The sequence below is a fragment of the Squalius cephalus genome (genome assembly GCF_949319135.1).
Source record: "Squalius cephalus genome assembly, chromosome: 12".
In the NCBI taxonomy this organism is placed as follows: Eukaryota; Metazoa; Chordata; class Actinopteri; order Cypriniformes; family Leuciscidae; genus Squalius; species Squalius cephalus.
Window position 1 is genome coordinate 15,627,927 of NC_137133.1, and position 51,662 is coordinate 15,679,588.

General features: G+C 37.6%; 3 protein-coding genes across 3 annotated transcripts; all 3 read left to right on the top strand.

Annotated features, from left to right (window-relative positions):
* Positions 1-1,514: 1,514 nt before the first annotated feature.
* kcnk13b (potassium channel, subfamily K, member 13b) lies at positions 1,515-6,856 on the top strand. The gene is made up of 2 exons (XM_079887432.1): positions 1,515-2,019; positions 5,411-6,856. Exons 1-2 carry the CDS (start codon positions 1,680-1,682, stop codon positions 6,307-6,309), a joined length of 1,239 nt encoding a protein of 412 aa, XP_079743558.1. The 5' UTR covers positions 1,515-1,679; the 3' UTR covers positions 6,310-6,856.
* Positions 6,857-11,456: 4,600 nt separating this feature from the next.
* On the top strand, positions 11,457-18,210 carry psmc1b (proteasome 26S subunit, ATPase 1b). The gene is made up of 11 exons (XM_079888399.1): positions 11,457-11,566; positions 12,846-12,899; positions 12,980-13,076; positions 13,160-13,284; positions 13,367-13,552; positions 14,081-14,209; positions 15,485-15,581; positions 15,694-15,883; positions 16,447-16,598; positions 17,636-17,790; positions 17,935-18,210. Exons 1-11 carry the CDS (start codon positions 11,564-11,566, stop codon positions 18,067-18,069), a joined length of 1,323 nt encoding a protein of 440 aa, XP_079744525.1. The 5' UTR covers positions 11,457-11,563; the 3' UTR covers positions 18,070-18,210.
* Positions 18,211-22,515: 4,305 nt separating this feature from the next.
* On the top strand, positions 22,516-34,714 carry calm1b (calmodulin 1b). Its single transcript, XM_079888400.1, has 6 exons — positions 22,516-22,799; positions 26,218-26,248; positions 26,335-26,478; positions 32,827-32,933; positions 33,052-33,187; positions 33,766-34,714. Exons 1-6 carry the CDS (start codon positions 22,797-22,799, stop codon positions 33,792-33,794), a joined length of 450 nt encoding a protein of 149 aa, XP_079744526.1. The 5' UTR covers positions 22,516-22,796; the 3' UTR covers positions 33,795-34,714.
* Positions 34,715-51,662: the final 16,948 nt, after the last annotated feature.

Here is a 51,662-nt window from a genome sequence, read left to right on the forward strand (position 1 = left end):
TTGAGCTCTAAAAATAACGCAATGCATCAGACTTCAAAGCTCTGTGCAATGTCTAAACTAATCGATCAGACAGTTTAGGACCGAATCTATAAATACATTGTGTCTGTCTGTCTTAAATGCATAATGGATTTTCGTTTCCCTGTTCGAACAGTGACATTTACAGAAGTTGCCTCTGGACGTCCCAGAGTAAATGCTGAAAATTTCCCAACCAGATTCAAAAGGTCATACACTATTGATCACAATGAAGTATTCCCACCGCACAGTCTAATCTAATAACGTGCATAATGTTACACAGATAGTCGTGACAAGACTTTTGTGCATGCCAATGATGTGATGTTCATTCTTTTATCTGTATTAAATTATTCAAAAACACATTGAAAGTTTCAATATTACTTGAATACACACGTCTTCTTGTATGATATAACATGTTGCCGTTAGTTGTTTGTTTTGTATTCCTTTGTAGTTTTTCTTGTTGATTAGTTCCTGATTGTTCCCAGGTGTGTTTTATTTGTTTCTCATGTTCTTTGTCTGGTGTTGTCCTTCTATGGATGTTATGTGTGAATACTTGTTGTCAGTTTTGTTTGCCTTCCTTGCCGGTGTCTGGATTCATCAGTTTTGCCTGGATTTACTTTTATTATGTTTGTTTGAATAAATGTTTGCTGCATCTGGATCCTACTTTTGTTCCTCTGAAACAGCCACCATTACAAGGATCATGTGACACTGAAGACAGGAGTAATGGTGCTGAAAATACAGCTTTAAATCACATAAATTACATTTTAAAATATTCAAATAGAATATTTTACATTGTAATATTTCATAATATTACTGATTTTACTGTATTTTTGAGCAAATAAAAGCCTTGGTGAGCAGATGAGACTTCTTTCAAAATGTATCAAACTTTTGTCAGCCAAATCCATATCATGTGGTTTGGCTGACAAGCAGAAAGCAATTTTGTTATTATGTGACCAAATCAAAAATAGACCTCATGATTGTGTTTCAATGTCATTGAGTTAAAAAACAAAAATCAAACATACTTATGATACCTTTTTATGAAAATGCACATTTGAGTCAAATGGAGTAGCCCTAAAAATGTGATATTAATAACCCTAAAAAATCTACCTTGAAAAGTATGCCTGAAAATACTTTAAGTGATTAATGAAAGTAAAAAAATAATAAAATGGTTCCACCATATTTTCATAGTCATTAAATAAGCAGGCTATTTGTATAGACATGTTTTAAAAAATGAAACCAACATGAATGATATTTTCAACAACTTGGCATAGTCTATGTGTTTTAAATTAGATGTTTAAAAAGATTTCTCCTTTTTGTCATATCGCATATCGGGCACCCTCAGTGATAGTCATGAACCCGTGTGTGTGCGTGTGTGTGTGTGTGTGTGCGTGTGTGTGTGTGTGTGTGTGTGACCTCCTCTGACGCCACTGAGCGGATTCACGCGCGCTCTTGGAGAGGTTGGGGTCACACAGTCCATCACTGCGCTGGAGACAAAGCGCATCATGCTGGAAGATCGGTTCCGGCAGAAACTGGACATTTCGAGCAGAATAACGCTCGAAGATCCCAGAAACATTTGGACGCAGACCTCTGAACAGAAAAAAAATGCATGATCCATGATGAACTGGGATGTGGTGGTTCATCTGTTCCAATAATAGTGCTATAAAATAATGGCTTGCCGGGCTGGATGCTGCTGCAACAGCATCAGTACCCTAAATGAAGACAATGCGAGATTTCTAATGCTGGCTTTGTTAATCATCATCTACCTGTTATGTGGGGCAGCGGTGTTTTCAGCTCTGGAGCATCCGAAGGAGAAGCTCGCCAAGGAGAGATGGGCTCAGAGGATCGAGCAGTTCACGCACAAGTACAACCTGAGTCAAGACGACCTGAATAACTTCCTGAGGAACTATGAGGAGGCCAATGTGGCGGGAATCCGTGTGGACGCGACCAGACCGCGATGGGATTTTGCGGGAGCTTTTTATTTCGTCGGAACTGTGGTTTCAACTATCGGTGAGCTGCCAAGACAACCTTAGACTTGCATGATAGTAAGACAAAAATGTCAGACTATAATATATCAAAGTCCGTTTTAATCTATTTTTGTGATTTTAGCCAGCACAAGTACATTAAAGTAACATGTGCAACAGGTCCTTTTACCAATTGGTTCGCATACAGACAGCGACTAGATGGATTTTATCACGCAGTGGTTTATTTAACTATTTTAATCAGATTGAATGGTTTTTTAAACATCTAATTCTTGAGACATGCACTGTAAAAAAAAAAAAAAAAAAAAAAAAAAAATTCATAATTTGTTATCACAACCTTTTTTATTTTGTCAAATCAACTTAGATAGCCTAATTTATGTGGTTCTTCAGATAACATAATATTTTGAGTTTCTGTTGATGAAACCAATCTCCTTCATTGTAGTAATTTCAATGGACTTAAAATTCTAAGGCAACCAGTTTACTTACTTTTTTAAGTTAAACCAACAATTGCCATTTGTTTTTACAAAATTTGTTTTGCACTTTGGAATTAGAATCTGAGCTGCAGGTCACTGTGCAAACCAATCTATTTCAGATTTTCTTTATATATATATATATATATGACATTATTGCATTATCTAAAACAACCTGGCTTTACCTCGATACTAAAGTTCACACGCAGTATACTGCTTTCTGTCATCGCCACCTGCAGATATTTGTAAAATGAATAGGCTATTCAATTCAGACTTCTTCCCAAAGATCCTCTTTATATATGTATTTCATCTGCTTACAGTTAAACATCACACTCTGGTGAATTTTATAATCATAATTATGACAAAAAGTATAGATATAAAATACGTTTTCATAATTCTGATGATCTCATCCATGATGTTAACTAAATCGCACAAATTAAAAGACATTGTTTGCGATTTTTCGATCCTTTTTCTCATTTTCAGCAGGTCATATTACTAGCTGAAGCACCAGAAAAAGACAACTGCATTTAATACATGTGTGCAATGTGCAAAAAAGCAGTTATTTTGTCAAGACATTTGCCAACGATTTTCTGTCTGACTCTTGACAATTCAATAGATGGAGCTTGAAATCAGTTTGAATCAATCATCTTGTTCATTTATTCATTGAAGTGAATGCTAAGCTTGTCAACACTTCTAACACACACTTGACACATCTGATAGTGTAGAGCTATATTGAGAAAAAACACACATTTCTGTGAAGAAGCAAGAGATTAAACCTTTATGTGAAAATCTTTGAACATGATAAACAGATTAACCGCAAACAGAATTCCAATCCAATTTCGATTGGTACATAAACCTTTTTCAGCTTTGTAGCCTGCTTTGCCTATAGCACTTAAGAATAAGTGCAACATCAATGAAAACTTTTCAGTTCAGGAGAACTTTAAATTTAGTATCTCCATAAACCAAGTTCAATTAATTCTCAGCATGTGTCAGATTTGTCTTTGCAAAAGGGCTACTGAGAATATTAAATGCATCAGATCTTTTTTCTATGCAGTCTTACATCTGGCATTTCATGCACAAAAAAAAAAAGAAACAGGCAGAGCAGGGGAAGTTTATTTTAGCCTCATTAATATTTACTCTTATCCTCTACTGATGCTTGTATAGACAATTCATATCATGGATATGAACAGTGGACAGTTATCCAGGGCATAGTTGCATAATAGTGAGAGCATTTAGTCTTATTCATTACTAGTTTAATTCATGCACCTAATTTCAGGTTATCAATAGACACACAGTAGGAAAAGGTCTTCGTAAATGTGCCAGTGGGTGATACATCTCAGGATTTAATTGCAATGAAATCGGTAAGATGACCAATGCAAGAAAAAAAAAAAAAAAAACTAGAGGTAAGGCTGCCGTCACCAATGGCAACCTATTCCTAGTGTTTTGAGAAGAAGGGAAAGTGGGGTTGTCTGGATGCTGGAGGTGATTGGAGCCCGGGGTTCACATGGGATTTGGAGCACATGCGGCTCATTAAAGGACAATTACAGCTCAGTTTCTAATTAACCCACAGCAGTTGCATGTGCTAATCCATTGTAGTTCTGCAGTGGCTGGAGGGTTTTTATGAGTACAGTTTCTCAATATGTTTTGATGTCTTTAGATTATATCAGGTGACTTATATGGAATTACTTTGGCAAAACACAATCTACTTGTTCACACTGAATGGGGAATCTGTTTTTTTCTGATTTTTGAGACCAACTGCAAGTTACATGCGGCCAGATCTGATCGTTTCTGTTCAAACTTTCTAGCATTGTCCACATTGGTTGTGATGATAACAACGCAAACTTGTGTAGGCTCAACATGCGTGAGAATTTAACAATGGATCTTTAGACTTAATCATGCATCTAAATCACATTCGACACAGACAAAAGCATAAAAACAACAACGGATGGAATATAAAATGTTTTAATGTTGCAACACCTGATGGGTTATTCAATTCAATTCACATTTATTTGTATAGCGCTCTCCACAATACACCTCGTTTCAAAGCAGCTTTAAATTCATGTTTCTATACATTACATTACAATTGACATTATCAGAGGTGACTGTTCAAGAAAATACAAATCATACAGTTAGCTATAGCTAACATGTATAATTTTAGATAGAAACCATGATAAGCAATTATTAAGTTGTCATCAAAATATATAAAAAAATTGTGTATGTTGATTAAGAGTTGGCGTTATTATATTTACTTTAAATAAAATAAACATTAAATTAAATATAGATTTATACATTATTATATATATATAAACTTATTTTTTTATTTCCGCTGGTTGCTAAGATCACATTTATCATTTCCATAGCTTAACCTGATGCACTAAAATAAAAATGAATAAAAACTAATAAAAATGACAAAAACACACAACAAAATTACTAAAACTTTAAAATTAAAATCTAAAACTAAAAAATGAATTCAAAATATTATTAAAAACTATAATAGTATTTCAATCATAAAAAAGTACTGACCTGATGTACCAACTTGTCACACAATCAAAAAAACGATTTGAATTAAATAGGTGGATTTCCAGTGTTTTTTTTGTTGTTGGTTTTTTTACTGTTCAGACTTAAAAAGAAAGTAAACTAAACAAATGGAAGGTAGGTTGAGGAACCAGAACCAAATGTAACAAGCACACACACACACACACACACACACACACACACACACACACACACACACACATATATATATATATATATATATAACAATGTATAACTATAAAAGACATTTACAAATTATATTAAATGTGATATATTATTAAAAAAGATAGTATATTGAGTGGCACTATAAAGAACATTTTCTTGCAGCCTGTATTATACATTGCGCTTGCTGTGATAGCATTATAATGGGTATAAATCTAACATCCTCATTTTGTGTGTGTGTGTGTGGCGCAGGTTTTGGGATGACGACACCCGTCACTATTGCCGGAAAGATCTTCCTGATCTTTTATGGGCTTATTGGTTGCGCTGCCACCATTTTGTTCTTTAACCTCTTCCTGGAACGTGTCATCACCGTGATCGCCTTTGTTCTGAAGTTCTGCCACGAGTGCAGAGAACGCCGCAAAGCCGGTCCGGCCCAAAACTGCCACCGTCCCTCCGCCGGCAACAGAGAGCGGCGCACGGACAGCTTGGCCGGCTGGAAACCCTCGGTGTACTGCGTGATGCTCATCTTAGGAGTCGCCGCCATCTTGGTCTCCTGCTGCGCGTCCGCCATGTATTCTGCGGCCGAGGGTTGGGACTACCTGGACGCCCTATATTTCTGTTTCGTGGCTTTCAGCACCATTGGTTTTGGGGATATGGTGAGCAACCAGCGTGAGATGTACATGGCTCAGGCGGCCTACAGGGTGGGCAACTTCCTTTTCATTCTAACAGGAGTGTGTTGCATCTACTCGCTGTTCAACGTCATTTCCATCGTGATCAAGCAAGTTCTCAACTGGCTTCTGCGGAGGCTGGAGACTCCCTGCCGCTGCCCAGGCCGAGGGAACCGCCACACTCGGAGGAACGCGGTCGTCCCGGGCCACATGAGAACCCGACGGGAAACCTCCATCGAGACTGACGCGGTCAATGACAGCGAGGCGGATGGACGGCGGATGTCTGGAGAGATGATCTCCATGAAAGACTTTCTGGCCGCTAATAAAGTTAATCTGGCCATCATGCAGAAGCAGCTGTCAGAGATGGCTAACGGACATCCTCGCCAGTTAGGCAGCAGCTCGCGTCACAATGAGTTCTCCGGAGGGGTCGGAGCGCTGGGAATCATGAACAACCGGTTGGCAGAGACCAGTGTAGATAGATAAATCCACCATTTAGAGATGTGAAGTAACCAGAGGCACCCACAGCAAATTGTGATCACTTTTTCAACCCCCCGAAAGAAGCAGAGCAAATAATGTACCATAAAGGTGCGGTCACGTTACTGAAATGTTGTGGGCAAAAAAGGCTCAGTTGTCTACACTTAAAAACAAAGGTTCTTTATTGGCATTGATGGTTCCATAAAGAACTCCATGGAATCCACACAAGGTTCTTTCGATTATTAAAATGTTCTTCACACAAAGAAAAATGGTTCTTTTATAAACTGTTCTGGCATTGCTGCAGAAACCCCCTCTTGGAAATAGCATAGAGATGTATGAAGCACAGCTTACACAGAAGACACTTTTCAAACCATGCAGTTCTCTGTTGGTCAACATGGTGAATTCAACTGAATGCAATGCGAAATCTGTGTGGGAAAAACTATTTTGTGTGGATTCCTGTTAAAATGAGTAGATTTAGCCTCTGAAAATTCGCAGAACAACAGTAAATGTGACCACAACTTAACTCTTATCCTTTGGGTCTCATTCACTAATAATTGCGTACAAATGTTCTTTGGTACTAGGTTCTCATGCTAAATTTACGGTGGATTCGCAAAATGTGTGTATGCAGATTAAATGGGTCTTACAAAGGCCATATTATGCCCTTTTACAAAGTCCTGATTTTGTTTTTGGGGTCTACTAAAAAAGGTTTAAAAAAGGTTTTAAAAAGATCGTAGAATCATTGCCATTGCCACCATCTTATTTCACAGTGCTTTTGAGAAACACAGCCCTGTTTAGTTACGGTCTCTATGAAGCCCCTCCTCCCAAAAAGTGCAATGTGCTTTGATTGGTCGGCTGGAAAAGTATGTCGTGATTGGTCACCCTCTTTGAGCGTTTCAGAAACGAGTTTCAACACACTACTTTGTAACTTTGCAGACCTTTTCATGCTCAAACAGCAACATTACACAATAAAGAAAGTTGAAAATGAAAAAAGGATAATAGGTCCTCTTTTATGTTGATGAATATGGATAATTCGAAATTAGGTAATTAGGAAATTTGGTAATACACGCCCAAACATCTCCATATAAGGACGCATGACTTCATCTGCACGGCCATTCGTCACGCCCTGCAAATGCCCTAAACTAATGTTCGTTTGAGTAAAGCAAAGATTAAAGAATCTCAAAACCAGTTGAAAACAATAAAAACCTTAGGTCTTTAGACAGCACATTATTGGCTGTATCTTTATGCAGAACCTTTCACAGTTTGAGCTACAATCATATTTTTACACTGCACTATTTTAAAAATGCAATTTTGTTTACATTCACTATTCATATCATTGTACAAGTAAATATTTTAAGATATATATATATATATATATATATATATATATATATATATATATCTAATATAAGATATTTAAATATCTATGAATATATACACTACTGTTCATGGGTTAGTTTTTAAAAGAAAGTAATACTTTTATTTTGCAAGAACACAATAATTTAAAAGTGACAATAAAGAGCTTAAATATTTACATTGTTACAAAACATTTCTGTTTCAAATAAATGCTGTTCTTAATATTTTTATATTCAACTTTGATAATAATTAGAAATGTTTCTTGAGCATCAGATCATCATATTAGAATGAGTTCTGAAGGATCATGTGACTCTGAAGACTGGGGTAATGATGCTGAAAATTAAATTGTAATATGTTTCACAATATTACTGTTTTTGGGGTATTTCCGATCAAATCAATGCAGCCTTGGTGTATAAAAACTTTCTGAATGGTAGTCTAATCATCGGTTGTTTAGGAAGGTACTGTATATATATACATATTCATGTTTCTGAGATGAGGCCACCAGGAGGAAGTCTGTGGTTTTTGCATACGTGTGCTAAATCCGAAAGAGCAAACTTTTTGATCGATCATGATTTTTGAGTGAATATGATTGTACAGTTAGTGAATGAGACCCTTTGTGAACAAAATAATGTATTGCTGCTGATTTGGGACTTAAAGAAATTTGAGCCGCTGTGCTGTTCATCATCTTTCACACAAACTTCACTAATTGTAAACTTGTAGAGTGCATTCATTTGAAAACAAACCGGTGTACAATAGTTTTCCTGCATATTTCAGCACTGTCACAGTATGCTAATATATTCATTATGTCTAACTTTAAATGAGAAGTGTGACATGTATGCGTTGGTAGATCAATGGAGTATGTGGGAAATGAATCATTTGCTCTCATTGCATCAATTGTACTTAGAATCTGTTTCTATGGGAACTTTTCTACGAATAGAATAGACAGTCTATGAAATCTGCATGAATAATGTCTTAATTCATTAAGGCAAATACATCTTGAACTTTGTGTCTTCCCCATCACACAATCGCAAGTAGAAGCAAAGTCATATCATACTTGCTGTCATATTCTATTTGCTTCACAGATTTACTTGAAAGGACATAATAAACTCCAATCAAAAATGGTTTGTGTCACGTTAACCAAATAAATAAATAAATATTGTCCTCAGTGATGCCTTTGTTATTGTTTGTGAGTGTGTATGTGGCTGAAATACTCATATAGCTCATGGTTTTTATCATTTAGAGTAGCAGAACTCAGACATAAAGATGGAACGAAATGTGTTTAGATCACATTGCCGAAGCGATGATGTTAGGAGGTTGCTATGGAAACTATAACTCTTTATGTGCAAGAAGGATACCTCAAATCCACCAGACTTAGATGATAAACATAGCAGGAGTCCTGTTGTTCCATTGGTTGAGATGTTTTGGCCAGTGTTGTTCTGAACAGAGGAGCTTTACAGTAGCTCTGTGTGGAGGCTGTAAGTAGTCACGACTGCCTTTGTTTTCTGGCTCTCCGGCGCTGGATCTGAGAGGACCCCCTGCAAACCTGCCAAAACATGACAGAGAAGCAATCAGTGTGCTTCAGGAAATCAGGAAACAGTGTGGAATCGAAAAATGATGGTGGTTAAAATAGCCCATGACCTACATTTAGTAAATAAGATGACCTACAATCAGAGATGCATGTGACATCAAAGACACTGAAGTTCACAAACCTATGAAAGCAGACAGATCATAAATATATATATATATATACACATATATGCTGATTTGATGCTCAAGAAAAAATAATCGTATTATTATCAATGTTAAAATCAGTCGTGCTGCTTAAAGTCCTACTGAAGTGCTTTGAAAAGCACAGCTTTATTCAATGTGAAACAGGAAGACAGGGTGGGACATAAAGAACAGCTCCTCCCCTTTTTTTAAATAGCCAATAGCGTTTAGTTTATACCACAGCTCAACCAGGGGCCGGTTTAGGTTGCTAGCCAGGTATATTTTAGTTTAGTTTGCACCAACCCTGGATTTTAGGCACCATGAAAGTGGTTTGGCTTTTAGCAGTGTTCATCGCCATAGTAACTCCGCTCCACGGCTAACCTGGCCCGGGGCAGGTTATGTTCCAGGTAAGAGGTTGCAAACCGAACTTAGACCAATCAGCTGTGACTGTGAGCAAAGTGACACATATGTCTGATGCGATAAAGTCACTCTACCTGTTTCTACTCCAAATTAAAGGTCACTACATAGCAAATGATTTTTAAAGACAAAATCACCTGGCTTTTAGTAATGCTTATTTAGAATAATAATTTTGTATGATATAGATATTATTTATGTTATTATTACACCATTAATTGATCACACATGTACAATTTTAGTTTATCAATTATTATTACGCACAGTTTAAATGAATAAATATATAAAGGTAATATAAATACGCTTTAGAATCAATAGATAAAACTATAAAATGGAAAGCCTACATGTGAGTTTAAATGTTCAATTCTCTTTATACCTTTATCAACTAAACTAACTTCACAACTTTAACTTGCACTGATATAGCAAGACTTTTTTAGTTGTCCTCTTTCATAGACAGCTATTTTCTTCTTGCTGTAAGTTTGTTTAAATTCTTAATATTTTTCAATATTCTTTAATATTCTGCAGAGGAGAGAAGTGAATCGCGCAGAAATGAATGGCAGTTTAACTTTTTCTCAGAATGCGATTGGCTGTTCGTTAATGATGTCACACCTAAACTCAGGATCAAAGCCTGAGTTGACAGAGAAAGTTGATGATCAGCATCATGGTACCAACAAAGCCTGGTTGGATTGGTTTGGTTTTGTCAACTCAAAACTAATCCTGTAACCCTGAGTTTGTTCAACTACCATACAGGCCCCAGAGCTGCTGAGCTCGGTAAAGCCGCATTACAATCTCTAACCGGTTCGCATGGCATGATAGACTTCATTCACCTCACTGGAAAGCAAAGCATATTTACACTGTCTGAATCGTTCCCTATCCCCTATATAGTGCACCATGTGCCATTCACCATGTTGAAAATAGTAAATATGTGAACAAGCGATTCGATTTCAGCCGCAGCTACAATGAAGGGGGCGGGACGCTTCAGATAGAGGTGGTTGAAGTGACAGACTGTAAGTTTTGAACGCTTTGTGGCTTATATCTTCTAAATGGGAATTTTGTCACTGTTTTGGAGCACATTAGCTTTTAGATAACAGTAAGGCTAACATATTCTAAAAGCCAAAAAACTTCTATTTTGATTTCATGGGGACTTGAAAAAGAAAGAAAGCTATTATTATTATATTTTTTAATCAGCAAGGGTGATTTATATTGATCAAAAGTGACAGTAAATACAGTAATGTTACAAAATATTTCTATTTGAAATGAATGCTGGTTTTCACCAAAAAAAAAAAAAAAAAAAAAAAAAAATAGGAACGCAAAAACGCTTTTCAACATTGATAATAGGCTATCATGAATAAGGATCATTCAGTTTTTATGTTAAACTATAATAATACTTCACAATATTACTGTTTTAATATATTTTTTATCAAATAAATACATCCTTGGTGAACATAAGAGACTTCTTTCAAACAAACAAACAAAAAAATCTTTGATTATTCCAAACGTTTGACCGGTAGGCTAGTCTACCTCCCATGCTTGACTCTCCTCATGCTGCACAACATTATGACAAAAGCAGTTGAGGTCGAGGTCGAGGTCGGACGTTACAGCTAATATGAGCCCCATATAATAGGGGTAATGGTATTTATAAAACGGTTTGGCAATGATAAATTAGAGCTCTCTTCCTAAACGCCAGACTCCAGTCGTGAATGAACAAACGCGTTTCAGTCTTACACATCCTTTGTCCTATCAGTCTATCCGTAGTGACGTTTATTGTGAGCGTCAAGCGGTGGTGAAAATGGTGAGTGAGCCAGCAGTTTATTTAGCGATTCATTGTTTAAATCGTTTCCTTCTCCCGTCAGTAATTCTGTTATTTTCAAATACAGTGTGTGAAAGCTGTGTATACGGGCGCGTGAACGGTAACTTATCTCGTCGTAACTCTCTGCTAAATACCTCTTTATACATCGATGGATTAACAACACAACAATCATCCTCTGAAGAAACATTAATTGCTATTAAAAACGTTACAGTCACTCTACTCATCCGCATACAACCTAAAACCTGTCAAAACGTTCATGCAATTTAAAGTTTCTCGATATTTCATATATTTATTGTGTATTTTTGCGTGTTCATTCCTGCAATCTGGTCGAAAACAATCAGTTCACCATTACAGATGTATTAAACACACGCATTAAAATCAGAGTAGGGTATTCAACCAATAATTGTATTCTTCCATTACATAAAGTGCTCAGTGAAAGAGTCATTTTGGACATTATTTTGTTTTTCATAATATAGGACATCTAATCTAGTGTTTTGCATATGTGAGTCCTATTCCTTTTAAAATATAGGTAACGTTACAGTACAGTAGCCATAAGTCACACAATGTCACAAACGGACGATTCTAGAATTAATGCTAGAATTAAGTTATCGAATCAAATCAATTTTATTGGACATAAAGTCAGATCCTCTCAAGTTTACACATTATTATTATTAATATTTGTTATTATTATTATTAATACATTAAATTAAACGAACTTAAGCAAAATGCTCAAAAAATACATAGGGCCTACAATCAAAATGTAACTGAAATCTTTTATTATATTTCATTATATAAAAACATACAGTTCTTGACATTTCTCTAATCTAAGTTTAATAATATACTTATATCGACAGCGACACTCCCAGTTTTAATGTATTTATAATATATTTATTTATAAGTGTATAGCCAAGCATCTTTCTTTATACAATGATTACGATTTTAAAAATGTTTTTGAAAAGATGTCTCAATATGCACACCACAGGCTGCATTAATTTGATTTCTAAAGCAAGGATCATGTGACACTGAAGACTGGAGTAATGATGCTGAAAATCAGCTTTGATCACAGGAATAAATTACACTTTATAATATATTCAAATAAAAAGCAGTTCTTTTAAATTGTAATAATATTTCACAATATTACTGATGTTACTGTATTTTTGATCACATACATTCAGTCTTCTTTCAAAAACATTAATAAATGTTCCTGAGCGGTAGTGTACTACTGTATATGAACATTAGACATGAATCTTTCTCAACACAGGGCCAGAGTCAGAGCGGAGGACACGGACCAGGAGGTGGGAAGAAAGATGATAAGGTGACAAGAATAACATGAATATGTTAAAACCGCATCATCCAAGTGTTTATCCTTATTAAATGACTTTATCATCATAACAGGACAAGAAGAAGAAATATGAGCCGCCCATTCCATCTAGAGTGGGCAAGAGGAAGAGGAAGTCCAAGGGTCCTGATGCTGCCAGCAAACTGCCTTTAGGTACAGGACGTGACCTTTGCTGTTGAACTCAGGCGTATCTTGTGGTTGATTTTCGGCTAATGTTCGGTTGTCTCTCCGTGTAGTCACCCCACACACACAGTGCAGACTGAAGCTCCTGAAGCAGGAGAGAATTAAAGATTACCTGCTGATGGAAGAGGAGTTCATCAGAAACCAGGAGCAGATGAAACCTCTAGAGGAGAAACAGGAGGTGCACCATCCTTCTTCTCTTTCACTCTCTCGCTCTCTCTTTTGTTGGTCTGTACTGATGTTTCCGTTTTCTCTCTTCTTAGGAGGAGAGGTCAAAGGTCGATGACCTCAGGGGGACCCCTATGTCTGTGGGGACCCTGGAGGAGATCATCGATGACAATCATGCCATTGTCTCCACGTCTGTGGGCTCGGAGCATTATGTCAGCATTCTCTCGTTTGTTGACAAAGATCTGCTGGAGCCCGGCTGTTCCGTCTTACTCAATCACAAGGTAAAATATCCACCAGAACAATCAGCCTTGAATAGAATTAAATCGGATGAATCTTTCAAACTTTATTATTGACAATTATAATAAACAACTATTCCGAAGTAGTATAGTTTAAACTGGAAAGCAAGTATTTTTGTCAAATTTTCCATAAAAAAATCGATTAATACCTGAAACTAAATACATTTACTTGAGAAGCAACACTTCTTATGATATTAAGACTTGTTTTTAGAGAATGTATCTTTAATAAGAGTACATTTTGTCCAACTTTTTTTTTTTTTTTTTTTACAAACAAGTTTAAAAACACGAAAACATCTTCCAGTGCAGTAAGACAAAATATATTTATATTCAAGCTGCAATCTATGAAAACATTTATGGGGCTTCATTTAAATGTATTTTGTTTTATGGATTTTTGGAAAACAAATAAAAATCAAATATTTTTTTGTAGTTGCAACTGTTTGTATGCTTTCCTGTATCTAATTCTGGATGCTGAACATTGGTAGATTGACCTAATAAATGTGATGTTGTTTATAGGTCCATGCTGTCATCGGGGTGCTGATGGACGACACAGACCCTCTTGTTACAGTCATGAAGGTGGAGAAGGCTCCGCAAGAGACATACGCGGACATCGGTGGACTGGACGCCCAGATACAAGAAATTAAGGCAAGATAAAGACATCTTTATTGGATTGAAAGACCAGATGTGTTTACTAGTCTGAAATCACCATACAAACCTGTATTAAAGGGACACTGTTTAACTTTTGGCCCTCTAGTGGTTAGCTCTAGCCTTCGGCTCTGCATGGCTGTGCGGATGAATATGACCCTTCACAATAGATAATGCTTTACAGTGAATTCTGTTAGAGCTACATATGGCAATTTATCTGTTCAATAAAATACCTTTCTCACCTGTTGAGCAATAAAAACGCAATTTCTGCATCGGTTTTACAACATTTAAAATCCTTCAGCTCTTGCTAGGCATGTGACGGTATCGAATTTTAATGAAGCTTTTATCATAGATAGGTGACAGTGGCAAGGAAAAACAAAAACAAAAAAATCTTAAAACAAAAGAAACAATATTTAGTGTGAAAACTGCTATTAAAATACATTTGAATTGTGTTGAAAATGTTGTCTCAGGGTTTATACACTAGCACATTAAATTGATCAAAAGTTACAGTAAAGACATTTATAATGTAATTAAACATTTCTATTTTAAATAAATCTTTTTTATCATTAAATAATTTGATGATACAACATTAATTATAACAAGAAATGTTTCTTGAGCATCGCATCAGCATATTAGAATGATTTCTGAAGGATCATGTGACACTGAAGACTGGAGTAATGATGCTGAAATTCAGTTTTGCATCAAAGTAATAAATTACTACTTAAAATAGTTTCAAAAGGAAAACAGTTTTAAAGTTTTACAATATTTCCCAATATTAATTTACTGTGTTATTTATCAAATCCTCTTTCTTTTCCTCTATCAAAAACATAAAAAAAACCTTACTGAACCCAAACTTTTTGAACAATAGTATGTGACATTTTTCTTAATGCAAAAACAATGCAAAAAGTCAATATTATATATAATATAATAATCCATAATTTTTTCATTTCTTTTGATTTTAGTTCAATGATAATATAGAAGCTGATTATTCGATTTTGTGTTTTTTAAATCTAGTGCATAGTATTTTTGAGTGTCTTTATACATGGAAATATATAGCTGCCTTTATATTTTAGGAAGGTTTTCCGTCAAAAGGGCATAATCTGCTGGTCCTTGGCATCAAACAACTCTGTTCTAAGAGATCTCTGTATATAGGTGGAATTTTACATATTAAAACATTTTACATTATAATAGTTCAAAAAGAAACTGCAGGTACTTGGTGATGTTTAATCAGATAAAAATGATTCTATGCTGCTTAACACATGTTTTGGCCTGCAGGAGTCCGTGGAGCTGCCGCTGACCCATCCAGAGTATTATGAGGAAATGGGGATAAAGCCTCCCAAAGGGGTCATTCTCTACGGCGCCCCTGGTACAGGTGAGTCCAACACCACTGTTTGTTTACAGAATTCACAGAAAGAAATACGTTATCATGGGCATGTGGAGACGTCACAAATCTTGATCTGTCATATAATTCCTCTGGATGTCAGGTAAAACCCTCCTCGCCAAAGCGGTGGCCAATCAGACGTCTGCAACGTTTTTGCGCGTTGTTGGTTCAGAGCTGATTCAGAAGTATCTCGGCGACGGCCCTAAATTAGTGCGCGAGCTCTTCAGGGTGGCCGAGGAACACGCACCTTCCATCGTCTTCATCGATGAGATTGACGCCATTGGAACTAAGAGGTAGAGCAATATTATGAAATAATCCAAACATGCTCATATCCATTGCAATGCATACACCTTTTTGGTCTTTATTAAAGTGCCCCTATAATGCTGTTTTAAAGGTTCCTAATGTTGTTTTGGAGGTCTCTTACAAAAGGTTTATATGCATCCAAGGACAAAAAACACTTTACTTTTGTTACAATATATTTGCAACATCAAATCTTTTCTCACTGTGTCTGAAATGGTTCAATAAAGGATTCAGTCTCTCTAAACCCCTCCTTTTCTGAGAGCCACCTCTGCTCTGATTGGTCAAATGGTCCAGTCTGTTGTGATTGGTCTACTCTGCTCTGGTTGGTCAGATGGCTGATTGGTCTGTTGTAAAAGACTGGAATCCCTGACAAAGCGTTTCAGGCTGGAGATGACAAGTCCATTTATCATGCGCTTTGATCTTTGAAACTTTGCAGACCTTTTACACATACAAACAGCTATATTACACACTACATTAAATGTAATATCTGGAAGAGCATAATATTGGTATTTTAAAAGATACTGTGTCATGGTGTACCCTGAATACCTCTTTGCAGATACGACTCAAACTCAGGAGGTGAACGTGAAATTCAGAGAACCATGTTGGAACTGCTCAACCAGCTGGATGGCTTTGATTCACGTGGAGATGTGAAGGTCATTATGGCTACCAACAGAATAGAAACCCTTGACCCTGCTCTTATTAGACCAGGTAAGATGCTTCTGCAAACTGATATGATATTCTAAGTCTATGTGAACTTTAGATGCACCTTCAAGCAGGGGTGTGAAGTAACAAATTACAAATACTTACGTTACTGTTAATCATGGCTGCTGTGGAAGAACATCCTTCAAGCACCAATTCAATCGAGATATCAGCATCTTCCTCTATTTTGAAGAAACATGTTAAGGTAAATTTCGGATTTTGGCTTACTAAATGTACAGGGCCTGAAATTTGGTGCGAGGTTGTGGGTATCAATTTTAATACAATGTTTCAATATGAATAACTCCAGCAAGTGGCACGTTCATAAGGCTGGGAATTCTCACTCCCATTTATTTATGTGCATATAGAGAGTCTCTCCCTCGCGCGTTCACTCTTTATGGGTGTAGTATAAGCGCAATGCACGCTTTTGGGGACTGTAACGAACTTAAAGGCTTAGGGAAAAAGACCGGTGTGGCACACTCGCTCTGTTCCCACGGCTCTCAGCCCCGCAATGCTTGCAACAGGGACATTCTAAAGCGCTTAATGTGGAAAACCAGCTTACCATGGCTTGATGTACTGAAATTGATGACCCATGGTGTTATACTGCATCTCTGTCAGCGCGTGATTTGATAAAACGACAGATCATTAATAAAGTAAATGTAAATGTATCTGTGTAAAAGGTAGGGATGATGAATTACAGTATGTACACTGTTTTCTACATTTTTAAATCGCAGTGTACAGTGTTTATTAGGTGTAGAATCCGCAGCTCAGTACTCACTACTCGTGAGTACTTTTGCCTCAATAAACTCCTAATTACTGTTTGTTAATAGTTAGTAAGATAGTTGTTAAGTTTAGATATTGAGGATTAAGGGATGTAGAATATGGTCATGCAGAATAAGGCAATGCTTTATAAGTACTAATAAACAGCTAATATCCTCGTAATATGCATGCTAATAAGCGACTAGTTAATAGTGAGAATTGGACCCTAAACTAAAGTGTTACTGTACTTTTAAATGCACTACTCAAGACTTGTCTGTCTTCCTCTCCAGGTCGTATCGACCGTAAGATTGAGTTCCCGTTACCAGATGAGAAAACCAAAAGAAGGATCTTCCAGATTCACACCAGCAGAATGACTGTTGCCATTGATGTGAACCTGGACGACCTCATCCTGGCTAAAGACGACCTTTCAGGAGCCGATATTAAGGTATGTTGATGTGCTTGTCAGGGGTTTGGTTCATTTTAAAGTGTTGCAGAAAGCTCTGCTGCCCTCTTGTGTTGTTTTTTCATATTTTCAGGATGCAGATGACTTGTTCATTATATCTCATCTCTTGATTCCCTGTCTCTTCAGGCCATCTGTACAGAAGCAGGGCTCATGGCCCTCAGAGAACGCAGGATGAAGGTCACCAACGAGGACTTCAAGAAGTCTAAAGAAAATGTTTTGTATAAGAAGCAGGAGGGCACCCCCGAAGGCCTCTATCTCTAATCTTCCTCCAGTTTTCATTTCTATGTGAATATGTGAGTGTGACGCTCCATCTCGCACACATTTGGCTATAATATACGCACGTTTTTGTCTGACGGTTTGTTTTTCGTTCATGTGATCAGAAAATAAATGCTAGAGCTTTGACTGGTTTGTTTCTTTTTCCTTAGCCCACATAAGGTGATTATGGGATATGTGCTTCTGCTCACCAAGGCTGCATTTGTTTAAAAAAAAAAAGTCAGAATTTACAATAACTGTTTTCTATGTGAATATATTGTAAAATGTAATTATTTCTGTGATGTCAAAGCTGAATTTTCAGCATCATTACTCAGTCTTCAGTGTCACATGATCCTTCAGAAATCAATCTAATATGATAATTTGATGCTCAGATATTATGAATTATTATTGGTTCTCAATTATTAATAATGGCTAGTATTGTTATTAATAATGTTGAAAGCCATTTTTGCTTAATATTTTTATACTTTTGCTTAAATGTTTACATTTCTTCAGGATTCTTTGATGAATTGAAAATTTAAAAAAAAACAGCATTCATTTGACATAGAAATCTTCTCTAACATTAGAAATGACACTTTACCAGATCAATTTATTGCATCCTTTTTGAATAAAAGTAAAACATATATTTTTATTTTACTTACTTACCCCAAACTTTTAAATGGTAGTGTATCAGGTTTCAAAAAAATAAAAATAATTAAGCTGCACAGCTGTTTTCAACATTGATCATAATAATAAATGTTTCTTGAGCATCAAATCAACATATTAAAATTATTTCTAGGGGATCATGTGACACTGAAGACTAATAATGATGCTGAAAATTCAGCATTGATCACAGGAATAAATTACATTTTACAATAAATTAAAACCGTTATTATAAATTGCAATAATATGTCACAATATTACTGTTTTTTAAGTATCAGGTAAACCCTATGGCATGGGCACAAAATGTCCCCACAAAGATGGCAATATCTGAAGTCCTTGTGGGGACATTTTTTGTCCCCATTAGGGAAATGGCTTGTAAATCACACAGTGATGCAGAACGTTTTCTGTGATGGGTAGGTTTAGTATAAGGGGATAGAGTACACAGTTTGTACAGTATACAAAACATCATGGTTATGGAAAATCCCCATAAAACATGAAAACCTGTGTGTGTGTACATTTCTGTATGAATTTCAGATCTTTTCCTTTCCAGAAAAGAAACTGTCAATCTAGTTTTCTATTCATTTGAATGTTCTTAGATATCAATTTCAAGGAATTTTACTGAAAATCTGTTCTCCTGAACTTCATTATTTTAATCAGAAAGTCATAGTAAAAGGCAGCGCCTGCAGAGAAAGCATATCCTCAGAGAGAGGAACGATTAATTTCCCTTCCGCAGAGGTTCTGCTAATTATTAGACGAAAGGACCAGCGTCTTTTCTCCTGCTTGACTCTGCAGAGACTGCCATAATTAATGCAGCGTTTTTAGATTGTTCTCGTCTCAATCTCAGTTCTCCGTTCCCCTTAATTATTTAAAACAACCTCATCACTTACTGGGTGTGCTGCAGCTCTTATTTGTGCACGTTATCTCTAAATACATTATTATTAAATATTATGGCAGACATTCACCTTATTAGGAGTGCTACTGTATATAAAATGTTTTAAATCCTCTAGGAAGAAAGTTTGCCTCTTTTCAGGCCTATCTTGAAGACGTCATTCATACTGACCTCTGCAAAGCAGGATGAAGAGTGTGATGAAAATGCTTCCCTTGATGTAAAGGAGCGACTAATGAAAGTGCCCAGTCAGCAGAAAGCAGTCAGTCTGCGGGCCTTCACGGGATCAGTGCTGCATTCTCCTTAAATCATTCGCTGTCTGCACATCAATGCACATTCAGCAGTCAGAGACTAGCTCGCGTGAACCGAAAGCTGGATGCAGACCCCTTGGATGTGTGTGTCACGGAGGCAAAGCTTCTACAACTCGGTGTACAGTTCAGGAACCCGGTTCAGATGTGATACTCCACACTAAGGACACTAGGTGTCGTGTTTGCCCGTTTTAATAGAACATACTCTTCTTGGCAAGAGGTAACACAAGGCCACATGTATATACTTTATATACTTACCAAAATCATGACAACTCATAATTTTTATATTTAGAATATTTGATGTAATGTGTCCACAAGCATCCCATGTCAGACATGGCAGCCACATCAGTAGCAGAAAGACTGTGTTGTGCATGCAGATATGTTGACCCAGACAGGGCACAATATATGAGAGAGATATGAAAAATATAAAACTGAAGGCAATATCTCCCTTTAAACCTGTTACAGTCTTCAATCTTCACACTATTCTCAACCTTGTCACATTAATATTATAATATGGAAGACAATTAAAAAATAAAGGCATTTCTTGCTGATTACCAGCTGACATGTTAAGGACTAACACAATAAAACTGTGGTTTTAGTTAGGCCCTAAACATCTAAATTGAAAACATATATATATATGAAGAGACCAGATACACAATAGCTCACAAATAATACACAATAACCATGAAAATGTGCAAATGTCTTTAGTGCCTGGGGTGGAAAATATGATTTTGTGGAGGTTTGATATTTACCTAATGATGTGGGGTATTTAGAAAATTAATCATATGTAGTAAAAAAAATAAAAAAATTCCAAGTTGAAATATTACCGATTCCCAGGACAGGAATGACCCATATATTAGGATGTGGTTAATGTGTGTTATATAACTAGATAACATAACTACCTATAGAACAGTGTGTGCGCTTTTTGCTGCTAAATATTTAGTGAAAACTGTGACACATTTTCTTCAGGATTCTTTGATAAACTGAAAGTTAAAAAGAACAGCATTTATTGAAATTTTCTAACATTTTAAATTAAACTGCCCCTTTTGATAAATGTATTGTGTCCTTGCTGAATAAAAACATTTTGTTTTACTAATCAATGATATATAGGCTATACAAGATTAAGTAATACATGTAGGCCTGATTTTCAGTTCTAGTGAGGTAGAAAATACTATTTAAATATTATGGTTAAATACAGTGCACAGGTTTCTGCACTATATGCATTATAATTTACGTTTTTAATTTAAAAAAATGTAATGTAATTTTGCATTTACATCTACAAAACTGGTTCTACATGTGATTCGCTCGTGGGTTGTAGGCTACATTAGCCAATAGAAAGTGTTGAACATTCAATGTGAGTAAAACCTGATGCACTTCCTTTTTTTCTTTCTCTTTTTAAAGAGAATATACTGAAATGTGGTGCAATAAAAGTAAACGTAGCCAAATACTAATATAATCTCCTTCAATAATAGTAATTAAAAAAAATGCTAAGAAGTTTTGGATGGGTCTTCTATTATACACCGTTGCCTGGTGCATTGCAGGTCCAGGGCGGCCAATAATGCCCCCCTTAACATTGTGTATAATATTGCAGGTCCGCGTCAACCAATCAGGTGCTCCGTAACAAACCGACACCGTAAATACTAGAGCGGAGGGAAATTCACGCTGTCCTTCCGCCTGGAGAAACTAGTGCCACACATGACTTGAGCCTGTCCTTCATAAAAGCAAGAAATTAGCGTTTATTTAATAATTATCTAATAATGGCATTCAGTTTAATAAGATTCTCCAAACAACAGAATCTTCTATTCTATTACATACACATAGCATGAATTAACTTTGATGCTACAGCTGTGTGTTCTTAACCTAGTTCTGCAGACTTTCCTGGGAAATTAATTCATCCCTTACAATGATTGGAACAAAATAAGCAATTTTAGTCAGTAGAAAATGTTTCAACAGTTATGAACCATCCTTAAACATCTTTAAACAAGGAGCGGTATTGATTTATGTAATACTATGCAGCATTCTTTTGTTAAAAAACTTTTTTTTATTATCATAATTCACTCATTTATAGTCCATATATGAGTCCCGAGTCCCGGAGGGTAAAAAAAACAAAAACATTTTAAACCAGTCTATGATGGTAGTCTTAACTGATTTAAGCTGGTCTTCCAGTCGAGCCAGCTGAAATACCCAAAACCCCTTTATTTCATTAGGGAAATAACTGCACACATCTCTTTTAGGTGACACTGACAAAAGTATAATGTATCAGGAGACCTACATTAATTATTAGTGCCTCAAACTGGACAATGGACACTTCATTCATCTAGTAAATCACAAAATGAGCAAGTTCTTGTCAATCAGTATGATTGAGTGGGAATTCTTCAAGTTATTCCTCACATTCTTTAAAACAAGGAGCAGTACTTGTTAATAGTATGCAAAGATGTATTGTTTGGCACAGACTTGTATGAATCCATCACCTTAATGCTGAAATATTTCAGCAGGACAGAAAGAAAACATCATCGCATCATCGGCGTGCTTCGGTCGGTCTGCCTGCGCTGTAACGGCGCGTGTCATTGGCTGAGAGGGAAAGGCAGGGCCGCTCCGCGCGCACTGAGTCAGGAAGTGAGTGGCGGATTAATACATGTGCGCTTCTTCTCACCGAACGAGTGAGTGAGTCCACACAGCACAGAAGCCGGAGCCGCAGCAGTGCACGCGCATCCCGGAGAGCGAGAGAGAGCTAGAGACAGAGAGAGATAGAGACAGATAGAGAGAGAGAGAGAGAGAGAGAGAGAGAGAGAAAGAGAAAGAGAGAGAGAGAGAGGGGGAGAGACCTGCTGCGTTTAGTTTAGTCTGGAGATTATCATCATCACCCTCTATTCCCTACAAACATGGTACGTGATATTTTAATGCTATACTATTTCATGCAGTAACTCTAACTTTCTGCCCGCACCAAATTAACCTCAAAACAGGCTTTTAATTAAAGCTTTAGTTTGTAGATGTAACTTTCCGAGATAAGATAACGGCGAGCATTGTGCGTTATTTTATCAGTTTAGTGGTGGATCGGTCAGTGAAGCCTGAATCTAAAACTGCGCAATTCTTACATCCTTTATCTTACATACGGGTTATACACATCAACTGATGCGGAATACATGCCATGTATTATAATTGTTGTATTATATCCTAAAATGAGATGATTTAGATCAACATGACAGCACATTGGAAACCTGTAGTTGTGATATTTATTTTAGACAGACTGGGCAGTGTTTTAGGGGTCGAGGGTCAGTAGGTTGGGTTGATAAGGATAAATGCTGATATGCTTCTGTTTATGTGAAATATAATGGATGGGACATGATGAAGATGATTGTAGATGTGTCTCAGATGAGGATGTGTAGGATGTTGCATCATCTATCTCCCTTTATACCCCCTCTAAAGACTGAATTACAACAGCTTGGTCAGTATTTCCCATCTAAAACCACTTTACTGACATTTAAAGGCCATACTAATGACAGGCAGTTGTATTGTAACCAAACCTCAGTGTTGAGTGGACTAAAAGGGTGTAGCTGCTAGGCTTAGGGTCATGGTCATTTCCTGTATTTTCTCTGTAGTCACTGTAGCTTATGCAAATAAAAGGTGTGTCGTTGTAGAATGTCTGTCTTGTAGCTTTTTTGTTTGTTTGTTGAATCTGAGAGGTATTGTCTGATATTTCACATGTGATGTAATTGTGGTGCATCCTAGTAAACAGAACCTGTATTTCTTTTTCATTTAATTTTTTTAATGTGCTTCCCTGCAGAAATCAGAATTAAAAAATTATCATAAATTGTTAGTTCATGTTAGCTCAGGTCCATTAAAAATACTGGTACAACTTAGTAATGTATTTGTAAATGTTTACATTAACATTACGATTAGCCTAATAAATGCTTTAAAAGTCTTTTCATTGTTAACTAATGTTAGCCAGATTGAACCTAATAACCGATTAAAAAAAAAACTAAAAAACTAAACTATGCTATCTGCATTTATTTTATACTCTTTATACTTGTACTGTCTGTCAACAGTTGTGTAAGTTTGTCCATTTTTATTTCTTCTTTAGCAGAACCTTAACTGAGAGCTTATTTCTTTAAGTCTTTAGTAAGCTGTGAAAGATCAAACTCTTGAGCAATAATGTTTTCCCCCTGGGGTTTTGTTCGTATGGCTTAACCAAAAATGAAAGTTGTTAGTTGTTCCAAACCTGTATGAATTTCTATCTTTTGCTGAACAAAACAAGATATTTTAAGAATGTTAGTAACCAGACAGTTGATGGTAGCCATTGACTTCCATTGTAGAAAAAAAAAATGGAAGTGAGTCAATGGGTGCCTTCAACTGTTTGATTACCAACATTCTTCAAAATATCTTCTGTTCGGCAGAAGAAAGAAATCCATACAGGTTTGGAACAACTTGAGGGTGAGTAAGTGATGACACAATTTTCCTTTTTGGGTGAACTAGGCTATCCCTTCAAGTGTTTCTGGACTGGTTTGGTTTATTGTAGGTGGTTTGATCTCTTTATTGGTTTTGTGTGTGTTCTAATAAAGAGGAACAGCATCTGGTAGGAGACAGCTGTCCTGGGTGAAGATATGATGTAATGTTCCCTGAAACTCGTGCTTTAGCCTATGTGTTGGGACTCTTGAGGATTATGCTGTGTATACTGACCTACATTCATTTGCCTGAACATTTTTAATAAGCGATAGCCTAGAGCAGCGTTTTAGACAAACACATCTCAGCGCAGATGGGTGACAGTAGTGTCAAGTACAGCCGACCGGATTCATTCGTGCAGTTCCTCTGCCCTGTGGAGTTCTAGAGATGTAGTAGTAGAGATCCTTCAGGTGTGTGATTGAAAATAGAGGAGAAACGGGTCCAATTTCACAGGCTTCGATTTGCATCTTGGTTTGGTGTGGTCACATTTTCTTTAAATGCATCGCTATTAGGTGCAATGATTTGGAAATTTGAGGCTGAAACGGAGAAGTGATATTTTGATACTGATCCTATTGCAAAAATGTATTTTCCAAAAAGCCAACTTGACCTCATTCTTTTACTAACAATTTTGACATAAACTTGAAAATATGACACAAATGATGACATACCAAATAAGTAACGAATGACTAAATTGTCACTATATATATATATATATATATATATATATATATATATATATATATAGCCACTGAATTAAATATATAGCCTAAATATAAATAAATACCTATCTTTCTGATAGGTCTGCCGATAAGTGTTGAAAAGGGAACTGCCGGACGGTTCTGTTAATCACACAGCTATGGCACAACTATTGGTGACTAAAATGACCAAACATTGGTCGAATATTGACCTGGTCCATATATCAGTCTATGACAAACACTTCAGTAGTTTCAGCCAAAGATCATCATGGCAACTATTAGAAAAGTACTATCAATTCAACTCTTGACTGTCTATTAGCTGTGACTGATACACGATTACCATGTTGTTGGACATTTTGGAAATTGTCGGGTCCTAGAGCACCTGCTTAAATATGCATGTTTGCGATGTTTTTATCGACCTAAGACCACTACTTTCCATTTATTGCCCATTATAAAAGAGAAACGTTTCAGACAGCAGGACAGACAGTCTTCAGAGAGTCCCAGAGCAGCTGCGTCTCTTCCTCTACGGTCCCCGTCCCCCAGGAGGAGGCTGATGGAGGTGTGCTGGGCACATGGGCATGAGGAATGAAATGAGCCATACAGCTGGCAGCAGAAAGACCCAGATATCCAGCAAACCAGCACTCTGTCTCAATGTATCTGTCAGTGACTCATGTGTGGCTCTTAAGCCAGTGCATGTTATATGTCATATCATGTGAGAGTATGGCTGCTTAATGCATCAAGGAAGTGGAATAATTAGTGTGATTGAAGGGACGGCTGCGTGTTCCTCTTTCTTTGGTCCATTAGCTCCACTCCACCCCTTCATAATGTGGGTTATTTGTTTTCCTAGCAGCTCTCATCCACTTTAGCAAGCTCTTGAGACTCATACAGCAAGCTTTTCCCTCTTCACTGTTAACCAAAGGCCTGGATTGTTGGTCAGTGTCCTGTAATCTGATGCTACTGTATAAAGTGTTTTTGTTTGGATGTCACATCGAAAATCTAAAAATGCATTTGCAACCTTTTCATGCTACAAGTGTCACATTACCAGTTCAGTTTTTGTCTAATGGCAAAACGATAGGACTCTTCTTGGTGTATAGAGATGCATTAAAACCAGAAATGCCTTTTTTCTGTCTACTTAGTAACCAGCATCTCTTTTCTCTTTGATTTGTAGGCTGACCAGTTAACAGAGGAGCAGATCGCAGGTGAGAGTTCATGCACATAATCGGATCACTTTGATATGTGTGTTTCGAAGCATACACTAAATACAGCCGCTGTTGTCTTATCTCAGAGTTCAAGGAGGCTTTCTCCTTATTCGACAAGGATGGTGACGGCACCATCACGACCAAAGAGCTGGGCACAGTCATGCGGTCACTGGGCCAGAACCCCACGGAGGCAGAGCTGCAGGACATGATCAATGAGGTGGACGCTGACGGTGAGTGGATTTGAAAGTAAACTATGAATCGACGTTAAATGCAGTTTATCACCTTTTTCTAAATATCTCAAAATTAAAAGGTTAGTTCGCCCAAAAAAAAAAAATTCTGTCATCATTTACTCACCCTCAAGATGTTCCAAACCTGTATGCATTCTTTCTTCTGATGAACACTGATATTTTGAAAAACGTGGGTAACCAAACAGTTGACGGCACTCATTGACTTCCATAGTTTGGATAAAATACAATGGCTGTCGTCAAAAGTTTAGTTACCCACATTCTTCAAAATATCATCTTCTGTGTTCATCTGCAGAAAGAACGTCATACAGGTTTGGAACATCTTGAGGGTGAGTAAATGATGACAGAATTTTTATTTTTGGGTGAACAAACCCTTTAAAGGACACTCCCCACAAACTCATTATGTTGTTGTGTCTGACTGCTCAGACAAACAGAGCATGTTTGTTCAGGAAATCAGCCTTCAAATGGCTTACTTATAATTGGGTCAGTGACTCAACACTCTTTTTATTAATTTTTTTTTATTTAAAGAGATTACATTATAAAGATTACATTATAAATACAATTTATAAAGTGGCATCAAGTCAAAAATGTCAGGGTAATGCAACTGTCCTAATATCATAATGAAAGAAAAGGTGTAAAAGTTTAACCTTATTAAATAGTTAGGCAAGATATTTTATTATTATTTCTTAGAAAGGAAATATATCAATAAAACAGCTTATTAATATAAAAAAAAAAAAAAAACTTGAGTCTTCCAAATCAGTCATTTGGTTTTTACCAACCTGCAGAGGCATTCAGGGGAAAAATCATAGTGAGGAAATCATAAAGACAATGGCTTTATGTTTTATTATGTATATGTGTATTTGGAGATGTTGCATCTCAAGGGGCTTTCCATCAATAAATTGAATTGAATTGAATAAAGCCTGTAGACCCACTGAAATGTCACAAAAGCTCTACAAAAACCTATTTATGTGTTAAAGGAGTAGTTCACTTTCAAATGAAAATTAGCCCATGATTTACTCACCCTCAAGCCATCCTAGGTGTATATGACTTCTCATTTATTATAGGTTATTTATTATATGGGTGGAAGCAAAAACACGCTGTTTTCGTGTGTGTATCTTTAAAGGGATACTTCAACGTTTTTTCATATTAAACTATGTTATTCCCTTAACTAAGACGAGTTGATACATACCTCTCTCGTCTCAGTGCGTGCACTCAATCGCTCTGGCGCGCGGCGTCACTTTGATAGCACTTAGCTTAGCCCAGTTCATTCATTAGGGACCAAACAGAAATGAAGTTAGAAGCGACCAAACACCTCCACGTTTTTCCTATTTAAATACAGTTACATGAGTAGTTACACGACCAAGTATGGTGACACAAAATAAAACGTGCCGCTTTTCTAAGCGGGTAAAAAGGTTAACTATAATGTATGGCGGAATAGCACTTGAAGTTGGGAGCACTTCGACGCTGCGCAGTAAAAAGTCACATTGGTTCTAATGACAGAAGTGAGAGGAGAGGATTTTTCAAGCGTGACTGCGCAGAGTCGAAGTGCTTCCAAATTCAAGTGCTATTCCGCCATACATTATAGTTAACCTTTTTACCCGCTTAGAAAAGCGCCACGTTTTATTTTGTGTCACCATACTTGGTCGTGTAACTACTCGTGTAACTGTATTTAAATAGGGAAAACGTGGAGGTGTTTGGTCGCTTCTAACTTCATCTCTGTTTGGTCCCTAATGAATGAACTGGGCTAAGCTAAGTGCTATCAAAGTGACGCCGCGCGCCAGAGCGATTGAGTGCACGCACTGAGACGAGAGAGGTATGCATCAACTCGTCTTAGTTACTGTGCGTTCACACCGCCGGCGGCGAGAGCGTCAAAGTGGCCGGAAGCCATTCATTTTCAATGAGAGCCGGCGGCGAGCTCCGGCGAGGGCGGCGCGGCGCGTCTTGGACGGCGAGAGCGGCGAGAGGAGTTGAAATCAAGTCAACTTTATGGTAATAAGCTATGACGCGGTTCGGCGGCAACCAGCGGCAACCAATCGGAATGTAGAAGTCCTCCGCCTGAGAGGAAAAAAATCACGCATTCTAATCTACGTCAGAGCGTCCCCGAATCTTTCTACGGCGTCGGTTCGCTCTCGCCGACAGCGGTGTGAACGTACTGTTAAGGGAATAACATAGTTTAATATGAGAAAACGGTGAAGTATCCCTTTAAATGCAAATGAGCTGTTGCTGCCCGCCCCCCTTTCCAGAAGAGGGTTGTGCCTTTACCGCTCGTGCCTCGGATATTCAACAACAACAAAATGAGAAAAGGTATGGAGGTGTCTCCACAGAACGCGTTTCTGCATTCCAATGCGTTACTTTTACAGTATTTTCTCTGTAAATACGCTATAGACAGACGTCAAGGTGTGCAAGATGATATGCAAGGTGTCAAGATGCGTTTTCTTAAAGTTAAACTTCTTTTAACTTGAGCCCTGTGTTTTTAGAACGCTGTTTCCTGTGAGAGACGCTGTAAAGATGCGAGAAGCGAGCGCAACGATCAAACACGTCCGTCTAGCACGTTTACATAGAAAAGCAATGGAAAAATAGCGCAGTGGAATGGAAAAACGCATTCTGTGTTTGACACAGCCAACAATAGAACATTCAGATTGTTTATCTCTTATAGCTGAGACATTCTCGTGTTTCCAGAGGAGATAAACATGGCGTACCGTGTACAGCTCACTCAGGAAAGGATCTTATTCTAAGGTAGTAAGTCACCAGTCGTGGGCGGGGCCCAATTAAATTACTTTAATTTACCGACTATTTTTTTTACCCATCTGTCATTTGAAGTACAGCCATTTAATCTCATCCACTCATCGTTGTGACACCAGAAAACTCTTCCATCAGCCTCCTGTCACAGACCTCTCAGACAGACAAGATGGTCTGGGATGATCAGGAGGCTGCAAGACTTCTAAAGCCGGTCAGATTTGCGAGTCTTCTTCGATCAGCGAATCGATGGGCCTGTGGGATGCAGCCTGCCTCCCTCCTGCCGTGACATGATCTAGGTCAGACGGCAATAATGCGAGTAATGGAAAATAAAAGTAATTGCGTAATCCACTCTTTGCGTTTGTCATCTCGTTCCCACACACTCATCCAACTCAGTTGCCGGGAAACCGTGGAAGAACTTATTTTGAGAACCGACACTGGAAGTGACCTGGAAATGGCTGATTTCAGCATAATCGTGTGTTGCTGAGTGGTTCTTCTAGTAATGAATTGCATCCCCCTCCGGTACCTTTGAAAGACTGTGCTAATATGACTCAACATCCTGTGGCAATCGAAGGTCTTACATTTTTATCTGCCACGCTAAGAATGTGGCTTGTTGCACACGTTTTCATTGAATACGAGTTTCACTCCACAGACAATTTTAGACCATAGGTTTTAAACCAGAGTCAAAGTTCAATGTCTCTTTTAGGATGGCTAATCTTAGACCAGTGGTTTCACACATCCAGTCAGTAATCCAGCCTGGTCTTTATTACCGCACACTTGACCTATTTCAGACCTCGATGAACGTTAGACATGGTTTAACTCTTTTATGGTCAAGCTAAGGCTAGTCCGTGCCAGCTTTAGGGATCTAGCCACGTCTCTTATATCACAGTAACCCTCTCAGCTTTTATTATTCACCGCAGCCCCTTGAGGACTATCATCTCCTGCTAATCCAGAGTGAGTCACATGGTTTTTGATCTCTCTTAGCGAATCCTCACCTCCCAGTACTCATCTCTTTGATGGCTTGCTTGTAAACTGTGAGTGACCACGGCGTGACACGGCTGCGGTTTGCGTTCTGAGAGCTTTCAATGTAAATGACCCTAAGATGGGGTGGAGATCACCCAGTCATCACCCAAAACATAGATCTTTAACTTTGACACTTCAATATGGAAGCCTTTTCTTTGCCTGAGAGACAAAAACAGAAGAGGTGATCGTGAGATGAATTTTAAAATTAGAAGTACAATTAAAGTTGTAGTTGTAATTATAAGAAAAGGCCACATTGCATGAAGTCGCAATCATGAGAAATGGTCACGTTTATGAGAAACAATTTAATTCAAAGTTGTTTATTTCTTGCAATTTTAAGATTTAAAGTCACAATTACCTTATTTTGTTAAGGCCCGTTCACACCAAGGACGATAACGATAAATATATAGTTCTAAAAATCGTTCTAAATATAATGACACAGAGGAACCATATCGTTGGAATCACTTTCAGAATGATTTTTCCAGCTGATGAACAATTAAAACATTGAGAGCCAATCAGAATCCACCAGACTTTAATGAGCTTGAGCATTTAAAAAGGCAGACGACAAAACTGCAGCACACGCTTGCAATAAACAGAACGATAACGTCCACTGGCGTGGATGCCTAACAGTTATCGTTATCTTTATATTTATTGTTCTTGGTGTGAACGGGCTAGGGCTGTAATCAACCAAAGAAAATCTTGGTCGACTAAAGTCCTGACATTTTCGACTAAAAATCGACTAAAAACCTTTAAATTAATTAGAAAAAAAAACCTTTAAATTAATTAGCTGTGCACTGTGCGCCTTGTTGTCCGCCTAAATGAATTATAAATAAACATAAAAAACTAGTAGGCTATTTGCAGTATTAAATCGTTTTTGACGTAATTATTTTGCACTGAAATGAGTCTCTGGCAGCGTTGCTTCACGTGCACCTGCGCAATATCAGATCAGAGCCTATGATTTCCGAAAATAGTACTATGTTGTCAACTAGTGATATCATGACAAGAACTTTTGAGGAATATGTAACATAATTTAGACAATTGTTTTTGTCATATGTATTATAATAACTGACAGACACTATAATTTCAGCCGCTCTGTGCAGCTCGCGAACATAGAAGCTCAGCTTCGTGGCTGAGACACGAATTGACTATTAACTTAAAGGGGGGGTGAAATGCTCATTTTCACTCAATCTCCTGTTAATCTTGAGTACCTATAGAGTAGTATTGCATCGTTCATATCTCCAAAAAGTCTTCAGTTTTATTATATTTATAAGTGAAAGATAGACTGTACCGAGTCTTTCCGGAAAAAAACGAGCGGCTGGGGGCGGGCCGTGTGGGCGATGTGTTAAAGCTGTGCTAACGCGCCGAGCTAGTAACGTTAACAACACACAGAGACATTTGTTCAACAGTTTTACTCACCGCCTGCGGTTCCAACGCACGACTGCGGACCTTTATCATTGTGACTGCTCGATCCTATAAGCATTAGACGATCTGCAAATCCGTGATCTGGGCTTTGTTTATAAAACAATCATCGTCGAAATGCAGGGAAACAGTCTTGCTCAACTCGTTTTTGCCCCGGAAAAACAAACTGCATCCACTATTCCCTTAACGCTGGGTTCTTTGGGAATCTGTGCAGGTTTGTCTTGCCCTGGCAACCAAAAACCCACTTCTTTGGTGACACTGACTTCCCTAAAGCCGAGCAGAGCGCTTAGATGAGGTACTGCTTTCGCTCTCTTGCTCTGGTGTACGAGTGCGCGCGCGCCCGCGATCTTACCGGAGAAGTGCCCTTAGGACCCGTATAAGGAAATTCCGTTACATCTGACGTCACACATGCCCATACTCGAAAAAAACTTTCCGAAACTTGTGACAAACCGGAAGGACAATTTTTGGCACAGAAATACTCCTTCAAACGTACAATTTAATTTTTGAAACTTTGTCCATGTTTAGCATGGGAATCCAACTCTTTAACAGTGTAAAAAACTCAGTATGCATGAAATAGCATTTCACCCCCCCTTTAAAGCTTTTACTCTTAAACACAAAAGGCACGTCCACTTTAATAAAAAAAAAAAATTTATTAAACAAACCAGATCAAGTAATAATATTCAGCAAACCTTCTAGTAGCCTACTTTCTTCAATCTGTCTCTCTTCTCCAGTGGGTTGGGCTAATCCAAAAGAAGTGAAAACAAGGGGGGTGTTCTGAAGACAGACTGTTACCTGTGAAACAGCGGTGCTCTGAAAACACCCCCATTAGCAATTAGTGCTTTCCACCTGATGAAATGAACGCGGCAAAACAGATGAAATGAACGCGGCAAAACTGATGAAATGAACACGACAAAACTAAATGAACGCGGCAAAACTAATGAAATGAACGCGGCAAAAAATCGACCAATCAGAATTTTGGTCGAGCCAGAACGTATCGACCAAATAATCGACTAATCGACTGGGAGATTACAGCCCTAGAACGGGCCTTTACTCTGAGGTTGGATTGGAAATGGTTTATTATACCTCTCAGAGTATTTGAGGTGAACATTCCTGTCAATACTTCGGTTTTCAATAAAATTTCACTTCCCTTTTTCTTAGGAAATGGGACCATAGATTTCCCAGAGTTCTTGACGATGATGGCCAGGAAAATGAAGGACACAGACAGCGAGGAAGAGATTCGCGAGGCGTTTCGGGTATTTGACAAGGTATGTTTGAGCTGTAACTGCTTTATTTGGCTTTAGTTTGTTTATTACAGCCAAAATCGACTCGAATTTCAGAGTTTTCCTGCCCTTTCTGTGACTTATATTGTCTTATTCCTTCCAGGACGGTAATGGCTACATCAGTGCTGCAGAGTTGCGTCATGTCATGACAAACCTTGGCGAGAAGCTGACAGATGAAGAGGTGGATGAGATGATCAGAGAAGCCGACATAGATGGTGATGGTCAGGTGAACTATGAAGGTATGTTGCTTACCTCTCAACGCTCACTGTATTTCCTACAACATTCTTTTTTTTAGTCATATGTTTGTTTGGCTATTATAAAAGGCTATTTTGTAAAACGGATAGTCCCGGTCCTTGATTCCAATTGGTTGTTCCACTGCGTTCGAAACCGTTGTAAATTACTCTACATTCAACTGTGATCTCATTACCTCATGATTTCTTAATGATTCGTTCAGAGAACTAAAATTCCTTTAAAATCTCATCTGTGGTGTTTACTTTATTCATCTCCATGTTGGAATCACCACAGTTTACTTCTAAGTTATCTGCGTCGAAAATGGCTCATATTTCCCAGAATGCACCATAATCGTACAGAGCACATGTGAAAGGGCCTCTTTTTGTCTTGCTGAAAGCGGAGCCTCTTGATTAGACTCGTATGAAAGCTATTCGGAAATGGGACGCTAATTACCGTGTGAATTCTACCTTCACCTCTTGATTAAAAAATTAATAAGCCATTGAGCAATTTAGCAGCTGGGTGCGCAGCGTGGCGTTCGGCCAAAAGCAACTGCCTAATCTCATTTTCTCTCCATCTCTCCTCTCAGAATTTGTACAGATGATGACCGCAAAGTGAAGCCGCCTCCTTCTGCCGTGCCCTCTTAGAAGAGAAAAAAAAAATCAGTCAAATGTTTTACTTACCTCTTGGGAAAAAAATGTTTATTTATTCACAATATTTCTGTTTAAAAATAATAATAATTGAATGTTAAAATAAAGTATCCTTCTGTCCACACAGAAAATAATGGAGAAAAAAAAAAGTCAAATATCTGCATGAAATGGTTAGTGATCATGTCCCCAAAGATCAGTCTAGCATCAGTTATTCAAGAGAAAAATATCCTGTAACTACCTTCAAACTGAAAGAAAAACAGCATTTGGTGAACTCCTTAAGTTCCATCTGCTCTTGATAATGTTTGGGCTGGCCATCCTCCTTTTGTTCTCTTGTTTTTTTTTTTTCTTCTGTTCTTCATGCATGCAGCTTGAGCCCGGAGCTCATTCTCCAGCCAATCAGAGCGTGCTGAGTCCACTGAAGTGTTTTACTGTGTTTTTTTTTTTTTTGTAATTTAAGAGGAACCACAAGTAGAGAGAAAACTTGTAAATTCAAGTTTCCAGTGGAATGGGGCTTTAAGGTATTGCGGGGGATAACAAGCAAAAATCCAAAAGGAAAAAAAAAATCCATTTATTTTGGCATGATTTTACTTTTTGTTTAGTTTTTTTGTCAATCATTTATTTTCGTTTCAATGACTTTCTTTTACTGGACGGCCGTCTCTGTGGTGTCTCACCATGATGGAGATGATGGAGGGATGTTCGAGATGGTTGGAGGACTGTGTCTGAGCCTTCACTTTTCTGTCCTCTGTTTCTTTACTCCTGAACGGTGAATTCTCCCCTGCATCTCTTCTGCTGCGGGAGTTTGCACTCCACTCTTCAGTTTGCATTCATTCCAAGTTGTACATGCTACTGTTTTAATATTTTCTTCGAATAAAGTGACCATGTACTTTACGACTCCCTGCTCTATGCTGTTCCTTATGAAACCATCCTGTGTCCGTTGAGCGAAGTAAGGTCCAGGTTTTCTGACATCCATCCCATCTGAGCTCAAATAGATCAGTGACCACACTAGACCACCTGTGTTCCAGCTAAATTACAGCTTCCTGTTGAGACGAAGCCATCAAACATTTAATAACCAGATCATCTAGCTTCCCTTCCAGTTTTCTCCTTTTCTCAAGTGTCATTTTACACCTCAGTTTTCTCAACTTCACATATGTATGTATATATAGACGCAATTCTCTTTAGAATTGACCTGCATAATGCAAAGCTCCTAATCTTTTACCGCCGCCCACCCAAGAAGCAGGAGACAGTCTCACTCGCCAAACCCACACATTTTGACATCTGAGCTGCCCTGTGGTTAAATTAGGAGTATCAATATTTCACGTGAAAATGAGGCAGGATGTTGCCGTACCAGTAAGAAGAGAGCAGGATTTACCACCCTTCCCCCTCCACACCTCCTCTCAACCATCAACAACACAGACTAAAACCCTATCATATTCCACAACACAATGCAGAAACTCTCCTGCATGTTACATAATTATAAAAAATTTAAATGAATTAATTGTATTAATTGTATTGTATTTGCATAACTACATTTTTCAATTCGAAGTAGTGTGCGCATATTCTAAATTGAGCAGGTGCTCGGTCAAAAAGTCTGAAAAAAAACAGCACACTGCTCTGCTCCCAGTAAACCTAAATAAATGTCCTTTTTTCATTCATAAGACAGCGGTGTGTCCACATCAGACGACACTTAGCAACACTTGTTTGTGCAATTTATGTGCAACATTACTTGATGAAATATCACTGTAACCTTTACCAGCTGTTTTTGTGGCAAAGACTTCCTCCTGTCTGATATCAGATCAGTATTTCTGAAGGTTTCTATTGCAAACCTGGCCCCTTTTTTCTGTATTATGACACCAGTCCGGATGTGAAAAAGTATATTAGTCAAGTCCTTTGAATTTGACATAAAAACTGTAAACCTGATGGCAAAACTCAGAAAAAAATTAGGCATTCAATTACATCAAATTGTTTATGTTAAGAAATTCAAAGTTTAAGTAAGCAGAACATTATATAAAATTAGATTTTAGCATTTACTCTCCCTTTGAGTGTCATGGCAAAGCATGCTGGGAAATAGAAATCCCAGCCCAGTTTCAGTTAAAATTAAGTTAGTCTAAATAAAGTTCAAAACAATGAAACAATTCAGATTACTTAAAATGTGTCAGTTTTGTGAACTCAAAAGAAAAAGACAGTTCTAAATACTCATAAAAGTAAAGTTAATTTGTTTGAACTATTTTGTTTAATTTAAGTTGGCTCTACTCAATCCAAATAATTATTTTGAGTGTTAGGGTTTACAGTGTTTACAGGGTTTACAGCTTGAGTATTTGGACACTTAAAGGGTTAATTCACCAATGGCAAAATGGGCTTTCAATAAAACATGGGGTAACACTTTATTTCAAAAGTCCACTTAGACATTCTACTAATTAAGTAACTTTGCAACTACATGTCAACTAATAGTCATTAGAGTATTAATAGACTGTCTGCTTATTATATGCTAACACTTTATTTTATTTCTCCCCAACAGACATTACTGACGATAAGTAACTTTGCAACTACATGTCAACTTATTCTACTAACCCGAACCCTAACCTAACAGTCTACTAATATATATAATGAGAGTAAGTCGATGCAATACCTGATTTGAGAAAACAGATAAAAAGGACTGTTGTCTTCCATTTTGCCAAATAGGAAAACTTCAACACCCATAATGCACTGGGCATGTTGCCATCCAAGGCCACTTCCAGTCTTTTCCTATTCACCTTAAATTTATACAGGGAGGTAAGCTATTTTCTGTCAATGTGCTGAGACTTCCAGTTCATTTGCCGCTATAGGTAAATATCTGGATAATATGATAACAAGTAATAGTTTGCAGTATCAAGCAGCATAACGGACAGTTTTTGTGCAGATAAAATAACAGGAAGAGGATGAGACTGGAAGCCTCGACAGTCGACAAAATCAACTCACAATGGCTGCACTGCACTTACGTTAAGAACAAGGTGAATTGAATCGACAAGAGTCAAATACCGCCTTGCGTCAGAAGGAAATACTTCTTAGCAAACTTTTATTTTAAATGGTATCGACTTTTGTTTCCGGGTGCAAGAATTCAAAAAGTAAACGTTTAGTGGGAGTGAGCCGTGAAGAAGGCTGTTTTTACCATGATGCTATTTAAAGAGTAGACGAAGTACGATACCATTACCAGTGATAAACAAAAATGGGGTACAAAAATGCGTAATTATAATCTGTAGTTTTCACAAAAGCTCCAGAGCTGTCAAAAGTCCGCCGGATTATTTGCTGACAAATAAATGGGAATTTCTCAGACCTGGACTGTTCATTTGTTCATTTACATTGTAACAATACAAACCAGGTTGAATATCAGCAAACTTGCACTTTGTCGCTATTAGAAATGTGTGAATTGCATTCAAATTGATCCAAACATCAAACTAAGAGTAAACTAAGTACAATCAGCTTGGATGTTTAAGTCATTTCAACTTAAATTATTAAGTAAATTAATAAAAAAAACGAGTTGAATCTTGTATAACGTATAAAAGGTGAAAATTGCTTAACTTATTTTGATGAGTTAAAGCAATGTAAAAACATAAGTTGTCATAACTTATTGGTCATATAATCTTTTACAGTGTATCTTCATCTTTTATTCATGTATTATTGAATCTGTGGCTCTGAGCAGGAAGCTAGAAACTGTCAGGCAAGAGAGAAACCGCACAGACACACTGAGACACTAACATCAGCACACAGGATTACGAAGCCTGAAGACAGTTTGTTACATAACACTGCTGACAGCAGTTTGTGTTTCTCTCTCTCTCTCTCTCTCTCTCTCTCTCTCTCTCTCTCTCTCTCTCTCTCTCTCTCTCTCTCTCTCTCTCTGTGTGTGTGTGTGTGTGTGTGTGTGTGTGTGTGTGTGTGTGTGTGTGTGTGTGTGTGTGTGTGACCATGTCTCTGTGTGTATTGGAGTACAGTATGGCAGAGTGCAACACAGTGAACCCACCATGAAAAGTCACGCACAAAGCCCTGAAACACACAATGCATAAAACCCCTTTCAGACAGATTTTGTAATAAATTGCTTCATAAAAACGTTTCTTCATGCGTCTTCCCAGCAAGGGTGCACTGAGGAGGGATTTCCCCACAGCCACATGCTGAACACTGTTGGCAAAGTTACTTTTATGTGTCACAATGTTATGTTACTCGCTAAAAAGTTATTTTTTATGAAAAGAAGTATTATATTACGTTACTTTTTCTCACCTGGCTGAGGCTCACTCTTTGCCAGTCCTTGCAGTTTTTTTGTTTTTTTGTTGTTGCAATTGTTTAACACAGTAATGCGTTCAACAACATAGCCTATATATACCTTCATTTTCTTTTAAAAACACATTTAGAATATTATTATATTCTGACCAATTAGAATATTTCCTGGCCCCTATACTATGCCATACAAAAGATCTCAGAGCATTACAGGTTAAATTTCCTACCGTACAACTCTGTTTATTGAAAGTAGTAATTTTGTACTTTTTGTCTCTTCCTGCGGACGCATCTGTCATGGACAAGAAAGAGAATTTTATTTCAGCAAAAATATTTAAGCAAATGAATTAAAACTGAATTTTAAAAAGAAACTCAATTAATGTATACATTTATAATGTAATGTGTTACTTTCAGAAATGTATTAAAAAAAAGTAGCATCTCATCTTCGATCACCAAAATGAATGGATTTTGAACGAAAATTAACGAAAAAATTCTTCATGCCTTAAAATAGCTTGAATGTAACTCTACACATTTTTCCGGCAGGGAAATGGAGTGAGGCAGGGCTGCAGTCTGAGTCCGACTGAGTCCGAAAACGAATGTAACTCTACACAAACTCTATACTTCATTTAGTATATGTGGTTCTATGCAAATTAGCCCCGCCTCCACTCACTCACACCAGCTCAGAGATGCACTCATTGACGATCACACGTTGACCTGATTGGTTACAAGGTAGTTTGTGATACTCAGCATTCAGCAGTGGTGTTGACTTATGAATTTGCACAAGGGTTGTCTTAAAGCATATTAATAACACCACGTAGACATAAACAACATTAAAAGCTTGATTTTCACCACAGAGGGACTTTAAAAAACGTATATGAGTAGATTATGTCATATGTAGCATTGTTAATAAATAAATAAATAAATACAATTTAATTAGTGGTTCTATGTGGGTCAAGTAACATTGGAGTTTATTTTGGAGGTCAACATGTGTTTTTAGTGATTCATCATGCGTCTTTTAGATTTGTGTCAATTTCTTCAATAATAGTTTTGTAGTTGGAGTTGGAGTCAGTCAGGAATTGAGTATCATGTTGAAGAGCGAGTGTGTTTAGAGGATGAGATTCTGCTGAGGTTTCGTTGGCGAGGAGGGCTTTATATTGGTCTGACTCAGGATCGGACTGATGGAGGTGATGCCACATCTCTTCTGGACCTCATTGTTCAGCAGGTACAAGCCTAATTCAGCTCTGCAGGTGTCATTGGACCCCTCTGCTTCTGTGGACCCCTAAAATGTTTTTGGCAATTTCAAATTGTTTTTCGACTGATGTTTTATCACAATTTTTAAAATTTAGTACTGATCCCCAAAGAATAAGAATTTGAACACCATGACTTTGGTTTTGTCCAGATTGAATGTCACTCGTGACAGTACTGTTCCAGCAGGGACAGGTTCAGCTGTGTGGGACAGCAGGACCAGATCATCTGCGTACATCTGACCTCTGACCTCTGTGTAGATTGAGGCCGGGGACAGTAGAGTGTTCCAGCGATGATGCCAGATCATTGATGTAGATGTTAAATTGAGTCGGACTCAGACCGTAGCCCTGCCTCACTCCACTTCCCTGCTGGAAAATGATGTTCTGTGATTATTGATTCTCTCTCTTTCTCTCTCTCTCTCTCTCTCTCTCTCTCTCTCTATATATATATATATATATATATATATATATATATATATATATATATGGTCAAACTTTAGATTAGGGTCCAATTCTCACTATTAACTATGACTTTTGCCTCAATAAATTCCTAATTACTGCTTATTAATAGTTAAGGCAGTTGTTAAGTATATATTGAGGATTAAGGGATGAGAATATGGTTATGCAGAATAAGGCATTAATATGTGCTTTTATAAGTACTAATAAACAGCCAATATCCTAGTAAATGGCATGCTAATAAGCAACTAGTTAATAGTGAGAATTAGACCCCAAACTAAAGTGTTGCTATACACTCTTAAAAACAAAGGTTCTTGATTGGCATTGATGGTTCCCTGAAGAACATCCATGGAACCTTTCCATTGTAAGAAAGGTTCTTTATAATCTAAAATGTATTAAAATGTTCTTCACACTAAGAAAAAAAAAATGGTTCTTTTAAGAAGTATTCATTGTAAAGTTCTTTAAGGAACCCACAAAACCTGACTTTTGGAACCTTTATTTTTTATGAGTGTATAATAATGTAGATACAATGTTTATTATTTTGTATAGGACATATTTTACAAATCTTCTTCTTAAACCAAAATTGCTCATTAATATTTGAAAAACTTTTATCCCTAAAATCAGTCATGGAGTGACTTAACCCATAATATATTAAATGTATTAATATATGAAAATATATTTTTAAAAAACTTTTTTGAAAATAATAATTAAGATGTGTACACCATTGTCACGTTCATGTTCAGTCAGTGTAACCTTCATGGACTTTTAGTTTGTTTGTCTTCAGTCACATGTTTTCTTTGTTCTATTTTCCCGCCACTCATCAGTCACCATGGACACTAATCCTCCACAACAGCTGCTCATCATTTAGTTCGTTTTCTCTGTGTATAGTTCCTCTGTTTTCTGTCTTCTGTTGTCTGTCTGTGTTTGTGTAAGCGTGTGTGTGTGTAGCTACATACTGTTACGCCTATACCCTTTTGTTTTTATGAAACTATTTTGATCCTGTCTTCAGCCCTTTATCTTCATCTGGTAACAACCTTACAGGTTAGCACACTTTACCTATAATGTCTTTACATTTGAGTCATTGCATTTAAAATGAACTGTATGAAATACCAACACGACAACAAAAGTTTATATTTTTTTAAAAATATGTTTATTAACATATTTATTAACCCCCCCCCCCCCCCCCCCAACTCGCCAACTACATACACAGCAAGTACACTTGTATTCACCATCAATAAGCATATTTATTTATTTTATTTTTTCTAAATCTGCCTGACTCAAAAGTCTGAGGAAACGCTGAATGTGCCTGATAATTGTGAGCGTTTGTGTGAAGATGACTGCAGCATCAGCTCTCTGACCTACATTTCTCAAACAGCATTGGTGCGACAAACAGACCTTTAAATTACAGAAGCCGTGAAAACATCCCTCAAGCGCTTTATATCGGATATTCTATTAATAATTCATTCATTTATCACAGTGTGAAAAAAAAAAAAAGAAGAAGCTGAAGACAGCAGAACATAAGAGGAACTGGGGTATCCCAGATTTTGTTTTGCTGCATAAATCCTCCGCAGTGTTTCAATGTGTGTGTGACGCTCTGGAGCTCTGCTCGGTGAAGAAGAACATCCTTTCCTATCATTTATGACACAGAGCCTAAGTTCAGGAAAGCTTCCCCGGGAAAACTGCAGATGGGGAGGGTGACTGTCAGCTTAACAAAGAGGGAAGAAAATAAAAGACGTGAGCAGTTTGCAGAGGGATCCCAGGGCTTTTCCACATCAGGAGGAAACCCTCAGGCTCAACTTTATTCTTTCCGCCTTTTACTGTATCCCTGTCTCTCTTCCTTTTTCTCAAACAGAAATATACACTGTGGAGCAATCTAAACTCATCTTCAAAGAGATCATTTTTGACAGATTTCAGACATATTAAAGGCATAAAAAACTGAAATAATGAAAGAAGACTGTTCATTGGGGTTGGGGTTGGTAAGATTTTTAAAAGAAGTCCTTTATGCTCATCAAGACTGCATTTTTTTAAATCAAAAATACAACAGCAAAATTGTGAAATATTTGTATAATTTAAAATACTTGCTTTCGATTATAATATATTTTAAAATGTAATTTATTCCTGTGATGTCAAAGCTGAATTTTCAGCATCATTACTCCATCATTACTTCATTAAAAATGACAGATATCCTTCAGAAATCATATGATGATTTGATGGTCAATAAACATTTATTATTATTATCAATGCTCAAAACAGTTGTGCTGCTTAATATTTTTGTGGAAACAGTGATATATATTTTTTCAGGATTCTTTGATGGACAGAAAGTGAACAGAATTGATTTATTTAAAGTAGAAATGTAATACAATGTAAATGTCTTTACTGTCACTTTCACTGTAAAATGTTATCGGTTGAATTGACTTAAAAAAAGTGAGGAAACCCGTTGCCTTAAAATTAAGTAAAGAAACCTCATGCCTAATTGTAAAAATTAAGTTATGTGGAACTGTCAAGTTCACATAACTTAATTTTTTCAATTACGTATCAAGTTTATTACTTAATCATTTTAAAGCAATGGGTTTCCTCACTTTTTTTAAAGTTAAATCACTTTTTACAAGTGTTTGATCAATTTAATGCATCCTTGCTGATTATTCATTATTAATTTCAGTATTTATAAGTATTAATTCCTTTAAAAAAATCTTACTGACCTAAAACTTTTGAGTGGTAGTGTATATGGCAGTGTTTATTGTTCATTCAATTAAAAGGATACTTCACCGATTAGCATTAAGCTTTGTATCAGTAGAAACCCGGAAAGTATTTTCGAATGACCGTGCTTCCCTCCCTCATGTCCCCCTGAGACGAGAGATTTCTGTATTGTGTGTCTGGAAAAAAACCTCAGCTGATGCAAAAAGGAGGCTTTTTTGTCCAGAGGCTAGAGACTACAGCCAGTAGTAGGAGCTAGTTCTGCATGTTTTCAACCCGCCCATAGGGGGTGGGATCTCACGATAAAACGGCGTCTTTTCAGTTTCAAGTCAACTAGCCTAGTTGTATCATTTCTTCCGATACTGCCCTCTGTAACCGGTAGGCGTGGCTTGGGAGTGGCCTCGTAGGGCACCGAAGCAAGTGCATTCTGGGAGTTGTTGTCTTTCATCCACATAAGCCAAAAATAAATTTTCTGGCTTTTCTCAGTCTAGAAGGCACCAACTTCTAAAATAATTTCACATTTCTACTACATAAACGACCCAATTTAAATACACATTCATCTTTCCAGCGGTGAAATATCCCTTTAATATCAGTGGGTGTTGTTTTGTATGGCCAAAGAATGAGTAAATGATGACAGAATTTTCACATATGGGTGAACTATCCCTTTGAAGCTGGGAAAGAAATTAAAAAATAAAAAGCTAAACTTTAATACACTGAAAAAACTGAAAAAAATACTACTTTAAAACAATTTTCACTCAGAATTGCTAGGGAATTTCACAAATAATTACAAAGAAATGGCAAGTAACACTAAATTAAACGTTACAGTTGGATGTAGAAAGACTGAAATACTATTTTCCTGTAAAACAGACTAAAAATAATCTCTTATTTACAACTTGGAAAAAACTTTTTTTTACAGTGTAGTTCTATCATGACAACTCTGGGAGAGTTTAGCATGGTAATGGATATGACAATGTTAATGTATTTAGTTTTGGCAGAATAGATCTGCTACACTGCTGCTGCTGCAGAGCAAGTACTTGCTACTGCTAATTTATACACAGACACACTGCTGTAAGCATGTAAGACATACTAATAGCATATATTAAATTACTCATAGCAAATCTATACAGGTGGAGCTGGGGAAGGTGGAGGGTTTCAGAGGAACTTTGAAAGCTCGCTACAAGCTGATACAGCAAACACTGACCAACTATTTGAATGTAGAGCAGCAAGCTCACTGGCTGCAGATGCAACAAGAACCAGTCAGCTTGTGCCATGTAGTTAACGATGTAATTGACCAGCCTGCCCCATTTCATGACAGAACTTATTTCACAGTTATATACGTGTGGTTTATGCAATGTGGGGGTGCGGATGTAACATGGCTGTCACGGCTCAAAGAGGAAGTCTGAGTGAGATGACAGTTATGCCTACTGCTGAGAGAAGGCAAAAAAAGTACACTGGACAGAAAAGAGACATTGCTGACACTGTGGACGGAGAACACCATTCTAGGTTTAACTCACAAGTCATGGTGCATTGACCACTGTGGAGGTGAGAATGAGGGATTGCAGCAGCGTCAGCACGCTCAAGAGAAAAAGTGCTGAGCTGGGATCCTCCTGCCAGGGATTTCCTCACTCTGATGTACACCCCCCCCCCATCCCGCGCTGTAATCTTGGATTTATGCCACCTGAGCCGGGGAATGCTGGGACACAACGCGGTTCTGCATAACTGACTGCAGAATGAGCATTTGGCTATTAGTGGGAGTGACGGCCAGAGCGGTGAATGCTTTGCAGTGGCGATAAAATGCTAATGTTAAGCAGCGCTCACGTGACATTGTGAGTGAAATGGAGCAGCAAGATATTGCTGTTTATGATGTGGGAGATGGCCAGATGCAATTTCCTACATGTATAGTTATAAACCTGCGGTAACGCAATCAAACCCGAGGGGAATGAAGTATATCAATTTATGTTCACGTCCTGCAGTCTAATTAAACTGAGCGGATTGTGTGAGTCTTTCCGAGATCTCTTCTATTGGCTTCACAAGAGATTGGCCCATTTTCCTGCCAGTTCCTCTGGTATTGATGGCGTCTGCAGATCTCTGGAGCACTGAGGCATACGGAGCTGACGCTGCCTTTTGATGGAGAGACGACCTGACGCATTTTCTGCAGTGCGAAAGGGAGGAGAAGTTCTTGTGTCTTAATGACTAAAGGGGATATTTAGACAATGAGTTAACAACGCTGAATGTTCTAATGTTTACTGTTGAGAGATTAAGTTACTTGTTTAAGCTCAGCGATAACCCTACAATTGTGTCCCATGACTTTTTAAGCATTTGAGGTTTAAATCCCAATTTTGTTGTAGGAACTATTGGATGTGTCAGATAAATTATTACCGAGTTAACCTAGCATGAAAAGTAACTTTTACCATTTTGAATTCATTGTAGAATTGAATTAACTGTAGTAAACTCATTTTAATTATTAACCCTGTGCACTTAGTGTACATGCAAGACTTCAGATGCAAAAGCCTCTAAAAGTGCCATCTGAAATTTTCTTCTAAAATGAGCATTTTTTTCAAGCTCATATATTTAAATTCAGTAATTTCACTTTAATGACAATTAATAGGTAATTTCCATTGCCATTAAAGTGAAATAAATGAACATAAACATACAAGCTTGATAAAAATGATCATTCTAGAAGGAAATTTCAGATGGCACTTAGAGGCTTTGGCATCTGAAGTCTTCACATAAAAAAAAAACACTTGAAACATTTGTTGTGTTGAGGTATTCCAATTACTTTTGTTTGATTTGTTCATTGCAAACAGCTGAAAGTCTGTAAATTTTGCCAATAAATCTGATTTGCAATGGGGGTTGAATATTTTTGACTGCACCTGCTAACATGCACAAATGTCTCGAGTTTGTTCTGTGTTGTTCAGTTTTCCTGGTCTGGTCTATTTTGTCTTTTGCCTCTAGTTTGTTAATTGGTTCCATTCTCTCTGTTTCCCTGCCTGTTTGTCTCCATGGTTATATATTAATTAGAGTCCTCAGTTCAGGTGTGTCTAGTTAGTTTCGCCCTTTTTTGCTCTGTGTATCTATCTCAGCTATAGTTCCCTGTCCTGCATTGTTTATCGTATGTGTTAAGCTATGTGCTATTTAGCCTCGCCCCAAAATTTTGGCAAAAGGGTTGCAATGCAAGCTCAATAATAATAATAAAGACTAGAAAATTCTCCTGAGGCTAACAAAGCAGCTCCATGACCAATTGTAAAGCAAAAAGTATTAATTTTCTAAATCTTTTCAGAGTTTCAGGCCCTATTTTGTGACCTATTCATGGAAAATACCTTTGACATTATATTCCATTGTGGAAACAATGAGGACACACAAACTTTGAAAGGCAAATTCTTCTGCATGGCTAAGGCAAATGGAATGACTTAATTTCCACATGAAAAAGTGGAAACTAAAACTAAGTTGGAGGATTATATTGCAGAAAACCTTCTCCTTAAGTGTGCTGAAACTGGCAAGTTATTAGACAACTTAAGCCCTATTCGGACGGGACTAGTTTTCTAACCGACGTTTGAGTTAGAGTTTTTATCACTCGACGTCTGTGATTTCATGTAGATTCGGATGGGACTAACATCCATGTCTGTGTTTATTACAGAGGTCGAGTGTGTGTTTTCTAGACGTGGGTGTTACGGAAGGTCATGTGCTGTGCTTGCGTGCATCACGTATGATGTATATGTCTAAGTTTATATTTATTGATATTTTTATATATTAACCCTGTTTAAGTAAACTTCACATGTTTACAGTGAATTAACTGTGGTAAACTTATTTTAATTATTAATAATTTTATAATAAACCCAGATAAGTGAGCAGCGAAATCTAGACGAGCATCTTACTCTTACCTGACACTGATAATAAAATGGATAGTGTTCACTATAAGTTGACCAAAATTTTAACCAAACATGCCATGGATGAACAAAATCCTCCATTGGGATAAGCAAACTCTTTAATTTCTCATTAATTTGACTTTCCATTACTACATTCTACAGCATTTATATTCTCTAACATCACAGTGCGATTCAGAGCTGAAGTGTTTCATAAATCTCTCCTGCATCCTGATAACTTGCAAAGGAGTAGCAAAGATATTTGACTTTCAGACAAAGTGGAATGGAAATGTAAAGCAACCCTTTTTGTTCTAGACCTTTGTTTTCGTGCTCAGCTCCTCATTTCAGTAGCTTTGAAAACCCCTCTGTTCTCAAAAGCACCTGAACATGCTCTCCGGCTTATAAATAAAAGAAGCCGATGTAGCGGTGGGGCAAGCAACCGAGGGAAAACCCGAGCTAGCAGACTGTAACACACACCACAGTCTAATATTTCTGCTATAGTGCGCTAGTCAGATTTCCTTTAGCCATTCGTCTTTCAAAGTTTACGAGCTACAAATAGATAAGTGACACTGTTCTGTGCTAGCCTGGTATTGGGGCTAATAACCGAATGGCCTCATCAACTAATGAGTCATTGGATCCCAAAAGATAAGTTTATAGGTTGCCGGTTGATGCAATCTACTCAATAATGCAGAATTCGGACCTTTAAGCTACAGACGTGTACATTTGAAGAGCTATATTTACAGTGAGTGTACGCTGTATCCCACCTGAGACCACTGAGATGGAAATGAGTGACTCATCTGCTGCTCTTTGACTCTCCGTGTAACAGTCACTTGATCTGGAGGCTGCATGTTTAGTATGGAAATGGAGAGGCTAAAATTAATATGTTCAACTGCGTCTAGCAATGTGTCATTTCAGAGCAGTGGTCGAGCTTGTGTTTTCAATGTGAGTGCAGGTGAGAAAGTCTCTGCATTTGGTGCTCAAGAAACTGAATAAAGAATATGCTATATTTGCAAGTCATATTTCATATCAACACATATTTCTTGATGTGTACCAGAGGGTTTTGAAAAATGTGTATGGTATTTTCAAGAAATGGTTTTGTGCTGTAACCATCAAGAAAAAATGACATACTTTACTTACGTGCTTTTTCTCTCAAGGTATTTTATATTATTAATTCATAAATATAATGATGTTTAAGAGGGTTGTACCACATTTTTGGGGGGCCATGTTTCTGACCACCATTTGACTGATTTTGAGGATAAGGCTTTTCAAATATAAACATTTTAAAATGTATTTTACTAAAAAATCTTATTTGACTATTTTATTAAAATGTATGCAATTATGTCTATTTAATAAGGCTTTCTTTTCAAAAAGGGAGTTTGTTTAATGATGCCACCCAAAATTATATCAAAATGAATTTTAATTCAGAAATACTTCAGATGCAACTTCTGTGGCACCTCTGCAGTGCAAAGATGAATTTTGTAAGTGATTTCAGTTGATTGTTAACAGCTCTAGTGTCTTATTCTAATTGTAAATGATTAAATATAAGATGTTTCTCAGGTAGTAAATGTTGATGTTTTAGATGAATTTAAGTAATGCTGGTCTGGTGTTGGTCTTTACTCGCTCTCGCCCCACCTTGGTCTTGTCTTGGTCTCAACCCCTCAAAGTCTTGGTCTTGGTCTCAACACACACTGGTCTTGACTTGTCTCGCCCTGCCCAGGTCTTGTCTTAGTCTCAACACTTTCTCCTGGTCTGAACACACACTGGTTTCGGTCTTGACTCAGTCTCGCCCTGCCTTGGTCTTGTCTTGGTCTCAACACCTTAAAGTTTGTATCTTGTTTTGGTCTTAACCCCTCAAAGTCTTGGCCTCAAAACAAACTCAACACCTCAAAGTCTTGTTCTTGTCTTGGTCTCAACACCTCAAAGTTTTGGTCTCAAAACAAACTGTAGTCTTGGTCTCAACACCTCCAAGTCTTATTCTTGTCTTGGTCTCAACACCTCAAAGTCTTGGTCTCAAAACAAACTGTAGTCTTGGTCTCAACACCTCAAAGTCTTGTTCTTGTCTTGGTCTCAACACCTCAAAGTCTTGGTCTCAAAACAAACTGTAGTCTTGGTCTCAACACCTCAAAGTCTTGTTCTTGTCTTGGTCTTCACCCTCAAAGTCTTGGTCTCAAAACAAACTGTAGGCATGGTCTCAACACCTCAAAGTATTGGTCTTGTCTTGGTCTCAGCCCTCAAAGTCTTGGTCTCAACACACTAGTCTTGATCTCGTCTTGGACTCAACATTTCAAAGTCTTGGTCTCAACACACACTGGTCTTGGTCTTGTCTTGGTCTTGTCTTGGTCTTGTCTTGGTCTCAACACCTCAAAGTCTTGGTCTCAACACACACTGGTCTTGGTCTTGGTCTTGACTCAGTCTCGCCATGCCTTGGTCTTGGTCTCAACACCTATACGTCTTTGTCTTGTCTTGGTCTTAATCACCTCAAAGTCTTGGTCTCAACACACACTGGTCTTGGCCTTGACTTGTCTCGCCATGCCTTGGTCTCGTCTTGGTCTCAATCCTAATAGTCATAATCCTAAACTACATCTATATAAACCAACGCTAAATAAACAACAGAAAAATGCATCCTTAAGTCATATTAAACCCCTAGAGTTGATTTATTTCATTCACAATGTTTACTATATGCTAATACCACCAATTCCATCTGATTCCCACAGGCAAAAGTTACAATAATGTACTTACATTCACCAGCATATCAAAGCAGCCTCATTTCACCATTTTGTTTGAACTATGAAGACTGTTTTACACAGCTTTTTTGAATGTATGCTTCATTTCATGAACATATCCAATTTGATAAATATAATATAGATTGGTGGGGAAAATTCTGAGCCCATAAATAGCCTTTCCAAACTAAGGCATGCATTAAGTTCCTGGAATATAGAGATATTTCATTCCATTCAATTCAGCGTTATGCTTTTACACGACAATATGTGTCTTCCTGTGAGCCTAACATGGCCTAAAAATGGATTCCGCAAGCATTGCTGCATTCACACCAGTTTCACTCTCTCTAAGCATTTCCCATTCAAAAAAGGGATGTGGAGTTCTTCCTCTATTCAACTGCAGGTTTGAGTAAACACAAAGCTCTGATCCAGCCTGTCTTTGAGCGTGTGCTTCTCGGCGGCAGACTGTGGGCTTCCTCCTGCCCCGGAGGCCAGCCAACACTCAAACAACCAGGTGAAGAAGGAGTTAGCGAGGGATGAGTTTTCTTTATTTCTTGCTTCTTTTCTGTCAGGCTTACGTAAGAGTCTGAGGCACATGCAGGAATGTGCTGATGCTGCCGGAGGCTTCAGTGGGCTGTATGGGATGGGGGTGGGTGCTGGAACAGTATAAACAGTTAAACCCCCAGGTTTTTTTTCCATTTCTACAGAGATAAACAGTAATAAGGCAGAGTAAAAATATATTAAAAAAATGTTAGACATATACAGTGGGGTCCAAAAGTCATGCTGAATATTTGGGATATATATTATCTAAATTTTTATTTTGGGGAAAAAGTTGCATATAGCCCCTTTAACCTAGATATAAACAGAATCTTTTAGGATTAACCAAAAAAAGTTATGACATAAAGTGAATAATAAATATTCTGCACTAATTCTAGGTCACTAATCAAAAGTATTAAAGTAGAGAAAATCTAAATGAAAGTATTTTACCATATTTTTTGTAAGATTCATTCTGTGAAGCTGTAAAAACTTAATTACACTTTATTTTAAGGTGTAGTTGTTACAGTATAGTTATACATTTAAGTACTGATAAATAACATGTACTTACTATAGGGTTAGTTAGTCTGAGAGCTCCGACTTGTACCATGTGACCGCGGTACCACCTGACCGCTTTAGATCCATTTAGGTGTTGATAGTGTTGAACGAAACACATAATTCCCAGTCCAAGGACGTGAACATCTCCAAGTATAACGTCATGTGTTGTCTTCTTGTACGGCAATTATGACATGCCGTGAATGCAGCAACAGCCAGATTTTTCTAATGAACGCTCAGCTTGCACAACCTTGAGGGTGTTTTTTTGTTTGTTGCTGCACTAATTAGTTTGCCAACAAGGAAGCAACACTTTAAGGGCCAGTCAAAAAGAAACGACTGAACAACAACAACAAACTACCGGAGATGGCAACAACAATAGATGCCCTAGTGGTCACATTTACCGTTGCAGTCATTTCAATAGGAAACTGAGTGATCAGGAGTTTCGCGTGAAGGCGAAGAAGTTTCCCATGCAGATTTTCGCTGTGCCGACCAACAGAAAGTTGCTTGGTTATGAAAGCGATTTCTGTTTGAGCAGTGCTTTATACATCTCTGCATTATTAGCAATGGAAAAGGAACCTTTTTGCCCGTAAAATTTTGGCTACATTTCGTTAATGTGACCGCACCTTTAGAGATACTAACGTAGAGTTTAGAGAGAGTTAGTCATATTATATCACATAACTTTTGAAAAAATAAAATAAAATAGGATACATTTTTTCAAGTGCACTTTTAACACAAAAGAAGAACGGAATGCCTGTGTTTGCGCACACTATCAAATGAAGTATACTTTGAAGGGCTGTGTGTTTGGCTGTACGCATAATATGGTAAGTACTTCAATGGGTAATTCTTTTTGTGTGTGTGTGTGTGTTTGTTTACTTCCCTGGTTTGCTCTCTGTTCCAAAAGGTTTGTCAGCAGTATATCTATATCAGCAGACTGGGGAACTGTCCAAGCGTCGTGGGGTGTACTGTGCCTTCCCTCTGGCAAGATACAGTTTCAACATTTTCAACAAGTTTTATATTGTTCACGGGCCATGTCTCAGCTTATCCGGCCTGACTGTTTGACCCTGGGTTAAACTGGAGATTAAATGTTAATTAACTCTCTATTTTGGTATCCCAATGCAGCCTGGCTGAACAATTCAAGCCTTTTGGAACATACGAGGCCGTTTATGAATATTCAATGTGCTGTGCCAGTAAGGGGCAAAGCAGGAATGTCTGAACTTTCAGTCTTTTTTTTTGCCAGAGAAAGCAACCCAGCAGGATGGAAAATGCTAACCGTTTGACTGGCAGGTCTTTTCAGACATACACAATTTGATACATACATAACCTTGTGGGAACTCCCAACATGCATTGTTCTTAATATAAGGTAATTATTATTACCATTTCCTAACCTTGGGGTGTTCAATCTCGAGCTGTGTTCGACTGACAGGGTCGCTACCTACGCTCCGAGCACGTGATATATGTTGAAGACAAAATGTGTTCAATTGGAACAATCTGCAACATGTTCGCTCCCTTCAGATGGAATCTTTGAAATCTC

What these genes read in the sequence shown, in the direction of transcription:
- kcnk13b (XM_079887432.1), top strand. Translation starts at nt 1,680, where the DNA reads ATGGCTTGCCGGGCTGGATGCTGCTGCAACAGCATCAGTACCCTAAAT. An exon ending in AACTGTGGTTTCAACTATCG is followed by an intron (nt 2,020 to 5,410) that starts GTGAGCTGCCAA and finishes TGTGTGGCGCAG; the next exon opens with GTTTTGGGATGACGACACCC.
- calm1b (XM_079888400.1), top strand. An exon ending in AACAGAGGAGCAGATCGCAG is followed by an intron (nt 26,249 to 26,334) that starts GTGAGAGTTCAT and finishes GTCTTATCTCAG; the next exon opens with AGTTCAAGGAGGCTTTCTCC. An exon ending in TGGTCAGGTGAACTATGAAG is followed by an intron (nt 33,188 to 33,765) that starts GTATGTTGCTTA and finishes CTCTCCTCTCAG; the next exon opens with AATTTGTACAGATGATGACC.
- psmc1b (XM_079888399.1), top strand. An exon ending in CCGTCTTACTCAATCACAAG is followed by an intron (nt 13,553 to 14,080) that starts GTAAAATATCCA and finishes TGTTGTTTATAG; the next exon opens with GTCCATGCTGTCATCGGGGT. An exon ending in CCCAGATACAAGAAATTAAG is followed by an intron (nt 14,210 to 15,484) that starts GCAAGATAAAGA and finishes TTTGGCCTGCAG; the next exon opens with GAGTCCGTGGAGCTGCCGCT.